The 72,089-nt window shown below is 40.1% G+C and overlaps 2 protein-coding genes across 5 annotated transcripts in view; one reads left to right on the plus strand and one right to left on the minus strand.

Moving 5' to 3' along the window:
• Positions 1-23,521: 23,521 nt before the first annotated feature.
• Positions 23,522-48,423, minus strand: WRNIP1 (WRN helicase interacting protein 1). Of its 2 annotated transcripts, XM_023253726.2 has the most exons (7): positions 47,247-48,410; positions 44,874-45,065; positions 43,393-43,634; positions 30,009-30,238; positions 25,620-25,775; positions 24,843-24,922; positions 23,522-24,258 (listed from the first exon to the last, which is right to left on the minus strand). In XM_023253726.2, exons 1-7 carry the CDS (start codon positions 48,060-48,062, stop codon positions 23,983-23,985), a joined length of 1,992 nt encoding a protein of 663 aa, XP_023109494.1. In that variant the 5' UTR covers positions 48,063-48,410; the 3' UTR covers positions 23,522-23,982. The 2 variants fall into 2 exon arrangements, with proteins under 2 accessions (XP_023109494.1, XP_023109496.1); XM_023253728.2 differs by lacking the exon at positions 24,843-24,922 and having other exon boundaries at positions 24,056-24,258; positions 47,247-48,423.
• Positions 48,424-68,664: 20,241 nt separating this feature from the next.
• Positions 68,665-72,089, plus strand: part of MYLK4 (myosin light chain kinase family member 4) — an 87,220-nt gene continuing 83,795 nt past the window's right edge. Inside the window, exons 1-2 of one of the 3 annotated variants that reach the window (XM_006931500.3) lie at positions 68,665-68,914; positions 70,531-70,801. In XM_006931500.3, coding sequence (XP_006931562.1) covers positions 68,898-68,914; positions 70,531-70,801 — 288 coding nt within the window. In that variant the 5' untranslated portion in view covers positions 68,665-68,897. The remainder of the gene's footprint in view (positions 68,915-70,530; positions 70,802-72,089) is intronic. The other 2 variants (XM_019830324.2, XM_023253729.2) reach the window with 2 other exon arrangements.

Below are 72,089 nucleotides of genomic sequence, written 5' to 3' on the forward strand. Positions count from 1 at the left end.
TGATTAAGAGATGTAGAGTATCTTTTCATGTATCTATTGGCCATTTATATGTCTTCTTTGTAAAAATGTCTATTTAGTTCCTCTGCCCATTTTTAAATCAGATTGATTTTTGCTATTGAATTTTTTTTAATTTTTGGATTTTTTTTTTGTTAGAATGATCTTAAATGGGGTCATCATCTCTTTATTTTTTTATTTTTTTAAAAATATAATTTATTGTCAAGTTGGCTAACATACAGTGTGTAAAGTGTGCTCTTGGTTTTGAGGGTAGATTCCTGTAGTTCATCGCTTACAATACAACACCCAGTGCTCATCCCAATAAGTGCTGTCCTCAATGCCCATCACCCATATTCCCCTCTTCCCCCACCCATCAACCCTCAGATTGTTCTTTGTATTTAAGAGTCTCTTATGGTTTGCCTCCCTCCCTCTCTGTTTGTAACTCTTTTTCCCCCTTCCCTTCCCCCATGGTCTTCTGTTAAGTCTCTCAAGATCCACATATGACTGAAAACATACGATATCTGTCTTTCTCTGACTGACTTATTTCATGCAGCATAATACTTTCCAGTTCCATCCACGTTGCCACAAATGGCATGATTATATTCTTTCTAATTGCCAAGTAGTATTCCATTTATATATAAACTGCATCTTCTTTATCCATTCATCAGTTGATGGACATTTAGGCTCTTTCCATAATTTGGCTATTGTTGAAAGTGCTGCTATAAACATTGGGGTACATGTGCTCCTATGAATCAGCACTCCTGTATCCTTTGATAACTTCCTAGTAGTGATATTGCTGGGTCATAGGGTAGATCTATTTTTAATTTTTTGAGGAACCGCCACACTGCTTTCCAGAGTGGCTGCACCAATTTGTATTCCCATCAACAGTGCAAGAGGGTTCCCATTTCGCCACATCCTTGCCAGCATCTCTTGTTTCCCGAGTTGTTAATTTTAGCCATTCTGACCAGTGTGAGGTGATATCTCAGTGTGGTTTTGATTTGTATTTCCCTGATGATGAGTGATGTTGACCATCTTTTCATGTGTCTGTTAGCCTTCTGGATGTCTTCTTTGGAAAAGTGTGTATTGATGTCTTCTGTCCATTTCTTCACTGGATTATTTGTTTTTCAGGTGTTGAGTTTGTTAAGTTATTTATAGATTTTGGATACTAACCCTTTATCTAATATGTCATTTGCAAATATCTTTTCACGTTCGTGGTTGCCTTTTAGTTTTGTTGATTGTTTCTTTTGCAGTACAGAAGCTTTTTATCTTGATGAGGTCCCAATAGTTCATTTTTGCTTTTAATTCCCTTGCTTTTGGAAATGTGTCGAGCAAGAAATTTCTGTGGCTGAGGTCAAAGAGGTTGTTGACTGCTTTCTCCTCTAGGATTTTGATGGTTTCCTGTCTCACATTTAGGTCTTTTATCCATTTTGAATTTATTTATGTATATGATGTAAAAAAGTGGTCTATTTTCATTCTTCTGCATGTTGCTGTCCCACTATCCCAGCACCATTTGCTAAAGAGACTGTCTTTTTCCATTGGATACTCTTTCCTGCTTTGTCAAAGATTAGTTGGCCATACATTTATGGGTCCAATTCTGGGTTCTTTATTATATTCCATTGGTCTATGTGTCTGTTTTTGTGCCAACCATGCTGTCTTGATGATTACAACTTTGTAGTAGAGGCTAAAGTCTTGGATTGTGATGCCTCCAGCTTTGGCTTTCTTTTTCAATATTACTTTGGCTATTCAGGGTCTTTTGTGGTTCCATACAAATTTTAGGATTGTTTGTTCTAGCTTTGAAAAGAATGCTGGTGCAATTTTGATTGGGATTGCACTGAATGTGTAGATTGCTTTGGATAATATTGACATTTTAACAATATTTGTTCTTCCAATCCATGAGCATGGAATGTTTTTCCATTTCTTTGTGCCTTCTTCAATTTCCTTCATAAGTTTTCTATATTTTTTTAACATATAGATCTTTTATATCTTTGGTTAGGTTTATTGCTAGGTATTTTATGGTTCTCAGTGCAATTGTAAATGGGATTAAGTTTCTTGATTTCTCTTTCTGTTGCTTCATTATTGGTGTGTAGAAATGCAACCAATTTATGTACATTGATTCTGTACCCTGTGACCTTGCTGAATTCATGTATCAGTTCTAGCAGCCTTTTGGTGGAGTCTTTCAAGTTTCCATGTAGAGTGTCATGTTGTCTGCAAACAGTGAAAGTTTGACTTCTTCTTTGCCAATTTGGATGTATTTTATTTCATTTTGTTGTCTGATTGCTGAGGCTAGGACTTCCAACCCTATGTTAAACAACAGTGGTGAGAGTGGACATCCCTGTCGTGTTCCTGATCTCAGGGGGAAAGGTCTCAGTTTTTCCCCATTGAGAATGATATTAGCTGTGGTCTTTTCATATTTGGCTTATGATGTTTAGGTATACTTCTTCTATCCTGACTTTCTTGAGGGTTTTTATTAAGAAAGGATGCTGTATTTTGTCAAATGCTTTTTCTGCATCTTTTGACAGGATCATATGGTTCTTACCTTTTCTTTTATTAATGTGATGTATCACATTGATTTGCGAATATTGAACCAGCCCTGCAGCTCAGGAAAGAATCCCATTTGATCATGGTGAATAATTCTTTTTAGTATCTTGTTGAGAATTTTTGCATCCATGATCAAGGGATCAATATCAGGGATATTTATCTGTAATTCTCCTTTTTTGTGAGATCTCTGTCTGAACCAAGGTAATGCTGGCTTCATAGAATGAGTCCAGAAGCTTTCCTTCCATTTCTATCTTTTGGAACACCTTGAGAATGATAGGTATTAACTCTGTTTTAAATGTCTGGTAGAATTTTTCCCATAGTTAATTTCAAGTTTCATAGCATTGTGATCTGAAAGTGTGCATGGAATGATCTCAATTCTTTTATATTTATCAAGGGCTGTTTTGTGACCCAGTATGTCTATCTTGGAGAATGTTCCATGTGCATTCAAAAAGAATGTGTATTCTGCTGCCTTAGGATGAAAAGATCTGAATATATCTGTCAAGTCCATCTGGTCCAGTGTATCATATTCAGGGCCATTGTTTCTTTATTGATTTTCTGTCTGGATGATCTGTCCATTGTTGTAAGTGGAGTGTTAAAGCCCCCTGCAATTACCACATTCTTACCAATAAGATTGCTTATGTTTGTGATTGTTTTATATAGTTGAGTTCCTCTGAATTTGGTGCATAAACATTTATAATTATTAGCCCTTCTTGATAGATAGACCCCATAATTATGATATAATGCTCTTCTTCATCTCTTGTTACAACCTTTAGTTTAAAATCTAGTTTGTCTTATATAAGTATGGCTACTCCAGCTTTCTTTTGACTCCTAGTGGCATGATAGATGGTTCTCCATCCCCTACTTTCAATCTGAAGGTGTCCTCTAAATGGGTCTCTTGTAGACAGCAATTTGATGGGTCTTGTTTTTCTTTTTTCTTTTTATCCATTCTGATACCCTATATCTTTTGATTGGAGCATTTAGTCCATTTACATTCAGTGTTATTATTGAAAGATATGGATTTAGTGTCATTGTGTTCTTTGTAGGGATCATACTTACAGTGATGTCTTTGGTCCTTTGTGGTCTTTGCAACATTCCACTCATAGAGTCTCCCTTAGGATTTCTTGCAGATCTGGTTTAATGGTGATGAACTTCAGTTTCTGTTTGTCTGGAGAAACCTTTATCTCTCCTTCTATTCTGAATGACAGCCGTGCTGGATAAAGGATTCCTGGCTGCATATTTTTCCTATTCCGCACATTGAAAATTTCCTGACACTCCTTTCTGGCCTGCCAAGTTTCAGTCGATAGGCCTGCTACTATCCTTATGTATCTACCCTTGTATGTTAAGGCCCGTTTATTCCTAGCTGCTTTCAGAATTCTCTCTTTATCCTTGTATTTTGCCAGTTTCATTGTGCTATGTCATGAAGAAGATCGATTCCTGTTACATCTGTGTCTCCTGGATTTCAATGTCTGTTTCCTTCCCCAGGTTGGAGAAGTTCTCAGCTATGATTTGTTCAAGTACCTTTCTGTACCTTTCTCTCTTCTTCTGGAACTCCTATGGTATGGATATTATTTACATTTCATTGAATCACTTAGTTCTCTAATTCTCCCCTTGTGGTCCAGATTTTTTTATTTCTCTTTTTCTCTGCTTCATAATTTCATCTTCTGTTTCACCTATTCTCCCTTCTGCCTCTTCAATCCTGGCTGTCATTGCCTCTAGTTTATTTTTCACCTCATTTACGAAATTTTTAAATTCATCATGACTATCTTTTAGTTCCTTGATCTCTGCAGCAATTGATTCTCTGCTGTCTTCTATGCTTTTTTCAAACCTAGTGATTAATATTATGTTTATTATCGTAAATTCTTTTTCAGTTATATTGTTTACATCTGTTTTGAGCTATTCTTTAGCTATAATTTCTTCCTGGAATTCCTTTTGAGGAGAATTCTTCTGTTTCATCATTTTGGCTAGTTTTCTGTCCCTTATGTGTTTTAAAGGTTGTTATGTGTCCTGTACCTGTGAGCACTATTAAAGAGGGTCATACACTGTCCAGGGCCTGGCCCTTTAGGAGTTTTTTTTGGGTTGTGTTACTTGTTCTCTGTTATTGTGACCCTGGTTGCTTTATCTCCTTACCTGTAGTGATGTTTTGGATCCTCCACCAGGTGTGCTTTGATTTGTTCACTGAAGTAGTCCTGGGAAAGCAAGCAAGCAAACAAACAAACAAACAAACAAGAAAACAGAAAAAAAATGCCAGCTACAGCAAAACAATGAGGTGGTGGCATTGTTGATGAAAGAGGCCTTATCCCATACAAGGTGATATATGACAAGGGCAAGGTAAAAAGAAAAGAAAAGAAAATTGACTAGGCCGAGAAACTCCATGGCTTAATCCAGAGACGGGGGGGGGGGGGGGGGGGGGTATAGAGAAGGAGATATAGAACATGTATCAAGAGAATAGATTAAATATGTCTGCTTAAACAAACCAACAGCCAGAGTAACCAGAATAGAGGAAGGAAGAGATAAGAAGGAAAGAAGGAAGGAAGAATATATCCATATCATAAGAATTGTCCAGTAATTAAACCAGGCAATGCAACAACGCTGGTCTTGAGGACGGGCCCTCAGGTTCAGCAGCATCAATCCCGCTCCAGTAGATAATGCAGTTACCAGGCACAGAGGGTGTGGCTTGGTGTGGGCGGGTCCCACCTCCACTGTGGGCCCCGCTGTCTGTTCCATGAATCCCCACCTTGTTGGTGATGGGGAGAAAAATGGCGACGCCCCAGTCTCTCCTCTCTGGACTTGGTGTCCCAAACCACTCTGTTCAGGCCGTCCTCACAGTGCCGCAGGTGTGAACAAGGTAGTTTGTCCCGCTCTGCTGACTCCCGAGCCTCCCTGGTGCTTGGCTGGCACTTAAACCCCAATATCTTAACAGGTGCATTCTGTGCGCCCGAGTGCCCGGGGAAGTGCCACTTTGTGCCACAGATATATGGCCTCTGGCTAGCAGGCATAGGCAGTCTTTGTCCTTTGAATGGCTATATACCTTCTTCCCACAGCACTCCAGGGAGGGGATTGCTTTCTCCCACTGCAGACTGTGCCTCTGAAGTAGTTACCGAGCCTGGGGCTGGCTCCCCTCCTCGCCAGGTGAGCGATCCTGGCAGCCGGCTCCAGTCTGGAGAAAGCCCCACAGTTAGAGATCAGATCTTTGTCCATCCCAGTCCATGGTTTTTCTTTCCTCCAGATACAGTCCTATGCTTTCCAAGCCTCTCTTTCTCTTCCCTTTGTCTCTCCACAGAAGGGGATCCCTCCCTTCCATGCCTACATGGCCCATTTTATCTCTCCCAGTTTGCAGTCATGCACCTATGGCTTGCCAGGTTGTCCCTGTGGGTCCCTGGAGATGTCTTTGTCACTCTGCAGCCCGGACTCTTGGAATTCAAAGTCCTTTGGCCTCAACACTGCTGTGTTTGAGGGATGAGGGAACTTCAGGTCCCCCTACTTCTCCGGCATGTTGGATCTCCTCTATATTTTTGGGTATTAACTGCTTATCAGATATATATGATTTTTCAAACATTTTCTCCCATTCTCTAGATTGTCTTTTCATTTATTGTTTCTTCTGCTGGGCAGAAGCTTTCTACTTGAGTGTAGTCCCACTTTTATTTTTCCTTTTGTTACTTGTGCTTTTGATACTATACTCAGGAAATTTCTGCAAAATCCAATGTCAAGGAGGTTTCCTCCTATGTTTTCTTCTAGGGGTTTTATGGTTTCAGGTTTTATGTTTAAGTGTTTAATCCATTTTGAGTTAATTTTTGTGAGTGGTGTTAAGATAATGGTCCAATTCCATTCTTCTGCATGTGGTTATCCAGTTTTCTCAACATCCTTTATTGAAGAGATGATCTTTTCCCTATTGAATATTCTTATCAAATTTAGTTGACTGTATATGTGACAGTTTGTTTCTGGGCCCTTGATTCTGCTTGGTCTATGTTTCTATTTTTATGCCAATACCACACTGTTTTGATTATTACAGCTTTGTAGTATATTTTGAACTCAGGAAGTGTGATGTCTCCAGCTTTGTTCTTATTTGCCAGGATTGCTTTTGCTATTCAGAGTCTTTTGTGGTTCCATACAAATTTTTGTTTTTTCAATTTTTGTGAAATATGCCGTTGGAATTTTGAATTTTGATTGATCTATCAATGGCGTTGGTTAATGTGACCATTTGCCAATATAAATTCTTACCCATGAACATGGATATATTTCCATTTGGTTTTGTCTTCTTCAGTTTTTTTGCATCAAAGTCCTATAGTTTTCAGTGTATAGATCTTTCACCTACTTGGTTAAATTTATTCCTAAGTATTTTATTGTTCTTGATGCTATTGTGAATGGGATTGTTTTCTATATTTCTTATTACATTTATTTCTTTATTTTCTTTATTTCTTATGCTTATTTCTTTATTTCTTATTACATTAATTTATTATGTTTCATTGAATCACTTTATTTTCTTTATTTCTTTTTCAATATTTTGTTGTTAGTGTACAGAAACATAACTGGTTTCTGTATGTTGATTTTTTTATCCTGTAACTTTACTGAATTCATTGATTAGTTCTAATAGTTTTTGTGTAAGATCATATCACTTGAAAACAAAGTCATTTTGTTTGCAATTTTACTTTTTCCTTTCTGATATGGATGACTTTTCTTTTCTTGTCTGATTGCTCTGTCTAGGACTTCCAGTAATATGTTGAATAGGAATACTGAGAGTGGGCACCCTTGTCTTGTTACTGATCTTAGAGGAAGATATTTCCACCTTTCACCATTGAGTGTGATGTTAGCTGTGGGCTTGTCATATGTGGTCTTTATTATGCTGAAGTATGTTTCTTCTATACCCAATTTATTGAGTGTCCTTATCTTGAAAGGATGTTGTAGTTTGTCAAATGCTTTTCTGCATCTATTGAGATAATTATATGACTTTTACCTTTAATTCTATTAATGTGGTGTATCATATTCATTGATTTGCATATATTGATCCCTCCTTTCATCCCAGAGATAAAACCCTCTTGATCATAGTGTAAAATCCTTTAAATATGCTATTAAATATTTTGTTGGGAATATTCACACCTATGTTCACCAGAGATATTGGTCTGTAGTTTTTTTTATAGTGTTCTTATTGGGCTTTGGTATTAAGGTAATACTTGCTTCATAAAATCAGTTTGGGAGTGTTTCCCTCCTCTTCAATTTTTTGGAAGAGTTTGAGATGGATAGACATTAATTTTTTAAATATTTGGTAGAATTCACCAGTGAAAACATCTGGTCTCATCTGTGGGTGATTGTCTAAGATAGTGTTTTCCAGGGGCTCCTGGACCATGGCCAAGAGGGGCTGGAGCTGGTTCATGGGCCACTTCAGGGTCCACAATAGAGACCAAGGTCTTGCTGCCTGTTACTTAACTAACAGGTGGGTGGGACTGTTCCTGGGTCCCTTGAGTGTGGCCCTGGATTCCAAAGCCACTTTTATTTGTGTATAAATGCTGACTTTTTTTGTTGTTGAGAGTGGGACAAAATGAGGGTTGGCCTATGCTGCCATGATGCTGATGTCATTCTTCTCATACATAATTTTAATATGCAAAAATTAACTACAAAAACACAGATCTAAATGTAAGAACTTAAAATAACATAACATTTAGAATAAAACATAAAAGAAAATCTTAGTGACATTGGGTTTGGTAAAGGTACCTTAAAAAAAAAACGTAAAAAGATCAAACTATAAAAAAAAAACACGGTATATTGGATCTAATCAAAACAAAACAGGAAACTTTGCCTTTTAAAAGCAAACCATAGATCAGGAGAAAATATTTGTAAGACACATGCTTGACAAAAGGCATTATATAGAATATATAAAGAATACTTACAGGGCACCTGGGTGGCTCAGTCAGCTGAGCGTCTAACTCTTGTTTCAGTCCAGGTCATGATGTCACAGTTTTTGATAGCAAGCCCAATGTTCGGCTCTGCACTGACAGGGCAGAGCCTGTTTGGACTCTCTCTCTCCCTCTCTCTCTGCCCCTCCCTCATGCTCTCTCTCTCTCTCTCTCTCAAAAATAACTAAATAAACATTAAAAAAAAAAGAATACTTAAGATATAATAACAAGACAAAAAACTGAATTTTTAAAAATAAGCAAAAGATTTATATAGTTACTGTGCCAAGAAGATCTGTGGATGGTAAATAAGCACCTGAAAAGATGCTCAACATCATTGGTCATTAGTGAAATGCAAATTAAAGCCACAGTGAGATGCTTGCTCACTAGAAGGGTTATGTAAACTACAACACCATTTTGGAAAACAATTTCTTTTATGGCTAAATGCGCACCTAACATAAGACCCAGCCACTCCACTTCTAGGTATTTACCAGAAAAGAGAGCACATGTCCCCATAAAGACTTATATGCAAAAGTTCATAACAGTTTTGTTTGTAATAACTGAAAACAGCCCAAATGTAAATCAATAGGTGAAGGAATAAACAAGTTGTGGCATATGGTGGAATATTACTCAGCAAAAAAATACCATATTATTGATATACTCAAAACATGGATGAGTCTCAAAATGATTACATTGAATTAAAGTAGCCAGACCAAAATAAAAGTACATACTGCATGATTCCATTTATATAGCATTCTAGTAATTGTAAACTGATCTAAGGTGACAGAAAGCAGATCAGTGGTTGTGTGGGGACACAAGGATGGGACTGGGGGTAGGGAGAGAGAGATTGCAAAAGAGAATGAGGAAATTTGGGGGGCTAATGAATACATTCACTATCTGGATGGTGATAGGGATTTCCGGGTTTATATGTATGTCAAACTCAGCAAATTATATGCTTTAAACATGTGCAGTTTATTGTATGTCAATATAGCTCAATAAAGCTGCTTAAAATCCCTCTCCCACAGCCATTCCTTCTTTTCCATCCCCACTGACACCATCTATGTTCAGGCCCTTTTTATATGTTGTCTGCTCTACAGTTACACCTTTACACCTTTAGAGTTTTCCCTGCTTAATAGTTCCCAATCAACCCATTCTTTGATGCCAAAAGATTAAAAAGAATCCAGCTAAGAACACACCAATCCCTGCTCCAAAATCTTCAAGAAGTCCCAAGATCCACCAACCAAAGGAACAGTAATAACTCTATGTGCCAAAGACTTTACATACATTATTTAATGTCTACCATAATCTTTTAAGCATTATTACCTTCATTCCCACTTTCAGACAAGTTGAAGGACATGACCTAGTTCAAACAGCAGCACAGGGCAAAAACTGTGTATGTATGTATGTATGCATTTGTGTGTGTGTGTATATTCTATACCAGGGTTCTCAACTGAGGCAATTTTGCCCCCCAATCCCAGGGATGTGTGGTAATATCTGGACACATTCTTGGTTGTGGTGACTGGGGGGAGGTGCTTCTGGCATCTAGTAGATGGAGGCCAGGGAGGCTGCTAAACATCCCATAATGCCCAGGACACTCCCCACAATGAAGAGTTATCTGATCCCAAATGTCAATAGCAGTGCGGTTGAGAAATCCTTTTCTACACTAAAGCAGAACTGGGTGTGCCCTTTCCTCTTTGTGGGATGCTGATTTCTACCCTCTGTAACTGTCAAAATACTACTTAACCTTCAAGACCCTGTCACCTCCACCTCTTCCACCTGAATCTCTTCCTGGTGTGGCAGTATTCTTGCTTGCATCCTTGGCCTTCTGTTGCTCTTTGTGTGACCTCCTTTAACACTTACCAGATACTTCTTTAAATGATCACTGGTGCCCGTCTTAAAGCTGCTAATAGACTGTAAACTCCTTGAGAGCAAAGACCCACATCTTATTTATTTTTTATACCTTCTTCATATCATAGTAATTTAAAAGAGGAAACAGACCATGGAAAGTACTATTGTATCAAAGATGCTGTACCAGTCTTGTTCGAGTGTAAAGAAGAGAAAGATGAATTCTGGTTGAGAGGCTTTCAGGAGATGCATCAAACCAAACCTTCCTGTTACTAGCAAATTTACTATCTGACACAAAGTACCAACTCTTTTACAATGATATTTGAAAGTAATTTAGTTGTGTGTATATTTATTCTGCCATCTTACCTTGGAAGTTCTCTTGCTGATTTTTATATTCCCAACATGGAATCTTCATCAAAGGAGCAAGGAAGGAAATGAATGAGTGAATGAATGAATGAATGCATGAATACAATTGGGTAACCATGTCCAATGACCAGATAGGGATTTAAATTGAGGGGCACCTGGGTGGCTCAGTAGGTTGAGTGTCTGACACTTGATTTCAACTCAGGTTGTGATCCCAGGGTCATGGGATCAAGTCCAGCATTGGGCTCCACATTGAGCATGAGCATAGAGCCTGCTTGGAATTCTCTCTCTCTCTCTCTCTCTCTCTCTTTCTCTCTCTCTCCCCACCTCTGTCCCTCTCCCCAGCTCACATGCACATGCTCCGTCTCTCTCTCAAAAAATAAAATAAAATAAATTGAGATGCTATGCTGTCATGTCAGGTGGAGATGATTCTGAAATGGCATGCTGATCTCCTACTTCTTGCTTTTACATTCATTTTGTTTATTTATTTATTTTTTATTTTTTTTCAACATTTATTTATTTTTGGGACAGAGAGAGACAGAGCGTGAACAGGGGAGGGGCAGAGAGAGAGGGAGACACAGAATCCGAAACAGGCTCCAGGCTCTGAGCCATCAGCCCAGAGCCCGACGCGGGGCTCGAACTCACGGACCGCGAGATCGTGACCTGGCTGAAGTCGGACGCTTAACCGACTGCGCCACCCAGGCGCCCCATACATTCATTTTAAAGGAAACCTTTCTAGACCATTCTCCAGCACACCTGGAATATCCCCAGCCACTGAATGAACTACATTAGGTCATGGGCATTTGTTTAAGTGCACAGAGCCAGTAGGGGAGTTAACTTTGCTTGTTAATCACATGCTCACTGAGAGGAATCAGGTCTCAAGTAAAACCCTCTCAAGTAAAAGGTCTCTAGTAAAAGCCTACTCTTATTATTTTTTTAATGTGCTATATTTTCTTTGCAGGCACGACTGTTATCAAGATTAACTATGGAATGGTGTTCACTAAGTCTACTAATGGAAAAGTTATGACTGAACAAATGATCTGTCAAAGTAACTGATTTTGATCTTTTCTTTTACTACCATAGTCAAATGTCTGTCACATGGGCAGTGGGTGATACTGTAGGGCCTGGATTAAATGACTCAGAAATTCCTTTACAGTCCTATGATGCTATTTGAGGCAGCATTGATTATATATAAGGAATTTATTCTTAAGGCTAAAACAAAGACCACCAGCCAGCTCTGTTTGTTTTAACAACACAAGGGAAAGGATCCTCAGAAGTAAATCACAGAAGGAATGTCTAGCACACCTGGCTTCACAAGTTGAAGGGAAAATCATATCTGGACAGTCCCAGCACACGGAAACAATATCGCCCACTTTTGAAAATACCCAGAATCAGAAAACAAATCTTTACTTTCAGAAAAGGTTATTACATAGGGGTCTTTCAAGATTGATAACAGAACACCTTCTATATGCTAAGCATTTTATAGTCATTATTTCCACTTCTCTCTGGCCCTGTAAGTAGGTGTCATTAACTCAATTACACCAGTGAAGAGACCGAGGTCCAGAGTGTAGCTCTAATGAGCCATGAATTGATCCACATTTGACTCCAAACCCCATGTTCTCCTCACCACTCCTCTGCACCTCTTGGCGAGCAACTGTGGTATCAGGGAATGTGCTAGGGACAAATGGATAGGCCTGGAGAGAAGAGGGACAGGTGTAAGAGGGAGAGAGGAGCAACAGACGACCCTGGCTGCTTTTGAACTCAAAAAATTATAGGGGAGAAAGATGCTTCTACTAGACTTTTGTAGTTCTCAGAGACAAAGACCTTCTCTTTTGTCCCCATTTCAAAACAAAGTTGGAGCTTTTTAAATAGGAAATTTGAAATACCAAGTTACCAATAAAACTGGGTGTGAGGTTTTGAGAGCCGCCCTCGACCTGTCGGTTATCCACTGCATTCTGACAGTGCCTGAGTCACAGCTGAGTAATGGCCTCCACTTCTTGCTACATCCTCCCCATCCCAGCTCTTGAGCTCATGCTGTTCATTAGTCAACAGGTTACAGAAGCCCAATATGATGAACTGGATTAAAAACAAAGGGGGAGATTACTGGAAACTTAAAGCTACCACAGAAATGGCAGGGGTGTGCCTGCCCTCAGAGCATCTTCACTGAGGCCTCCAATGCTCCCAGGCTTCTCTCTGCTTATGTCTTTCCCTGGGTCAGCCTTATTTCCTCATATGAGCTTTCTTCATAAAGCAGGAAACCCATTTTCGCATCCAAGTATCATGACCAAGGAAGATCTGGGGCTTGCCTCTCTGATCTGGGAAGAACTGGGGCCAAGGGATCAGGGCCTGAAGATCAGGCGCCCAACAAAGCCGAGTGCATGGAACTTGGCTCCCTGGGCTGGGGCCGGGGCTTGCTGGGCATACAGAAGGCACAATTTCCCTTCAAATTACATGCTCAGAGCAGAGAAGCATAATGTCCTTGAAGAGAGGAATGGTTGGTCTGTGTTCACAAAATTCTAGGTGTCCACCATCATTGCCCAAGAAAATCTCTGTAAGTGCGTTCTGGGCCACTGCCAGGGAGGGGGACACATGGAAATTCAGCCAGTAGCTATCCATATTGTGACACGTTATACTCAAGGATTAAAATCCAACAGAGGATTTTACATGAATTTTATGTTGAAAATAATATTTACTTATTCACTGTCTCATAAATGTATCCTTAAATCTTAATAAATATTTTACTTAAAAGTATTTTGATGCTGAAGGAAGTTGACTGTGGCCTTTAAACAAATTCGGATGCAGAGGAGGGAAGCATTTAAAGAAAGTGGAACTCACAAGCTTGCAGTCACAGTGGAATCTGATTTTAAAGTGGAAAATGGCTCCCTCTCCGTCTGCTCCCAGAATCGCCTAAAGCAACTTGGGGAAGGACTAGAAGACAACATCCCACCTTTGATGAATCCAGGTGATGACTGAAACATGTGCCCTGCCTTCAGGTTGATGGCTTCTTTGTATAAATCTGAGTGAATCCACCCCTGCTCCCTCCAGCGGGTGTATTGTCCCCTGGAGACCTCCCATGCACACTGGGGACTGAGGGCAGAGGGGTTGCTCCTGGGAACCCTGCTCTGCCCTGGCCTGTGGGCTGCTTGGGGTGGGGTGGGCAGAGTGCAGAGGATGGAAGGGAAGAACCGAAGACACATTCCATTTTGGACCTAGCATAAGCTTGCAGGGACACGTTTTGGCTCATTCCTGTCACTGGGGGCCATTCCCTCTCTCCCACCCTAATCAGCATGGAGAGTCTCAGAGGCTTCTGTCACCTAGAGTCTGAACTCATGGATGAGGGGGCCAGGGTGAAACCAGGGTGAATTCTGCAGAGCTGCAGGAATGGGTTTAACTTTGGGCTTCTAGGCCTTAGAGCCTCAGAGTCCAACTTGGCTCACTTCCTTTCATCTCCTTTATTTTTTTCTGAGGGTCTGCTTTGTCAACTTGCAAATACCACTAATGGCTCAGACTCTGCCCTGTGTGCTGGGTCCTACAGACACAACCAGCTCCATGTCAGTGCTGTGGGGCCCAGTATGGGGGCTGTCACGCATAGTTCCTCCCATTCCCAGGGCCTCCTAGTATCTTTCCCCCAAATCCAGAAGGAATGGGTTATTATAGTAAGTAATAGCGTGGGCTGTGGACATACCAACATCTGAGTAAGAGTTTTCACTACTGAGGGACATCCAGCCTTGGTGTGACCTGGACATTTCTTTCTAGGAGGAGATTTGGAGTTGAGGAAAAGAAGAGAGGAGATGGGCACCAGGTTTCTAGCTGGTGATTGGAGTTGGGTGATTGGGTGGGTGATGGAGCCGTCTGTTCTCTCCTCCTCCCTGTACTTTAGGACCTCCAGAGCTTCCCTGCAAACTTCCTGGGACTGTGGGAAGATGAGCAAGATCTCTGCATTCTAGGTAGATGGAAAGGGAAGTCCCAGTGAGACTCCTGAGACGATCGAGAAGAATCTGGAGAACCTGATTGGCTATTTGATATTATGTGACTGTTACGGAGCCACAATCCCTTTCCCTAGTATTATGGGACCACTATGTCCTAGAAGAACTTAGAACATTGTTTCTTAAAATTTAGCAGGCACAGAAATCACTTGAGACTTCGTTAAAACAGACTCCTGGACCCTAGCCCTTAGCCTCACACCCTGCGTTCCTCACAGGCTTCAAGGCTACTGCTGGGCGGGCAGCCCCACTTTGAGTAATGTTGACCAAGAAGACAGAGCTGGCTGTGCTGCAGAATCCCACAAGATTTATTGTCCACACTGGAGTCAAATGACACTCCCAGTTCAAGCATGACTTGGGAAAACGTTTGCAAAGACTTCCTAAACCTCAGTGTTGTAACATCTTCTCTGATGTCTTCCCTGTTCTGTCCTCTGTGCCGCTGTGACACCCATATGACAATAGAAACTAGAAAAGAAGTTCCTGATGTGAACTGGCCTGAGGTCTCCTCTTCTTTGATCTTTCATGATTTCCACACCATCACCAAGTTCCTATTCTGAGAATGGTAAGGTGGAGGCAAATAGGCAATGAAAGTTTCGGCTAACACCACCAAGGAGGGCAAAGGGCAGAAATTCATTCCAGTCTGTGGCTGCTCAGGGCCATTAGTGGAGGAAGTGGTTAAGACCGCAGGGTGATGCAGAGACAGGGAGACAGGAGTGGAGGCCGTATTTATCAGCGTTCTGGAGTGCCTTCCATCCCTGTGTGACCATCAAGCAGGCTGATGAGAAAAATCTGACTTCCATGGTGTTAGAACTCTGATACTTGCTAATATTTCTTAACACCCTCACCTATAAAGGGCCAAAAAAAATTTAACAGTCCCTTATTTTTAGATTATGCTGACAGTTGATAAAGTACCTGCTACCTGTGTTACCTTACTTGACTTTCATAAGAAACTTCCAAAGTGAAAGTGAGCCCGGCAGCCACTGTTATCTTTGCTGTAAAGCTGAGAGGACTGAGGCCCAAGGAATTTATGTGACTTTCCAGAGATTGGATAAAGGCTTTGTCTCAAAATCTTATTTTCCCAACACTGAAGAATGCTAGAAGGATCTACAATGTGCACTTTAATTGAATGACTCATCATCGAAAGGGGGACTTTCCTTTAAGAGGTTTTATGATGTGAATAACAAGCATGCATCTTCAAACTGCATGAGTTTTTAGGGATGATTATAATCTACCCTCCTTTAAGAGATAAGGAGGCAGAGGTTTAGAGGAGACTAATTAGTATTCTGTGATCCCAGAAGTTGTCTGAATCTGTTTTATGACTTACCACCTTAATCATGTTAATTATATAGTTTTTATTGTACTCCATTAAAACAGCATGGAAAGGTAAAGAAACACTGACATTACAATCAGGTTATTTCTTAAATATATATATCGCAAAAAGGAGGTGGATCCTGTGATTGATTGATTATTTATTTATTTATTTATTTTAGTGCAGAAGTAGAAAATTCATGGCCTTATTCTAAACCACACTATTATTCTCAGTCATTCTACATGAGTCCAGCAAGCCAGACAAGGAAAACCAGCTCAGGATGTGACTGGCCCATTGACCTGAGTCAGGGAAGTCTCACACTTGCACCAACTGAGATAAGGAAGATATCTACTCTTGAATATCACTATCTTCTCTAGCAACTAATGTCAACTAAACACATGCTTGCTGAAAACCTAGTAAGAGACAGGACTTGTGAAGTTAATATGATTATTGCTATCACTGCCTTCGGATTATTGGTATCATCCGTATCCCAAAAGACACAATTGTATTTAATGCTGGCTGCTCGGTGTGATGTAAGCAGAGGAAGGAATCAATTAATTCCAACTGGTTGGTTTAGGGAAGACTTCACATTTTTGTTGGATTTTGAGGCAAGATTTCAAAAAATTGATAATGGAAGAAATACTTTCTGCTTCAGAAAATATGTGTGTGTCATAAGGCTGACGGTTATGTAACTCCCACTCATGGTAAAGAAATACCAGACCTATAATTTTGCAGATTGCCCAAGGAGATCGCTGTGTGGACTCTGGCTTCCTCAAAGCTGGTTTTAACCAGGGCACAGCTCCTCCTGAGGAACAAGGAACCTTCCTTGTGTGTGCACTTGTGATTCAAGCTTCCCATATCCATGGTCAGGTCTGACTTTCTCCATGCTCTCGGCCCACTGAGAGAGACTCTCTGTGATCATGATACCTGTTTCTTCTCATTGTAATAGTGAGGAGGTGGCCAGTCAGACAGAGAATTCACTGGCTGCAAGATAAGGTCCATATATCTCATTCCTCAGTAAGGAGCCAAGTCAGGGAAAAGCTGTGTGTTCAGTAGAAGCTAAAAGTTCATCAGGATAGTCAAGACACACAGAAATCATCTTGCCCCCAAAACTATCTTCCCTCAGGGCCCACCAGCCCATGCGGTGCCTCCATGAGAATGGGAAACAGAGGCCCTTTCCTCTGGGTTTCAGCTGGCCTGCCCCTGGGCCCACCTGGCTGGTACATGCTTGGCAGTTCTGTGTCCCCACTCACATACCAATTTCAAGTGCGGATGGCTTAAATCAGTTGCACTTGGGTGAAACTAGCAGCAACTATTTGAAGGGGCTGAGGGAAAAGTGGGGAGAGAAGGGAGACAGGCCCACTTGGCATGAAGACTTTGGACAGGCCTCCTCATGGCTTCATAAGTCCCTGACTATAGCAATAAAGAAAAGATAAATGAGTATACGGGTTAGCATTTTTACCCTTGGTCTGAAAAGAGTCTGTTTGCCACTGAGAAACCTCTTTCTAGAGCACTGATGTCGGGTAGCATAGCATAGTGCGGTGATTCTCAAAGTGTGATCCGCATGGACCAGCAGTAACAGCATCACCTGGGAACTTACTAGAAACACAAATTCTTAGGGCCCATCACAGACTGACAGAAATTCTGGGGTTTATACAAGAACTTCAGGTGCTTCTGAGGCACATGAGAGTTGAGAATCCCTGGGAAAATGGCCGAGCAGGCCAGACCACATGGGTTTCAAGCCTGGTTCTGTCATCCTGGGACAGTCACTTAAACCTCCCTAAGACCCAAAGCCCTCTTCTATATTTAAAATAGATGTAATAATACTAGCTCAGATAGTTATTTTGGAAATTGAGATCAGAAATGTAAAGCACTTTGAATAGTGCCCAACACGTAGCAGTCAGTACACATGTTTGCAACTATTGACACCAGCCAAAATTAAGTGTCAAGTGTCCCTGGGAAGACTGCAACCCTCCGCCTCCCCCGGCTGGCCTCCCCGGTTCAGTGTGGCCACTCAGGGAAGGAAATGAAAGAGGATGTGGTCAGGCACTAGCCTCTCATATTGCACAGTCCAGAGGAACAGAGCAGTATCCAGCCAACACGCTGCAGCCCTGGAAAACCACAGGTGCTCACAGAGCTGCGAGCAAAAGCATCGTTGGCTGATGGGTCTGAGAAGGCTTTCCTAAGAAAGTGTTTCAGCTGAGGTCAGAATGAGTGACAGTCATACCTAACTCTTGATGAACACTTACTATGTGCCTGGCATTACTTTCAACAATATGTATTTTAAATCAGGTAATCCCCGTTCTGATTAGACACTATTTTGATCCCTATCCTACAGATGAAGAAAGTGAAAAAGGTGATAACCTTGACCAAGGTCACATAGTACAGATGTGGCACAGATAGAATTTGAACCCAAGCAGACAGATCCCTGGGCCCATGCTCTTCACTCTACATAAACTGGTGGAGGAGCTGAAAGGCCCAGGGGCTGGGGTGCTAGAGGGCAGGAGTGTGGGGTGAAGTGAGGCTGGGGAGGTGGTAGGAGTCAGATCGTGAGCTTGTTTTTATACCGAGAGCAGAGAAACACCATGTAAGGATTTTAAGCAGAGGGTAGAAAGGGCTGATGGTAGGAGATCAGACAGGTCTCCTTCCTCCCCGGCTGTACTGTGCAGACTGGAGGGTGGGGGGAAGGAGTGTGCTAAGTTCAGGAAAGAAAAGAGGGCAGCAAGTCCAGACGGCAGGCAAAGGAGAAGGAAGTGGCTCAAGACCCATAGAATATTTCTTCTCTGTTTCTCTGATGGTTACCAAATCCAGTTCTTCAGTGCCCACCGTGTCATAACTTGTGTGGTTGGCCCAGCTGGTGTTGTGCAACACACAAAATGTGTGGCCCCCTGGTGGCTCTGTATGCAGCCATTAAATGTCATATTGCTAATAGACTAATTTCAGGATGTGAAAAATCATGTGGTGAGGTGAGAAAAAGCAAGCTATAAAGCAGATGACATATGCTTCCAATTTTCACACACACACACACACACACACACACATACGCTCGTGTGCGCACACCCATTGGAAAAATACCCGAAGGACATATACTAAAATGTTAACAGTAGACATCATTGAGAAGAAATATCAAAGCTGATTTTTATTATTTTTCTGTGTGTGCATGTTTGTTTGCTGTACCCTCTCCTGTAAGTTTTTTGGCAATGATCACATGCTTTTGTAATCAAGTAAATTCTTTTAAAAACTGTTTATTCTTATATGAGGCTAATCTCAAATAGTGAACCCAGTCATGGCTGAGTGTGGCCACCTGTGTCAGGTGGGCGCTCTGATGAGATACTTAAGCATTGCCTCATCGGTCACGGCTGAAGCCTGACTCCTGGTGGACAGAAGTATCAAAGACAGACTTCTGTTTGAAGACATCTATGTAAATAGCTTGTTGAAGTTTACTTATTCACTCATTTTATTATTCAACAAGTATGTACTGATCACATTCTAAACATGAAGAACGATGGGAATATAAAAACAAGTTTAAGTAATGTTTACAAGTTATGTTTATAATAAAATTATGTTAAGGAATATGACTTGCCTTTCCTTTAGTTGTAGTTTTATGTCGCAATAGTATGGCAGTTTCTTCACGCTGGTCCTGCTCCTCAGAGACTATGGTCTATTCCCCGGCTGTTACTGAGAATGGGATATTTTTCTTGGTATATTTTCTGTCTATAATTAGTAGTCCCGAACCTATTAATTTTCATGTATTAACATCCAACCATTTCCTTGGACTATTAGTTTTTCAGACTATTCTCTCTGGTTCTCAAGGTATACAGTAATGGAGAATTTTCTTCTAAAATACAGTAGTTGTACCTCTGCCTCAGAGACCTGTCTATTCTAGGTATTCACCACTTGTTCCTTTAAATCCACTTTCCACCCTTCTTATGCTCCTTTTCAATCAGGGAAGCTTTGGGTAGGTTTTGTCGATGGGAGGCAACAGCAAGAGATCAGAGGCCAGGAGACAGGTCAGGCTATTCATTGCCTTTCCCGAAATTTTGCTCCTTTATTTCATTTTTAAAAAAAATTCTTAAAAAAATGTTTTATTTTTGAGAGAGAGACAGAGCATGAGCAGGGAAGGGGCAGAGAGAGGGAGACACAGAATCCAAAGGAGGCTCCAGGCTCTGAGCCGTCAGCACAGAGCCGGATGCGGGGCTTGAAACCATGAACCATGAGATCATGACCTGAGCCAAAGTCGGACATTTCACCAAGCCACCCAGGCGCCCCTTAAATTTTTTTTAATGTTTATTTATTTTTGAGAGAGAGAGAGAGAGTGTGTGTGTGTGAGCAGGGGAGGGACAGAGAAAGAGGGAGACACAAAATCTGAAGCAGGTTCCAGGCTCCGAGCTGTCAGCACAGAGCTTGATGCTGGGCTCAAATCTGCAAACTGTGAGATCATGGCCTGAGGTTAAGTTGGATGCTTAACTGACTGAACTACCCAGGCGACCCTTTGCTCCCCTGTATCTGCCAAGAGGTACAGTAGCTCCTGAGCTCTTCCACTTCTATTTACAGTCACAATCCTCATCAGAAGGCAGTCTCAGGGTTTCCTCTCAGCTCCCTCCCCTTGCCTCCTCAGGTCTTGAGTTGGAATTGTTTCCTGCGGCTGGGAGCTGTAAATATTTTCATTAATTTTAAATTAAATATCCTAAATATCCATAAAGATGATGGACTGAACCCACACCTAATTTTTTTCTCTCAAGCACCCTCACCCCACAAAGAACCATGGAAAGGAATCTTTAAAAGCCATCAACCCTTGATATGGAGAGAACAAGTGATAATGGCGCCATAACATTAGAGGTTGGGAAGATGGCAGGCAAGTGGTAACTGACTTGGCAGATCTCAGTAGGGAAAGCCAAAAACCCACCTGATCTATGTGGCAGGTGTCTCAAAGGCTTGGGCAGTGGTGGGTATGCTCTCCTATTCCAGGCGACTGGAGAATTCTGAACTAGACCCGGATTGAGTTGGAGCCCTGGCTACTGTTTCATATTCAGTGATCAAGGGGACATAGGCACACAGATTGCTGTGCAAGGACTGCCTACGCAGCACTGAGAACACGGGGAGCCAGACCTTTACCTACTCAGCAGGAAAAAAGAAGAGTTTCTCGGGGGTCCTAAACAGTCCAAGAAGAGCTTAAGTACACAGACTTTCAGAATTTCCATGGCTCAGCAGGGATCAGAGTCCACTCCCACCACAGGCTCAGAGCTTCCAGTCTGAAATATCGGGACCAAAACAAACAGAAAAAAAAAAAAAATGGAAGGAGAGAATACATAGGGAGAAAATTAAAAACAAATTTAATATCCTTTAGAGAGAAAGCAGTCATCAAACAAATGAGTCAGCAAGTAAACACAGGCTACTCCAAACAAAAAGGGAACATTAAAAGTGAGCTCTTGGAAATTTAAAACATGATGATGGTAAAAATGAAGGGATGAAAATAGAGGAATTTTCCAGAAGGTAGAGCAAAAAGACAAAAGGATGGGGAATGAGGGAAGACAGAGACAGGGACCAGTTCAAGAGGGTGAAGTTCCCGACACACCAGAGAAAATGGAGGTGAGAAAAATGCAGACTCTCCCTTCACATATATTCCTTATCAAACCACTTACCATGTTCACCACCAGCAATTATCCACCATCATCTCCACTAGATTACTGCAAATTCTGATTTCCACTCTCCTCGCTTTGCCCTGCCTTTCCTCATCAACGCAGCAGAGGTGATCCTTACAAAATTTAAGTCCCATTGTAACACTCCTTTGCTAGAAACCTTGAGTAAAAGCCAGTCTTTCCCATGACCAAAAAGGTTCCACCTGTCCAAACCCACATCGTCTTTCTTTTCTCAATTTCAACTACTTCCTTTCCTCTCCTCTAATCAGACTGACCTTCTTACTGGCACTGAGCCTCCTAGACATCTTTCTTCCTCAGGGCCTTTGTACTTGCTGTTCCCTTTGCCTGGAATGATCTCCCACATACATGAATGGCATAATCACTTCCTCTCCTTCTTTATTTTTTGAGAGAAAGACAGAGAGAGAGAGAGAGAGAGAGAGAGAGAGAGAGAGAGAGAGAGAGAGAGCGCGCGCGCAGGGGGACAGGCAGAGAGAGGGAGACACAGAATTCAAAGCAGGCTCCAGGCTCTGGAGCTGTCAGCACAGAGCCCGACACGGGGCTCAAACTCCTGAACCCATGAGATCACGACCTGAGCTAAAGTCAGACACTTACCTGAGCCACCCAGATGCCCCTCACTTCCTCTCATTTTTGACTCAAACATTTCCTTCTTGATGAGGTCTACCTTGGCTACTCCAAATAAAACCATGAGCACCTATCCCCACCTATTCCCTATTTTCTCCATAGCCCTTATCATTAAGTGACATTTTACAATGCCATTTTTCATACTTTTTGATGAACATGGAATTTTGACTTTCTTCACTAATGTGTTCCCAAAAAGAGTGCTTAGCATGGGGCACTCAATATTTATTAAATAAACTTTCCCAGAACTGAACTCAAAATGAGTTTCCAGATTGAAAGTGTCCACCAAACACCCAGTAAAACCACTGCAAACTTTCCAAGCACTAGGAATAAAGAGAAAAGATTCTGTCCACTTGCTGAGGACATAAATCAGAATTTCAAATTTCTCGACAGTAACATGGTAAAGAGCAAGACAATGGACAATTCCCAGCCTAAAAGTTATTCCCCAACTGTTAGACAAGTCTGAAGGTGGAATAAGAGCATTTTCAGACTCTTAAGATCTAAGGATAATTTGCCTCCTATGCATCCTTGCTCCATAAAGCGACTAAAGCATGTGGATCACCTAAGCAGAAAAAGGAAAGCATAGAATCCTGCAAACCAGAACATGTGAGGCATGCACAAAGATGTTCAGGGTCACAAGAAAGGGAGATTCTGGGATGACAACTGTGCACTAAAGCACAACCAGTCCAGTCTGAGGGATTTCGCACAATGCAATCTCACGATCTCTGTAGCCTGGTAAAACTAGCAAAGGATGTGTTGTGCAGAAATGATGGAACAAACCAAGAAGGTAGGGAATACCATGGAGAAAACAGGAATTCTCATTTAGGAGAAAGGCAGAGGAAGTCCGAGGACATGAGCTATGCAGCATTCCAGAGAGCAGTAGCATTGCCCTGGAGGGATCACACCAAGGGGGTAAACAGAACTGACAAACTGATTGATGGGCTCATCCTTGTGGATGACTATGAAGTAGTTTGGAAAGAATTAGCAGTAGGTACAAAAGCAACTAAGCTGTGTGTGTGTGTGGTAAATTTAAGTTTAGGAAACACAAAAGTAAAACAGGAATGTATCATTTATAAACATGGAGCTGCAAGAACAAACTGGAGGCATGAACAGACTACTGGATTCTTTTATAAGCCATTTAAAATTCTATGTATTCCTTTAAAAATTAAAATTGATTTTCAAAAAGATACACTGATTTCTCACTAAGCTTTCCAAACTTCTCACCTCTGGGAATTTTTCTTTCACAGTATTTACCTACCAAAATGTGATGGTAACCGATGTTGGTAGCTAGGATCCCAGGTGGCAAAGACATGAAGAATTGAAGAGTACTTTGAAATAGTTTTATTGGCTCATAAGACCTTTGCATATAAAAAAAATACCCAAAACACTATGCAGTATTAAATCACAATTACATTTTTTTTTTTACCAATTCAAACTACCCTGAATATACATCTTTTAAAGGAAAAAAATCCTACAGAACTGAATTCTGAAATGACATTATGACTTAAATACTATGACAAAATAGATAATTCCTTATAACATTAATTCATTGCACAAAGCTGCCAGATATTTTCATAAGCATAACCATTGCACAGAGTGCAAATGAACACAATTTCAATGTTACACATTTAGTTGAAGTACATGTGCCTCCACCTAAGAACTCTGACATTTCTGGCACAAAATGTTGGTCTCTCTGAACTTCCACCAGGCAACCAACTTCACAATCCAGTTACTCTTTCTCTCCCTAAAAAACAGACACATCCTTCTGCCATCAAAGCCTACAAGAGTCAGCATCGCCTCTGCTTAAAGAAATCGACTCCTCTCAATTCTTCTGGAAGGTACTCTTGATCCACAGGCTCACTGTACATGGGGTTGTACTTGTAGCCCTTGCCGTAGCCCAAATCCTTCATCAGCCTGGTGGGCGCGTTCCTCAGGTGCAGTGGGACGGGGGGCAGAGGCCCCTGGTGGTTTCGCAGGCAGGCTTTGACGTTGTTGTACGCGCTGTACACCTCAATGGACTTTGGGGCTCTGGCAAAATAGACTACACACTGGGCCAGAAGCACCTACGGCAAGAAGGAAACATTTATTATGAAGGTGCCAGAAAGTTTGTCTTGTGGAATATTTTATGACATCTCTAGTTAACTCTGAAAAGATTCCCACCATGCTTTTATTACCCCCTTTTTTGCCTAAGCCCAGATAACCACCTGTGATGGGAAGAAATTCCTACAGGAGGCGCGAGGTGAACTAGACCAATGATATCCTTTTTTTTTTTTTGTTAAACAGAACTTTCTACTAAATGATTTTTTTGTTGTTAAAACCCCAACGTAGAAAACAGATAAATATGAAGCTGCTCTGTTTGTGGGTGAACTTACAGAAACTTCCTGTTCAGCTGTTTCAACATTTCTGCCCCCAGGAAAGCCTGAGCACTTCCTCCAAAACCAGGACTACTAATAAGTTTCTGCTGTTGACACCTAAGGTCTCCTCTCTCTCTAGTGTCTAAGCTTCTAAAATGAGAGTTAAAAAGCCAAGCAGCTTCCTCAGTGGGCTCACACATTAAAGGTGACGGTAGAATGGATGTTCAAATCCACAAAGGGACACAGCACAAGAGAAAGGAACTGATTTACAAAGAACTGGCTGATGACTTTACCTCACATTCGGGCATGCCTATAAAATGACAGCCTTGGTAGGCAGCAACTGCTTGTGTTAACGCAGATGGGTCTGCCAGACCTGTCACACACACAGAAAGACAGAGGAAAGTTTAAGTCACAGTGCACACTCCCACCCAGGCCAGTCAGCGAGCTGCTGCGACTAGAGACCACCACTGCCTGTGGACTTTGTTGACCAAAAAATCCCATTTAGCAAAATGGACAGACTTTTCTCTGATCTCATTAGCTTATTCGAGAAATATTTACTGAGTGGTAAAGTGTTTCCTCATGGATAAAAACTACATCTAGTAGGAAAAGGAAGTATATACAACAAACATGAGGAGCAAAGGCCATGCAGACACAGTCACAAGGACAGACACATGAAAACCAAAACATCTACTAACATCAAAGAAAAGTAAAGCTTTTCTAATCTTTTTCTTTAGTGTCTAGAACCTTCCATTTCTGTTTCAGGAGGTGTCCACTGAAAACCTGAACACATGACTGCAAAGCATTTAAAATATTTTATTTCAATACTCATGTTAGGAAAATCACTACTGAAGAGGAAACTGATGACTTTAGGAACATAGATACTCAAAAGTACACACTCAATGCCAAGAAATAAACCAGTGAGTCCACACTTGTCTTCTTATCTTCTCCTTACCTGTCCACATCATACCAAGAAATTCTTAGGCCAAAAAGCAGCAGCATTCCTGCCCCCAACACCATGCAACCCCATCCTTTGTGAACACCAGGGTCCGGGTCCTTCCCAGAACACTCACCTATGTCCTCACTGGCAAACCTCACAAGCCTCCTTGCCACATACAGCGGATCCTCTCCTCCTTCAAGCATGCGTGCGAGCCAGTAGAGGGAGGCACTCTGGTCTGAGCCCCTCATTGACTTATGAAGTGCAGAGATGCAGTTGTAATGCTCTTCTCCTAGACACCACAAAAAGTACTTGCTCAACTGTGGGCCAGAAGTGGGAACACACAAAGCTCACAGGAGGGTCATCTGAGCCATAGGTTTGCTTCACTGGGTTGATTTTTTTTTTTTAATTTTTTTAACGTTTATTTATTTTTGAGACAGAGAGAGACAGAGCATGAATGGGGGAGGGGCAGAGAGAGAGGGAGACACAGAATCTGAAGCAGGTTCCAGGCTCTGAGCTGTCAGCACAGAGCCCGACGCGGGGCTCAAACTCACAGACCGCAAGATCATGACCTGAGCCGAAGTCGGACGCTTAACCGACCAAGCCACCCAGGCGCCCCTTCACTGGGTTGATTTTAAGGAAGCCTGGATAAGGGACCCAGGAAAGCCTGGGGAGAGTGAGATCTGACAGCCATCCTTAAGCTGCTTGGCGAGAGGGTGCAATGTCATGGGCATGGAGCAGACCCATGGAGTTCCCATACGGCCCGTGGGGCTGTCTGGTAACCTGGTCCACTCAGAGAAGGAGGCTGCCGCAGAACCTGTGCAGCGAGGGAGTACAGACCAGGCGAGGAGAGGTGGTTCTCCGGGGCCCCACTGGACTGCCACAGCCAAGCAAGGAAGGAGAGGGATTCTGATGTTCCAGTTCTACCATGTGCCCCCCTGTCATTTTGAGGAAAACTGACCCTGAGTCTGGTTGTAGCCATTAGGATGGAGAGTCAAGTGGCAAGGACAGCTGTTACAGCCCTTTTGTCCCTCAGTGTCCTTTTCAGCTGCCTTTCTGGTATCTGAAGGCTGTGGTCATTTAAATCTGGTTTGGGACACCCATGTGGTAGGATCCCAGAAGGGCAGACACATGGAATGACAGCTCTCACCGGGAAAGCACTGTAGTCCCTTGCCCTCATCACTTGGTCTCCTCCCACTTTTCACCCAGGATTCACATGTAAACAAATCAGTGAAATGTGGTTTTAAAAAACATATTTAAGAAGAGAAAATTTTATCTAAATATTTGTATTTGCACACATCTCACGATTTTCTGACCATCATCTCTTCCTTATGTTCGAGGAGAGGGCAGCCTCTTTCTGAGAGAGAGCAGGGGGGTTATTCTTATTAGTATTAGCCCTTCCAAGCAAGCACCAATGTGGACAGTGAGATCATGACCTGCTCTGCATAGCATTTGAGCCCCGGGAACAAGTCCCAGCATCTGACCATGCTGGTAAGACAATACTTGGCCTTTATGGCTTTCATGGGACAAGATGCTGGCCTGTCAAGGAGGAAAGACCCAAGAGGCTAACTGCAGGGACCTGAGCACCTCCTGTTCAGGAAGAAGGCAGATCAATGGTTTCAGCTCAGCCACCAGATTTCTGTGGACAAGCAGAGTTGTCCTCTAGCTCACGGCTTCCTCAGCTAAGTCACAATGTCACGGAGACTGGCTGTGAGAATGTTCTGGGTGAACTCCACAAGGTTCTGGCACACCCCTCATTCATAGACCTGACCGTTTCATGGATATATGGGAGATGAAAGAAGCCACTTCTGCTTCACTTTCTGTCAAATGTAAATGAGAAGACGGCAATGAATCTCCCTGACACAAACATTACTCACTTTCTCATGCCTTTACTGCAGGTCAACGCTGAAAGGTAAATATGGTTAAGAGCATGAGCTCTAAAGTCAGGCAGCCTGGGTTTGAGTGCCATACTTACTAGCCATGACCACGGGCAAGTTACTGATCCTCTCTACACCTCAGGCTTCTCAGTTGTAATGTGGGGATTAGAAGATTACGTGGTTCATAGGATTGAGTCTTAATGTATGCCTGGTATGCAGTAAGCACTCCAGAAACATGTAAGCATTAGATACCACTCTAGGCTAGCTTTCATTTTTGCTTTTATCATATACCACTTTTTAACCTAAAATTTCAAGTTATTTATGTAGAATCCTGACCTTAATGCAAGGCAGAGAATTTGTTCTCATTTGGAAGTTTCTTTACTCTGATGCAGAAATATCTGAGCTAGTTACTGGATCCTACATGTGAGTAGCTATACACTAGATGACATTAAAAGAAATAATTAAAATCATGGGGGTGGGGATTTTTGTCTCACCAGAGTTATAAAAAGGCCCAAGAGTATAAGCTAGCAGGTTTCCAGGGCAATGCTTCGATCATCCCTATTTATGGAACACAGCTTGGAAGAGAACAATTCTCTAGGATATGAACTGTATGAGCGTCTACAGATCCATGGTTGTGATGTTACGCTACAGTGGAGTATGCTGGAGGTGGGGGGAGGGGAGGGATGGTCACATTAAGGATTGACTTGTAGAATGTGTGGTTTCTCAAGGCCCGACCCCAGGCAGCCTCCTACTGTCCCCAGTCCTTCCTGGGGCAGCACAAGAGCCACAGAGAAAGTGGTCCCCATTGTGCATGGCTCCCCTGAATGGAATATGAGCCCTAAGAAGCAGAAACCCTATGACATGTCTGACATCCACTGTGTGTGTATGGGTGTGAGTGTACTCACGTGAGTGTGTGTTACTGTGTGAGTGTATTCTAGTGGGAAACTGGTGACCTCAGGGTGGGGCTGGAGTGGGGAAGGACACAGTCCTAGGAACCAGTCTGGCACCTGGAGTTAAGAATGAGTTTTACCGCTTGTTTTGTGAACTAAGGCAAGCTTTGTTATCTGTAAAATGGGGAATATAATAACTACCTCCTATGGTAACTGTGAGAATTAAAAAAAAAAGACAATGTGTACAAGATACTTAAATATTCAATGCTAGTTAATGTTATATTTAATGGTAGCTTTTTGGTTTTTAAATGACAGTCTGATAAAATGTGAAAAAATAGTTCCAATCCATCCAAGTCAAAATGAAGAATCTCCTTTAGGACATGTACAAGCAGGGAGAGAACTCCTGTTGTTGGAACACCAACAATGGAGAGTCCAGTACGTGGGAATATTTTTGCCTCTTAAAATTTAAACTTTTGTTCGTGTCCCCAATTCTTGTATTTGGTCAAAAGTAAAGCAAAGCTCCAAGACTAGAATGCTTTACCTTTCAGGTTTTCTAAGCATTCATACGACATTCAGGAGCACAGATAGCTGGCCACCTGGGATCTCTGAGCTCTGCTAGGAGAGGTCCTGCCAAGAGGCACGTTCATATCAGAAAGTAGACAGGGTTATTTGTTAAATGCCTCTAAGGAGTCCTTACTAATATGTCCATAGTGCTTATTAGCACCCCCCATCCCCACCCCCAATCACTTGAGGCACACTAAGGCTGAAGAGCTTCTGTCATTTCCCCGAAGTCACACAGTTTTCTGTTCAACTCAACAGGAGGCAGTGCCTGGAACCAAAAGTTATTTAAGCTCTTCCACCTCCCTTCTCTAACCAGTAAGAAGTATTCTCCATCATCAAAAAGCATTTGGAAATATTTTAGACAAGGTACTACTGCCTACATGATATCTAGAATGTTCAATTCTCAGCTTCTTTTTCTGGCATAGCTTTTAAAGGTATGGAAATTATTCCAGTTATTACAATATGATTCTATCCAGAATCACACAAATACACAAGCCCCAGAGTCCAGCCTAATCTACTGTATGCTATCTTCACCATCCATTTCTTTTACTAAAAGATATGACTGTGCTGTGCTTATGACATTTAATACTTTTTTCAAATCTGGTAACTGTAAATGCAGTGCTATAAAAACAGAAAAGTGTACACAGCAAAATTAGTATTTTAAAAAAGCTATTAAACTAAAAGCATCACATCAAGATCCATTTAACTTCATTTTTAGTTGAGACTCTAGAAATTAACCATTTTAATTCTCATTAAACTAATAGAAATAAGTCACTTATTGCAAAAGTCCTCTTGTTATTTACTGCCATTATAAATGATCACAAAAATTACTATCAACTGTGAATGTAGGGGCTTTCAAAAATACTTGGTATTCTAAAAGGCACTATACCAGAGAGTAATGGAAAAATACCAACCTACCTTATAAGGAAAGTTTGAAGCCTGCAATTTCAAACATGAAAGCTCTCAATTCTTATCAGGACAGCTTCTGTTCTGTGCCTCTCACAAGAAAGGTCAGGAAGCTAGGTCTTTGAAATCAGGCTCTGAGTTGGAGGTTTAATTCAATTACCAATATGGAGATCCAACTGAGAATCAAGTTCATGTTTTGAACTCAGCTGAAAGTCAGAAGCCTGGGATGTGAGTATATGGACACAACTTATTTCATTAAAGTTTCCCTCTTTTCACATTTTGGTTACTTACCTGCTCGGTCATATAAAATATGAGATTGCTGGAGGCCTTCCTTCACATCATTTTCAGTGATCAGAACTCTACTAGGAGAATAGGTTTGCCCACTCTTCTTACAAAACATCTTCCTAGAGCTTAACCTGGCCAGCACTGCCAGCTGCAGTCCGTTCAATCCAGCTCGGGCGTCCCCATCGCTAAGATAAGCCAGAGTGTCTACTGCTTTATCCTCTATGAACACGGATGGCCTGCAACACAAGCATGGTTAGTTACTACCACTTTCATGTTCTGCACTTATTCTGTAGTACTTCTTACAGAACTGCTGTGTCTTAGCAAGGTCACTAAAAAGCTACCTTAGTTAGGTTCAAGGCTTCTGCCCTCTCTCCCTAACTCATGTTGTCAACAATGTTAAGCATTACCTAGACGGAGAACTGACCTTGAGTCACGATTATTTTACTGTGTAAGCACACACATATAAGCCATGTATGACAGAGACATGGAAAGATATGTGGTCTCTCTGGTTCTATCCTACAGAAAAGTGAAAAACACAGGAACACTAGCACTTCACTATAGTGTACAGAAAACATACTTCAAACACAGTCCCCAACCTGATGAGACAGGTGTGCTCAGATCACTTTCCAAACAGGGCAGGGCCAGCATCAAATCATGCAGTTCAATTCCCTCATTTTACAAACACATCAGGTTCCCAGTTACTTTGGACACAGGCACTAGAAGCAGGCCTCTGGGATTCTGGCCTGGGGCGTGCTTCCAAGAGGTTAGGTATTAATTACATAAAGCCTACGCAGAGTAGCAGAGAGGTCACTAGCCTGGGTATCTAACAGAAGACTCTGACAGAACTTGGCTGTAAGACCTTAGGTCAGGCACCTACCATCACATTTCTAAATGTGGACCTGCATACAGGTCTAATTAGGATTTATTGTCAAGTCTAATTCAGTAAACTTTTCTATTTCTAGTTAGACAAAATATCTCACATATTTAGTTACCTAGAAAGGTCCTAATTCTTGGATAGCTGTTAGCTGCACATTTGCAAAACAAAAAATAATTTTTCAAAGTTACAGCTCCCCCATGTCACTGCCAACTTTCAGCTGAAAATGTCTCTAGTAATTAATAAGCTGATTAGGACTGTCCAAATCAGCTACTTGGAAAACCGTGCACAGGCACCTACTGGGCTGGGTCAAGGAGGGATGGTGGGGAGGGGGGTTCAGTCCATGAAAGGAGACCCAGCTTGTCTATGAAGGCCCATGCATAATTCCTTATCATACACCCATCACCTACTACTTCACTTTGGTGAATAGCTTGAATAACACCAAGTTGCATTTCATTCACTAAAAGATGTTTCTAACATCTTAAAGACTGCCTCATCTCACTCCATCTTTATCAAAGCCAAGACTTCCACTTTCTCATCTCTCACCACACATAAGGCACCTGTTTTGTCTTAGCTTGATAATGAAATGACTCCCTCATCAGACTCCTGACAGCTAGCTGCCTGGGCCCCAGAGTCATGGTTACAGTTTAGAAATCCAACCTCCTCCCTTCCTCACCAGACAGATACTCAAAACATACACAAGGCCCACATCACTGGCACTCTGTAAAGCCAAGGAAGCATTTCTCAAACATATACTGTTTAGCAGATTCTAGATGGTCTGGAAGAAAACGACAGACAACACATACTAAAGAAAATGTGTTAGGAGGGACTAACAGAGTGAGTGTGGTAGAGGGAAGGGCACTCCTGGGGCCTGGTTACAGCACATTGTCTTTGTGTGTGTGCACACATGCGTGTGTATTGGGGGGAGGGGGTAGAGGTGGGGGGAGGGGGTAGAGGCAACAAAATTGCCTGAACATCTAATTTCAGCCTCAGAACTAACAAAAGCAAAGCCTTCTACCTCTTTGGAAAGCTTCCTAGCAACAAAGAGCCCACAAGATCATTTACAGGAAGGAAAAAGAGTAAAGCAGGAGCCCTAATCAATCCTAACTGACTGAGCCATCAGTCCAATGGAGTTGGGCCATTTGTTGATCACATTTGTCATCTATCTCCACTAAATGTTGAGGCCTCAAGGACAGGAATTATGTTTTATTCTTTTCTTACATCCCTAGTGCTTGATGGAGAATAGACATTCAATATCTGCACAATGAATGGACTAATTTCAATTTCTTCCCACAATCTCAAAGTGAAATGTTTATTTTTTAAAAATTGTAACATATGAAAAAACATTAAAACAACAACAAAACCCTTTTCTGCGCCACCTAGAGATAATAGCTACTAGGTATTATGCTGAATTTCCTTTATGATCCATCTACCCATGCAACCATCAACTCTGTATATAAATTTTAAAACAAAACTGAGATCATACTATAGTTTGCATCTTTAACAATTATATAATATTTTGAAAAACAAGCTATTCAGAACTCTGAATATTATTTTTTTTTTTACAAAATGTATAGTACATAAAACTTGAAAAAGAGAGAGAGAAAGGAATGAAAGTTACCTACTGCCTACCTACCTACCTACCTTAATATTAGTATTTTGGTACATATCCTCTTGCTATGAATTTGTCCACTACATATATTTATTGGCATGAAGTGCTTTGGGGACAGAAAAAAGATGGGTGTCCTCATATACCCCAGCATTGACTATCCTGCCCCATTTCCATTGGTCCTCATACAGTCAGCAAGCAGGCCTTATTAATCATGAAAGAAGCCAACTAGCAAACTGCTCCATAGATATATAAACAGCATAATGTAAATGGGCCTTTAAATGGGTATTTTATGTGGTTAGAAAATAGGATCCTTCCTTTAATTTTTAAACTCTTATTTAAAGTCCGAGTTATTCTATTGGTATCCTTTTAAATCACGTTTGGCATCACAGGGAGTGAGAGAGCTACTACGGTAAAACCAGAGCTGAGAGCTTTCACCCAGGCTCCCACTGCTCCATTCTTTCTCCCCCTTGGTATGTTCCACATTCCAAATTTCACCCCTGTCCAAAATGATGAGTATTTTTAAACACAAATGAATCTGTCAGCAACTCTGTTCAAGTAATAAAAGGCGACTGCTGAAGGCACTCACAATGGTCACACAAGCAAATTACCTAATGGAAATTTGCCATTAAGAACACTGTACAGATGTTCAAAAAGTTCTATCTATCCTCCAATATATCTTGAACCCCAATTTACACTACCTTGGTTCTGAAGAGTAATAAAATGTGTTAAAATATCTTGTGATCTTAGAAGAGGGAACACATGAGAGTGCTCATGCCAAGAACAATGAAATAAGGAATATTTATACTGAGATTTGCAAAACTCCTTAGCAGATAGTAACTATTGTACAAATTATCTTGAAAGAGTGCTCCTAGTCCAAAGATGTTATTTTAAAATTTAAGCATAAACCTATAAAATGTTTTCCATTTGGAAGTAACTTTCCAAGTTAGAACGGAATTAAATAAGGCAAAATCTACTTTGGGAATAGAGTGTCTGAACTTTCACAGTATTCTCCTAAGAAACAGATAATAAATTATATTGTAAAACACTGTTCCATAATTTAAAAAATGGTTAAAATAAGTGCATTGGAAAAGATATTTCCAGTTTACAGATGTAGAAATAAAAGATTTAGCCTCATTTCTCTAAATGAAGAAAAATACTTTGGTCTTAGCAGGAATGGGAAGCAAGCTGCAAAGACAACTTCCTCCTTTCCTTTTTTCTCCAAGGGCCTGAATCTTTCTGTACACTGTTTCCCTGGTGGTTGATACTGAGATTTGGAGAATTCTTTTTAGATGGTGGATGTTTAAGTTGGAGGAGGAGTGAAATAAGTGAAAATGTACCTGTTATTTCATGGCAGAACAAAAAAAAAAAAATATGTATGGTTCAGTTAAACTCTCTCCCTAAGTTATAAAACAATACTCTGTGAATCTTTCACCAAAGAAAAGGGAACATTCCATGGTCAGGGTAACAATTGCCTAACAGTGGTCCTCAACCAGGGATGTCCATTAGATTACAGAGAACTATCCTAAAATACAGATGTATGTATCTAACCACAGATTTAGTGATTCTAAAATCTCCAGGGACAGACCCCTCCCCCCCCCCCCCCGTCCCTGGGGCACAGGAACAGCTGATCCTTCATCAATGTGGGGGTTAGGGGGCAATGACCCCCAACACAAAAAACATTTGCATAAAACTTTGGACTCTCCCAAAACATAACTACCTATAGTTTACTGTTGACAGAAGCCTTACCAATAACAAAAAGTCAATTAACACATATTTTATGTCATCCTTATTACATACTGTATTCTTACAATAAAGCTAGAGAAAGGTTATTTAGAAAATCCATTTACAGTACTCTACTGTAAGAAATCTGTGTATAAGTGGACCCACGTAGTTCCAACTCATGTTGTTCAGGGGTCAATTATATTTTCAAAATGTATTCCTGATAAATGTGGTGTATAGATCTGGTTAAAAGGCACTACTGCTGGGGTGCCTGGGTGGCTCAGTCCGGTAAACATCCGACTTTGGTTCAGGTCATAATGTCATGGCTCGTGAGTTTAAGCCCCACGTCAGGGTCTGTGCTGACAGCTCAGCCTGTGCTCTCTTCCTCTCAAAAATAAACAAACAAGAAAAAAATTTTTAAAAAAAGGGCACTACTGCTAAGTTTTAGATGAGAATCTTTTTTTTCCTAATCCTTTACAAATTAAAAGTGTTGTTCTCATACAAAGGAACACAGAGAAAGATTAGAATGTTAATACTCACCAGTAGCATTAAAAAAAATTGTTTTTAATGTTTATTCTTGAGAGTGAGAGAGCATGAGGAGAGGAGGGGCAGAAAGAGAGAGAGAGAGAGAGAGAGAGAGAGAGAGAGAATCTGAAGCAGGCTCCAGGCTCTGAGCTGTCAGCACAGAGACTGATGTGGGGCTCGAACTCACGAACCAAGAGATCATACCTGAGCCGAAGTCAAACGCTTAACTGACTGAGTCACCCAGGTGCCCCTCACCAGTAGCATTTTAACCTGGTACTAAGTCAAAGTAACTCGCTTCACTTGCTCCTAGATCCCTTCTAAACTGAGTACAGGCACATCTCCCTTACAGTGCTTCTGACTGCACTTCACAGACTCTACACTTTTTTTTTTTTTAACAAATTGGAAGGTCTGTGGCCAGCCTACATGGAGTAAATCTATTGGTGTCATTTTCCAACAGCAATTGCTCACTTCATGTCTCTAGGTCAGATTTTGATAATCCTTGCAATATTAAAACTTTTTCATTATTATTTGTTATCTATATGATTAGTGATCTCTGATGTTACTACTCTATAATTGTTTTGGGGTGCCACAAACCACACCCACATAAGACAGAGAATTTATTGGCTGATAAATATTTGAGTTCTGACTGCTCCACCTACCAGCCATTCCTGTATCTCTCGTCCTCAGGATGCCCTATTCCCTGAGACACAACAATACTGAAATCAGGCCAATTAATAACCCTATAGTAGCCTCTCAGTGTTCAGCTGAAAGGAAGAGTTGTATGTCTCTCACTTTAAAAACCAGAAATGATTGAGCTTAGTGAGGAAGACATGTCGAAAGCCAAGACAGGCCAAAAGCTAGGCCTCTTACCCTAAAGAGTTAGCCAAATTATCAACTCAAAGGAGAAGTTCTTGAAGGAAATTAATAGAGCCAGACCCTCTCTTCAGTTCTGTGACAGCTAAGAGAGGTAAGGAAGTTGCAGGAGAAAAGTCTGAAGCTAGTGGAGGTTGATTCATGAGGTTTAAGGCAAGAAGCCATCTTCATAAGTTCAGGGTGAAGTAACAAGTGCTGATGTAAAAACTGTAGCAAGTTATCCTAAAGACCTAACTAATGAAGGTGGCTGCACTAAATAACAGATTTTCAATGTAGACAAAACAGTCTTCTATTAGAAGATGCCATCTAGGGACTTTCATAGCTAGAGAGGAGAAGCCAAAGCCTGCCTTCAAAGCCTAAAAGGACAGTATGACTCTCCTGGTAGGGGCTAATGCTGCTGCTGACTTGAAGTTGAAGCCAATGTTCATTTACTATTCTGAAAATCCTAGGCCCTTAAGAATTATACTAAATCTAGTCTGCTTGTGCTTTATACACGGAACAACAAAGCCTAGATGACAGCACATCTACTGACAACATGGCTTACTAAATATTTTAAGCTCACTGTGGAGACATACTGCTCAGAAAAAATGGGTTCTTTTCAAAATATTCTTGCTCGTTGACACTGTACCTAGTCATCCTGAAGCTCTAATGGAGATGTATAAGGAGAAGAATGTTGTTTTCATGCCCACTAACACGACACCCACTCTGTGACTAATGGATCAAGGAGTCATTTCAACTTTTTAAGTCTTATTATTTAGAAAATATTTTGTAAGGCTAGAACTGCCATAGTGATTCGTCCGATGGATCAGGCAAAGTCAACTGAAAACTTTCGGGAAAGGATTCACCATTCCACATGTCCTTAAGAACATTTGTGATTCATGGGAAGAGGTCAAAATATCAACATGAGCAGGAGTTTGGAAAAAGCTGATTCCAGTTCTCACAGATGACTTTGAGGGGTTCAGGACTACAGAGGGGGAAGGAATTGCAGATGGTGTGGAAACAGCCAGAGAACTAGAACTAGAAGTAGAACCTGAAGATGTGACTGAATTGCTGCCATCTGATGACAAAATTTGAATGGTTGAGGAACTGCTTCCTACAGATGAGCAAAGAAAATAGTTTCCTGAGATGGCATCTACTCCTGCTGATGATGCTGCGAAGACTGTTGAAATGACAAAGATTTAGAATATTAGATAATTTTGTTGGTAAAGCAGTGACAAGTTTGAGAGGATGGACTCCAATTTCAGAAGTTCTACTGTGGGTAAAATGCTATCAAACACATCACAAGCTACAGAGAAACTGTTTGTGAAAGGAAGAGTCAATTGATGCAAATGAAACAAACTTCATTGTTGTTTTATTTTACTAAATTGCCACAGTAACCCCACCTTAAGCAACCACCACCCTGATCAGTTATCAGCCATCAACATCAAGGAAAACCTTCCACCAGCAAAAAGATTAAGACTTGCTGAAAGTTCAAATGATGGACAGCATTTTTCAGCAGTAAAGTTATTTTTAAATTAAGGTAGGTATGTTGTTTTTTTAGACATAATGCTGTTACACATTTAACTCACTCTAGAGTAGTATAAACATAACTTTTGTATTCAATGGAGAGCCAAAAATTCATCTCACTAGCTTAACTGCAGTGCTCTGGAACCAAACTCAAATTATGTCTTGAAGGATGACTGTAGTTAGAAACATGCCTTCAGAAGCTGGCTCCATTGCATTCAAGCAATGTGCCTCAGTTTCCTCACCTAATAAAAGGAGATAACAATACCTACATCAAAGAGAATTAAATAAGACATAAAATCTTAGGGCAGTGCCTAACATCATGAACATTCAATAAACATTAGCCATTTTTCTTGTAAGAATCATTTTAACTAGCCTAGTCAGTAGCATTCTCTCTAGAATTGTAAATCTTCAAGGCAGAGTCAACTCTGCTGCTTCCAGGATAACAAGACTAAAAATAAGACAAAACAAAACTACTTTCTCCAAAAAGAGAGAACCTAAACTTCACAGACATAAATCCCCTTTGTGTTTAATCCCATGGAGGCACACATCTTTCCTTATTACATTATACCTTACACCTGCTAGGGAATAGTGAGGTGAATAGTGGCCTACAAAGATGTGCCTAAATCCTAATCCCTGAACCTGTGAATTTAACTATATTAAGGATTTCAAGATGAGATCATCCTGGATTTAGTATGGGCCCTAAATCGCAAATGTCCTCACAGGAGACAATAAAAGAGAAGGCAGAGGGACAAAGACTGCCATGTGAAGATGGAGGCAGATACTGGATTGATCCTGCCACAAGCCAAGGAATGCCAGGAACCACCAGAAGCTAGAAGGAAAGACTATCCTAGAGCCTTCAGAGGGAACGTGGCCTGCCAACAGCTGGATTTCAGAGTCTTTATAACTGTGAGAGAATAAAACAATAAAAATATTGTTGTAGGCCACCCAGTTTGTGGTACAGGTTTTCCCCCCACCCAAAAGGTTTCACCCTTGAAACTTTCACAAGGCAAAATGGCATTGAAGAGGCAATTACCATTAATTTATAATGAAAATTTTTTAGTGTTCTCAAACCCAAAAAGTGACCTCTCTTAGGCTTTTCTGGTATCTTAGGGCACATCTTACCAACAGATATACAAAACGGACTGAGATAAAGCACATGCTCACAGACATAATCCAAAACTATAGTGGCAGGATGCCGAGATGCTGAGTGTAGCTGCCGGGGAAGGGGCCTGGTGGCGCCACTCTCCCTGCTAGGTGGGCACTGTCTCTATGACTCACTGTAAAACAAGTGTTGAATGCTGTTTTTGCTTTTTGCCTTTTTTTGGGGGAAGAGTGAAAATCCTCTTCAAATTTCTTCCATTAATGACAATAGGTATTAATGTAGGTCTTTTGTGAATGTGAAGTGGTGTAATGTGAACTTTCAAAAGGCAGGGGATATTCAAAATTTGTGATGGCAGGAACAGGAAACAGATACAAGGTCTGTTAACTGATTGATGTTTCTGGTTGCCATTATTTTTGTTGTAATTTTTATACTGTATGCTAATGTACCTTTCTTTCTTTGTATCAAATTATTTTTAAGGAGAGTTATTAAAATCCACTCTAACTAAACCTGTAACTCCTGATTGGTACTTCCTATTCTAGTGTTCCACTACCTTTCTTTCCATTCAGTGTTAGAAAAGGTTATTTTTGAAAGGCAGGTAATAATATTAATAATAATATTAATTAATAAAAACAAACCAAATGATCCTACAGCTGTTTTGTCTTGGTCCTCCTCTTTGTGATCAGAGAAAAGCCCCAGTCTGAGTTAAGCCACAGCACCCTCACGTCAGAAGGACAGAGCCATGTTAACTCTTCCAACCAACTGTTGGAACTCTGCCTAGTTAGTGACAAGGCAATCATGGCTCCTCACTTCTCTCTCTTCATATCCAGAAATGAATGCATGTTATCTGGCCCACAGACAACGGATTCTTTAGGGGGTTTTTGGATATGCATGTGTCCTATTATGTGGAATCTATAATCCTTCAAAGCTGCAAGTTCTTGGAGTGACTAAACACTAGTTCACTTCCTCATTTCCAGCATTACAAGCTCAATGGATAATAGACCATGGATTTTTTTTTTCTCCTGGTCTCCAAAATTAACCCAGTGCACAGATAACATGCTTCACTGTTTGTACCATGTAACCAAAATGCTTAGCAAAATACATGAACACTACTGATTACCCATACAAACCAAAAGAGTCATGGTACAGATAATTCAACATAACTTACCAACTTATCTCTATCTTTCTCTTCACAATCAACTCACAATTGAATAGAGTACTATTTTGCAGATGTTTCACTAAAGCTGTGAGGTGGTAAACATGGGAGAGTATAGGGAAGATGCCTTTCTTCCATCTTGTTGCCTGGAATGCAGGTATGATGGCTAGAGCTCCTTGGGGCATAAGGTTGAAGTCATGTGCTAAAGGTGGTAGAGCAGAAAGATAAGGGCCCAGGTCCCTGAGGATGCCATGAGGCTGACTAGCAACTGCATTTTTTACACTTGTCTATCTTCAGACTCTTAGATGAAAAGGAAAGTTCTATCTTGGTTATGCCAGTTAATTTGATTCTTTTCCCTGTTATATGCAACCCAACCTAATCCTAAGTGGTTCCATAATGTTGAGTACTCCCTCCTTGCTGAAGCATCCTTATGGTTTTTCTATCTTTCTGGACTTTGTCTCCTCTCTTACAAAATAAATGCTGGTAAGTCCTCAACTCACTGCCCTTATTTCCTGGCCTTCTTTAGCTCTCCTATTCAAACACATGGGATATACGATCCCTGAAATGCCGGTGGCTCCCAAATCTCTGGGCTCAAACATCTCTACTGCTCTCCTGACTTCTTTATCTAACTGCCTAGAAAACCTTTCCATATGAATCATCCAGAGGCCCCACAAACTGAACAAGTCCTAAACTGAACTCCAGATCTCCTTGTATCTTTCTTTTCAAGCATACAACTACTTGCCCAGTCACTGGGTATCAAAGTCATCTTGGACACTCCTTTTTCCTCCCTCCTCACACCCAAGCCTACAGACCTGATTTTGCAATTTTTCAGAGCAGATCTGGCTTTGTTGTTCAAGTCACTTGCATTTGTCATTTGTCTTCGGCATCACTACAATAGCTTCCTAACTGGTCTTCCTGCTGCCTGGTGAGGGGTGGGGAAGATGGGATTTGACTCCATTCATCCCATCCTCTCCAATGCTATACTCCAATTCCTAAAATACAGAGCTGAGCATGTCACTTACTCTCTTGCTCAAAAACTTTCTTTGGTTTCCCATAGCTCTCCACATCACTCACCTTACTTTTAGAGCACAAGTCTTTCATAATCTGGCTCTGCCTCCCTCTCTGGCTTCACTGACCATCACTTCCTCACATCCACTCTTCTACTCAGCCATAACGAATGGATCATACTATTTATTACCACCTTGCCTTTCATATGCTGTATCCCCTTGCCAAAATGAGCTTTCCATTTCATCTAGTTAAGTTCTGCTTACCCTCTGAACTTTAACTCAGCATCTCCCTCATCCAGCAGGTGAAATATTTGATTTCACATATTCTAGATGCGTCTTCTCTATCCCCCACTGCTCCTTGGTCGTATTGCAATCATATGTCCCTGGGAAGCCAATTTACTCTTCTATTTCCTTATCACACACTAAGCTTTTTAAAGGCACAGGAATGTGCTTTTCAATACTCAGCCAAGGCCTAGCATATGCAGGGCCTTCAATTTATGTTAAATAAATAAACACAGAGGGAAAAGCTTAAAAAGAACCTTTATCTCACTCTAATGGGAATATGTCATGTACAAATGTATATACTACATAAGAATTCACAATTCCTCAAGAAAAATCAAGAATGGTGGTAAGCATCAGCTTGATTCATTTTCAGACTAGTACCTGCTCAGCTCATCTCATCTACAACCTGAAACAGTCTAGACTTCTCTGTAAACTAGGACACCAAAATATAAGACTACAAATGCACTCATGGCTTCCCAGAGAAAGTAATTACTTGGGGTTAAAAGTCTTTCCTATCCTTCCAGCTGGATTAGTGTAACCAAATTTAACTTACACCCACAAGAATGTATATATATTTGAAACCAGTCAATAGACGTGAAAGTTTAATTTTACCTAAAATTGAAAGAAAATAAAATCCATTTTTAATTCTCCACAGCAATTGGCGTGGTCAGGTGCTTCTGTTAGGAAGTCATTTACAAGAGTTCTCTCTGTGGCCTATGCCATTTCCCAACTTAACTTTCCTGTCAGAATTGCTAACAAGTAGACCAATTATTCAAGTTTAACAAACTTTGATTTCACTGTTTGCTTAGACAATAATATTAAAGAAAAAGGTTCTTGATACCTGAGCAATGGAGCAATCGACCCTTATGCTACACACTCCAAAATCAAAATTAAACTACTTCTCTCATATTGGAAGTCAGAATTTACTCATCGACAAAGCATTTATTAAACACATATACACTAGACACTGTGCTGGGAATCTGAATAAGAAGGACAAATTCTTATCTTCTTAGCCCTCCCCAGGAAGGGGAGGGATGGGAATAACAAAATAAACAAGTGAATGAAAATAAGTAATAATTAGCATCAATTTCAAATGAGGGATAGTGGAAAAAGTAAACAACCTATTAGACATGGTAGGTTTTCTCTGACTGAAATTCAATTTTAGCAAATTAAGGATCACTGGCTCACTTTTGTATCAGGCTCCCAGTTTCAATAAGAGAAATCTTAATTCTTTCACTTGATCCTCTCAAATTTTAATGTGCATGCAAATGACTCAGAGATCCTGTTAAGATGCAAAAATCCTTTTTAAAATGAGCTCCATGGTTCTTCCACTGTCCTTCTCGTTTCACCTAATTATGGCATGGCAGTGACTGGAGAAAAAAGCCTGAGGGTATCTGAACAACAATTCCATGAAATTATGACCTGAATGAAATCAATAAAATTACCCTAAATTAATAAAAATGCAGGATATAAAGTTGTAGATATATTACGATAATCAGTACACAGAAAAAAAATACACAGAAATATGTTGGGATATTCCCCCCCCTTTCTTATCATGTTTATCACTTGGTTATATGTATTTTTATAGTAAAAATGTTGTTTAAAGGAAAGCTATACTAGATGTGAGTACATTAACTGATACTAGCAGGTTCCATATGTCTTTTTAGCCATAATTTTGATGGCTATGCCATCACAATTCCACCCTAAAATGATGTGACTTTTTGTGCCTGGGGGCCTTGGCCATGTTTCAAGGCTTTCATGAGGCACAGCATAATTCCTCCTCCAAGAGACAGAGGCAAATGGGAGAGGCCAAACACACAGGGAGAAACTTTTGAAACCTAAACCCTGAATCTAAAACTATGTCTTGTACTTTAATCCTCACAGAAGAGTGGCTCCAGAACTTGGCCTCAGGGCAGGCACCAGCAGCTGTGGGGTCCAGAGCATGAAGAGGCAGGCATTAGTCTCTCATCAGACCAGATTATGTTCCACTGTGTTATTTCAGTTGACACATGAATAAATGACATCTGAAGAATATATTTGAGTATAAAGAAAACCTCTGACCCAAGTAATCTAATTGATTATACACCATATATACTCCATGTATTAATGAACTCATGTGGCACTCATGATACAGGAATAGATTGCCAAAAGGAAGAGAGAGCTTTTAATGTATTATTTTCAGTTAAAATTTCTTTACTTTCATAGAATTGAGTTTGACTTTTAAAGTGTGCAAAAATAATTCTAAAAAATTTTTAAAAATGTTTGATAACACATTAATTTTTACTTAGTATTTCTAAAAGAGAAGTGCAGGAAAAAAGAAATTGGAATCTGAATACAAATCTTGAAAGATCTGTAGGTCTATTTCATGAAAGAAAATAATTAATAAGCCTTCTCATAGTCTTCCAAGCCTTTTTAAAAAAAGTGTTAGAAAAGAACAAAATCCTTAAGCACAAAAGCAAATACCCAAAAACTAAAACAACAGGCAAAATGATGTTAAAGCTTGAAAAATTAGATGCACCCTGTATAGGGCTATAAAATCCATCTTAAAAGAAGCGCTTGCAAAGATACACTTGTTGGTATAATTGACCACTTCCCTCTACTTCTGTTTTCATTACTAGATCAACATTTCTTCTTTGTCCCCACCCTCTCCTTACTGCCATCCAGCCGTTTCTGGCCCTCTGCCAGGGGATTCTCTGGGAGGTGTATGCCCCCAAGATACTGCCCACAGTCAACTTACTCTGAACTGCTATTGCTGCTGTGGCTCAGAGGGTCAGTAGGACGACTGGAGTCTAGGACGTGGATTCCCAGGGAGTTGATTGCTCGCATTAGAATAGTCACCATTGCTTCTACGGGAAGCTTCTCAAGAACAATAACCCGACAGCGACTTAGGAGAGCAGCATTGACCTGGAAGGAAGGGTTTTCCGTGGTTGCCCCAATCAGAGTGATCGTCCCACATTCCACGTGAGGAAGGAAAGTGTCCTAATCATGGGAGGAAAACAGAAGAAATTGATTCCAGTCAACAACCTGCAGAATCCTATGTAAGTTGGTTATTCTTTCCTTCTAATTTTGAATTCTGGAACAGCTTTATATTCATTGGATATGGATGCACTGTTGGGAGAGTGCAACTCAGGCTTTTTAAGCTGAAAACACATCTTTTAGAATATGAATGTCTAAGCCTGGCCATTTGCTGGTACACTAATAGCCCAAAGTAGAATTCTAATGTAGTTTCGACGTAAATGATTTTTTTTTACTTAGAAAGTATCTTCTATCCTGCCAGATAGCTTAAATATAGCAGCTATTTATTTGTAGAAGTCTAATAAAACACAAAAACATTAGGATTTCTAAAACTTTCTTCCTTTGTGAGTACTCAAGCATAATACTTATTCTTCCTAACAAAGCTGGTAAATACATATTGGTGACTATATAAACACTGGATGTTGCCTTACAGGGAAGAAATACTAAGATGAGTCAATGGTCTAATGAAACCTAGAGCAATAACATCCTGTCAGAACTCTGAAGGGTCCACTTAAAAAGAGATTCAGATCAGGAACAAAAGCTTAGTAGGGTTTTGTAAAATATTTCTTTCTCTGATTAAAAAGCTGCAATAAATCAAAGAAAGAAGTATACTTGAAAAAAAAGTTAATGCTTATTTAGAAAGAATGCAAAAATGGCTTGGCTTTGTTTATAAAAATAAATTGTCCTTGTACTTTTAATTCAGAAAGCCATTTAAATAATAGTAATGATTAGATCTTGTAACATTTACCCTGCTGAGAACCTGAGGTCACAGAAAACACTCTTTAATTTTGAAAATGAAAAAGTAACACTGTGTAGGAGAGAAGTTTAAAAATGTTGAAATAATGATCTTACGATAAAGGTAAACTGCTTACTATGACTCCTAATATTTAGATTCAAAATCTGTAAAAACGATAAACTTGATCCCAAGCTGCTTTTCTGATATGTATAGCTCAGGGCCGTACTAATACTTTCATTTATCATATAGAGAAAGCATTTTCTTGTCACCAAAAAAACCACAAAAAACCCAATAAGACGAAGTGGGGAAACAGGCTCAAAGGAGATGGACTGATAGTCTAAACCTCTCTATAGACAGAAAATTAACAATAACAACAGTCCTTATCATTTGCGTTTTTTACGCTTTTCAAAGTGACCTCACATAGTTTATGTTCATAATGACCAAAACGTAGAAAGAAGTTAATATACCTGCTGAGATTTATTGAACCGATGAATCTCATCAATAAAAAGGATGGTTTTCCTTTTGAAAAAGCTCTTTTCATTTTGAGCTTGTTTTATGACATCTCGCACATCATTTGTCTTGGCATTTGTTGCAGACAATGTCACAAATCTTATGCTATGTTTCTTGCTGTTGTTGGCTATGATGTGAGCCAGAGTGGTCTAGAAAATATGACACACAGAGTTTGGAAAGCTGATCAGACACCCATGGGTACTAACACAAGCAGCATCAGCACTATTTACCAAGCAACTTGAACTCTTAAGAATGCTCAGCAGCAAAGATACAATCCAAAATACCATACCACAATTTTAAAAATTAAAAAAAAATGTTAAAAATAAAACAGGAAAGTAGCTAAAACTTAGGCTAATCCTGACCTTTTCTCCTTTACACCTAACCCTGTTTGATTCCATTTTTGGGGACTCTAAGATCTTTGGAATCCCCATAAAGGGTGGCTGTCTTGATTTAGCAGAGCCTGAGTGACAGCTGTGACCTCTTCCAGCCAAGAAAGCATTATTGCTGAAGGACTAGGTGTAGAAATGTGAGTCAGAACCACAGAACCAATCAATTCTACAACTGGAAACTTATCAGTGAAGCCTAGAAAAGGAATGAGCCTTTGCACTGTAAGACCAATGACAATTCCCTAGCATTTAAGAGCACTGCAAGTTGCCACCTCTGAATGTCTACTTTGGAAGTAGATGAAACAATAGTACTAGGATCATGTTAGCAGTCATGAGAAAATGATGGCGAGATCAGTGACTGTCACTTAACCAGGTGCCCCATAAATGTGCTTATGTGCATACGCTGTTATTAACATCATTATTATTGTTAGCAGTAAAGTATAATAGTAAGAATAGGAATAAAGAAAAACTATGTTTAAAGAGAAGAACAAATTTGGTCCTGAATGAATGGAAAGGTGGCACTTTATCTTCTAAAATTTGTATGGTACCATTAGATACTGTGGCTGCTTCTTCATCAAACCCCAGCCTATAAGCTCCCATACCACATAAGCCTAGGTTTGTGCCTGATCACCAATCACTACACTGAGCGGCCCATTACATCTCTTGCCTGGCATCTTCTATTAGTTCACCCTACTCATTTTCCTAGGGAGTTTTTCTTGCCATCTGGTTCACCAACAGCTGATTAGCCATGCTCATGATCTTATGCAGAGTTCATGAACAACTACTAATAATACTCCTGCTCAGTCTCCTAAATGGGGTAACTACTTAATCTACCACCATGGTAAAATATTATCTGGGATAGACCCGATTTATTCCTGGCCAATGGGAAGTATCAGTGTGAAGAAAACAGAAAATGAGCAAGATGCATTCTAGGAACTGGAGCAAAGGAAGGTGTAATTAAGATGCAGATGAAGCTGGAAAGAAAAACTGGGAAAAAAAATCATTAAAGCCCTTGTATACTAACTAAGGAGTCTGAGTCACAAAGCTATGAGAGCCTCTTTACACTCTGATCCTGAATTTTGCCTTTCACTCACTGGTGCTCATCCTCCTCTCTCTTTCTGTGGATAGAAAAAAAGTATTTAAACACCTCTTAGCCTTCTCTACCTTGCTTAACTCTGCCACTGTTTCTTAAGTATTCTTCTAATGACATGTCTTACAGACCCCAGTATCCTAACTGCCTTCCTCTGGACATGTACTAGTTCCTAACAAGATGGACATCAAAATGCATTGATGTTTCTTCTCTAAAGTAGAAGGCATTATGAGGAGAGTTATGGAAATGCTAGGTCAAAACAATTTGCAAAAGGAAAAGAGTTTTCTATTAGTCTTGTTAAATAAATAGATTCTCAAAGATAAAAAAAAATCAGTTAAAATAAACCAACAGCTACAGGGGGGGGGGAAGGAAACACAACTGAAACAAACAAAAACAAATTTTGATTCCCCCCCCACCCCAAAGCTGAACCCATATGCCTACAAATAGAATATACAAATGTTCTGCAATTTATAACATGTCGTTTCCTTGAGAACTGGGTCATTAATGGGAGGGTGGGGGCGCACGTTGGAACACAAAGATCAAATCTAAGAGTCCAAATATTTTTGTAAACCTATGAAATCAGACATCTTCATTTTGAAAGTGACCAGAAAACGTGTCTTACAAATCTGGCGGGTGTGTCTTTTCTACACCCATCACTGATTCCACCTGTGGGCCAGGCACTGCCCGGGCTCAGATGGTACCTGAGGCCCTGCACTCAGGCCTCAATCTCAATATCCAGGGTGGACGGGCGGATTCTTCGGGGACGGCCTCTGCCAGGGCTCTCTGACCGTTAGATGCACGCCCGACCCCGTAGAGATCAATACTCGGAACCCTTCAGTCAAGGCGGCACTCACCTTGCCGCAGCCCGGCGGTCCCCACAGGATAAGAGAGGGGATTTCGTTTGTCTCCAGGAGGGACCGGAGCAGGGTCTCCTGCCCCACGGCTCTGCTCTGCCCGATGTAGTCCTGCAGCGTGTCGGGACGCATCTTGTCAGCCAGCGGCTTGCCCTCCAGCATCTGCCGAATTTCCTCGGCCGCCAGCGACCGGGCGTGCGGGCGGCCCCCACCGCTGGCCCCGAAGGCAGCGGCGTCGGCGGCGTCGGCATCCCAGTGGCCCGGGTCGTCCTCGCCGTCCGCATCGGCGTCCCCGTCGCCATCGCCCACCGCCTCTTCCTCCTCCTGCGCCTCCGCCTCGTCCCAGCTCCGCGGAGATGCGCTGCCCGCCGCGGCGGCCGCTGCCGCCGGCCTCTTTCCCGAGCCCTTCCTCCCGGGACTGCTGGAGCGGGCCACCGGGAAGTCGGGGATGAGGCGGGCGCCGCTGGGCGTGGGCGGCGCGTCGTAGCTCTCCCGGCTCTCGGTCTCGCCTCCGTCGTCGCCCTCCTCGCCCTCGCCCTCGCTGCTCTCGGCCGCCGTCGGGGTGGCCGGCTGCTTCAGAGCCGAGCTCTCGGAGAGCCGCCGCCTCTTGGCGCTGGGCGGCGAGAGCCCCTTGGCCCGCTCCCCGGCGCGGTGTGGCCCGGCCGTGGGCTCCGCGTGCCCGGCGGGGTTGAGCAGCAGACAGCGGTCCAGGTGCGAGTTGATGTGCGCGGCGGGCATCATCTGCTGGCACACGGGACACTGCACCTGGTGCAGCTGCGACAGGAAGGGGTCGTCTTCCGGCCCGCTCACCTCCATGGTGGCCGCCGCCCTCGCCGGCTCCCGGCGCGGTCGCAGCAGCCCCTGCTCACGCCGAGGGCTTGAGATGCCCGCCGCTAGGCCCCGCGCCGCGCGACCCTCGCTCGGGGAGGTAGCAGAACGCGCGCGGGCCGAGGGAGGGCGCCGCTCATGCCTCACGTCCGGAGCTTCCCGCGTCGGCCCGCCCTCGGCCGGCCGCCGGCGGTGTCTCGCGCGGCGCGTCGGGAAGAGTAGTCCGCAGCCGTTTACCTCAGCAGCCGCTGGAAACGTCTCGCGCGGCGCGTCGGGAATTGTAGTCCGCGGCAGTTCAACCAAGCCGCCGCTGGCATCGTATTGCCGCAGCCTTTCGGGAAGTGTAGTACACAGTACCCCGCCCTGACCGCTGAGCGTCCACTTCCGGCCGGCCGCTAGAGCCACCTTTGTGAGGGGCCGTGAGGGTGGCGGGTTGCGCGTGCGCAGAAGTGCGCGGTGGCGATAACGGCTTCCCTCCGCGCCCTTGGAGGCCGGTGACACCGGAAAGGAGTCGGTGAAAACGCGCCGAGATTGCTCTTGGGAAAGCGGCTTTTCACACCCAGCGGGCGTGTGGGGCCGGCCGGGCGGGGAGAGGAGGCCCCTCAGGTTGTTGGTAATTAAAGGGAAATTGGGAAATACCAAACCGCTCCAGAAGAAAACTGGACAAAGGACCGGAACAAAAGAAAACAATGCAACAACTACACGTATGAAAAAAAAAATGTTTACCTCAGAGAAATGCAAATAAGGAGAACATCCTCCACCTCACTCTCTTTTAGATTTTTGACCTTTTTACCCACGAGCCTTTTACCTGAAGCACAAACTTAGATGCTTGTCTCCTGTCTTCTATATTTAATAGTTAAAAATTACTTAGTTCTAAATGAGGTGAGTTAGTCAAGTTACGCATATTTACCCCCATAGCAATAAAATGTTATTGCCAAAGTTACATTATAGGCAGTGATAGAAAATGCCCACCATAAATGAAAAAAAAATGAGATTAAAACATCCAAGTGTGGTATTGTGTATTTTTGAATGATAGGGTTACCATTTTTTGTGATTTTCTATTTTCTGTAAAGCTCTCCTTCAAAAATGTATCAGAAGCATGCATTTTTCTTTTTTTTTTTATAATTTGGAAGTGAATAAGTTGAGGGGGAATGAATGAAAAGATAATGAATTGTAGGAAAGGATGCACTTTTCTAAAAGTTGACAAGTATGGGATTTTTATTTAATCTGCACAAGAACATCTCCATGAAACTTGTCCCAAAGCAAACACCTAAGGATTTTATAAGTCTTTTTTTTTTTTTCAAAAATTTTTTTTCAATGTTTATTTATTTTTGGGACAGAGAGAGACAGAGCATGAACGAGGGAGGGGCAGAGAGAGAGGGAGACACAGAATCGGAAACAGGCTCCAGGCTCTGAGCCGTCAGCCCAGAGCCTGACGCGGGGCTCGAACTCCCGGACCGCGAGATCGTGACCTGGCTGAAGTCGGAGGCTTAACCGACTGCGCCACCCAGGCGCCCCTATAAGTCTTTTATATAAGATGATTTTACAAAAAGAGGAATGACTCACAAAGAACCAGAATTAGATAAAAGGTGGTAATCAAAAGAGAGAGTAAAGGAAGCATTGTTTCAGTTGATTCTGGCTGTAAAGTGTGTAGTGGCCCAACTTCCTGGTAATTGTGCAAAGGTGTGAGATCTGGTTTTTCATGGTTTTTCAAACTAGATTAGTCCCAAAGGAAAAATAAGATTAATAGAAAAGGTATGCTAAAATGAGTTAAGAATCTTTATTCTTTGGTGATCATAATCTGAAATTTACCTATCCCCAGAGCAACCATCACAGGAACATCACAGAAGCCAAGTACTTAGAAAAGAAGGTTCTGAAGGAGAGAAAACGTCTTTTCCCTCTATCCATCTTACGTTTATTGGCCCCTGTAAATTAAATTTACAAAAGGCAGATTAAAAAGAGAAAAACAGCACCTAGGCACGTGCTGCTGCTCTGATGTGTCTGCTCTCCCAGATGGGTGGCAGGACCTGGGAGTTGCAGTGACTGAGGCTGAGATAAATCCAAAGGCCTACTCCCTCACAGACACCCACCTCACCAAGAAAACTACTGGACCTTGTTCAGCAGTCATGTAACTACAAACAGCTTTGGAAAGGAGCTAATGAAGCCACCAGAACCCTCAGCAGAGGCAACTCTGAGTTCATTGTAATGGCTGCAGATGCTGAGCCGCTGGAGATGATCCTGCACCTTCCACTGCTATATGAGGATAAGAACGTGCCCTACATGTTTGTGCCCTCCAAGCGGGCCCTGGGGTGGGCCTGTGGGCTCTCCAGGACTATCATCACCTCTTCTGTTACCAGCAAAGAAGGCTCACAGCTGAAGCAGCAAATCCAGTCCGTTCAGCTGTCCATTGAAAGACTCAGTCTAAAACGGTGGCCTCTGCTCCTTCCACACTGAGTTCTTCCCTTGGGGACATGTGTCATAGTGTCTGTGTTAGCATGTAGTATCTCCAGCTACCTTCTCTTGTTGCATTATAGTACTAAATATGGTTTTTGCTTTTTTGTATTATTTTTGTTTTATAGGTTGTTATGCATGTATTAACCCCAGCCCAATCTCCCATTCTACTCTGTGTGCCATCTTATCCTTCCTTTGAAAAATGAACTAATGCCGAGCACAGGCAGAAACATAGTGGTGACACCATTCAAAGGCAGGGAAGAGCCAGGATAGAGATCTGGTTCCAGTTTTCAGGCACTAACTTCCTTTTGTGTGTAGGACATGATGGATGTAAACACCATTCACTTCTATCCTCTGTGCCTGGTGTGCAAAATCATTCCATACACGTTTGCTCTCTATGGGGATTATGTATCATTTGGGGACAAAGCATGTATCCTGTGAGATTGTTAGGTGTATGTCCAAGTGTCATTTGCTAATCTGCCCCATTTGCTTTGGTAATGTGTTTCCTCCACCTCTCCTTCCAACTCCTAAACATGCCCCTGAGGGTGCCAGGGCAGCAGCCTACCAAAGATGTGCTGCAGAATTCCAGAGGCTGCACCTGGGCCAGTTAGACATGGGGAAGTTGACCTAGGTCTTGAAGGATTCCAAAGTGGCAAGAGTAAAGAGAGTCAACTGATGCTGGAATGCAGTCTGGGCAAGTCATGGAGACCTGAGTGGAAGCTACAGCAGATATGTTCGGATTCAAGAAGCATCCTCTCTGGTGAATGGAGATGTCTTCAGTGGATAGTTGGTACCAGTTCTGAGAGACTTTACCCCTCCCTGCCACAATATGGGTCAGATGTATGTATTCTTTATCACATCAGAAGGACAGTGCTAGTGTGCCATTCTTGTGAGCATCCTAATAAAGAAATACATTCATATTCCAGTTTAAAAAAGAAAGAGAAAAACAAATGTATTAACATGTACAGCACTCATACACATGAAGTACTTAGTGATGAACTTGGGCTTATATAGCATCTTAAAAGAATAATAAATTTGTAGAGGAGTGACAAGACAAAGGAAAAGGACTGTTTCAAGAGTGGCAAATTGTGGGGAGGTCAATACATGGGAAACTAATTGAAGATAAGGACCAGTAAGTAAAGTTTGTTATGTAGATCCTCTCATGCCATCTGTGGGCTGATAAGGGTCTAGAGTTATCTATGGTAACTAATATACTGTGTGTCCTTTCTGGTAAAGAGGGAAGCAGGGAGCACCTTTACAAATTTTTGTTCTGCTTTTAGGCAAATAGCAGGGAGAGTAGAGAGTTTTCTTGTATCTGCTGCTTCTTAGTTGCCTTCACCTCAAAATACACTTAGTTGACCCTTGAACAATTGCAGTGTTAGGGGCAGTGGAGCCCCCCCACTCCCACTCCAGTCGAAAATCCATGCATAACATTTGACTCCTCCAGAACTTAACTACTAATAGCCTACTGTTGATGGGAAGCCTTATCAGTAACATAAACAGTGGATTAGCACACATTTTATATGTTGTATATATTATATACTGTATTCTTGCAATAAAGTAAGCTAGAGAAAAAATGTTATTGAGAAAATCATAAGGAAGAGAAAATCCATTTACAGTATAGTACAGTATTGTGATTTCAACACTTCCATACAACACCCTGTGCTTGTCATAAGTACCCTTGTTAATCCCCATCACCTATTTAACCCATCCTCCACCCACCTCCCCTCTGATAACTATCAGTTGTTCTCTAGAGTTAAGGGTCTGTTTCTTGGTTTGCTTCTCTCCCCCCCCTCTTTGTTTATTTGTTTTGTTTCTTAAATTCCACATACCAGTCGTATATAAATGAACTCACCCCGTCCAGGCCCTTGTTGTTCAAGGGTCAACTGTAATCCTTCTGCCAAAGTGGTATATTTTTGTGTGGCAAATCCTGCTACCCTTCAGGTTGTAGGGCTGCTTTCAAAACAGATTGTAAGAAAAGTATTACTAAAGATGGAAATGTAATATGGTATCTTAATTTTAAACAATTATAGAAAGATAGGCATATATGGTCACCCCTAACACAGGCAAATTATTTTTAAATAATGACAATAAACTAGACAACTGTGAAGTTTCTTGACTCTCTTTCCTTTTGGTAACTGTAAGGCTTAAAATGTTTCTTTTTGTTTTTGTTTTTAGAAATAATACATATTATAGAAATATCTACTCATAGATCAGCTTTATTAATATTTTAGCAGCTTCTACCAGTCTTTTGAAATGCATTTCAAGATTACACTGTATATTTACATTACATATGATTACATATGGTCTGTCTTTATTGTTACCTAGTATGTATATATGAATAAATCTAAAGTATTTATTGTAATGGGAAAATATGTAATATGGAGTAAAAATTAGAAGCTACAAAACTCTATAGTATAATTTTATTTTCTTTTAACATATATACTTTGCTCATATAATATATTGACATATGTATATAAGAAATAATAAGAAAGAGGGAAAAATATAAAGAAAAGACAAAATTCTCCATATGTGTTTGTATATTTTACTTCCATGAATAAAACTGAGCTATTTGGATGTACTGTGAGGTGAAAATGGCACTTGACTTGGACTTCAGGAATGTGGGTTTGAGCTGGCCACAGTGTGACCTTGGGCAAGGTACTCAACTTCTCAGACTGAGTTTCCAAATCTAAAAGAGGAACAACAATGCCTACCTCCATGAGGCACTACATGACCTGCAGTTGAGAATTAGATGACTTTATAAAGTGTGAAGTGTAGTACCTGACACACAATTCCTCTATTCTTTCTTTTCCTGAACCCTAGCTCATTCTGTCTGAAGTTCAAAGTTTTCTCCACTAGATGGTGATGGTAGAAAAATAAAATGAATCTACCATACCAACTTTTCTAACCAAATTTAAACTTTCTTTTAAAATCAGCATAGATACAGATAAATTTGAACTGTATTATAAGGTTGCAGGAAATGAGAACATTGTAAAGCAATAAAAGCCAGGCTTAAATTTTCTCTTTTAATAACCCACTGCTTAACTTTATTGTTTTCAACTGGCCTTGTCAGTCTACTTTGAGCAGTGTAACCATCTTCCCTGTCCCCCTTCTCCAGAGTCAGTATGGGAATGATGTATTCCCATCAAATAAGCCCTCTATTCAGCAGCTACAAGTATTATTGAACTTCCTCATCTTGCCTCCTCATATTCATACCCAAGGTACATTGGACATTCCGAATCCCGTTAATCCCACCGTGAAACATCCCTGACACCTTTACTCACCATCCTAGAAGTGAGCCTTATGGTTATCTGTTCTTCCTGCTTTGTGATTCCTCTCCCTTAACCCAACCTCATGCTCCTTTCTTTTCTTGACATTCCCCCGTATCCTCTGGAATGTATGCCGCATCTTTTACTAAATTTATTCTGATAAATTGTATACATTTTCCTGATATTGTAATAAGGCCTTTGGATTGTTCTATTTTCTGCCTGGTCTTATTGGTATAAAAGAAATGCATTGAGTTTCATTAATTCATTTCATATTTGGCCTTTTTTGAATCCCTTTTATTAGTTTTAAGTGATTTTTCTATGGATATAATATAAAAATGATATATCTGAACTTTGTCCCTAGTTCCTGATACAGAGCTTCAAAAATGCTTGGAATCTCCTGAATGACAGGGGAGTCTTTATTGTGCCAGTGAAGTTGCCTCTGATCGGTTCCTACATAGCTTCAGGAATGTGGCTGGTCACCAGAAAGGCCAAACACATAATTAGACCTTCAGACTGACCTGCGAAGGAGGACATTGGAGATTTTCAATCACGTGTCTAGGGATTCAGTCAATAATGCCTACATAATGAAACTCCAGTAAAAACTTTGGACACAAAGGCCCAGTTGAATTTCTTGGTTGGTGAACATACTGATGGGCAGGGAGTGTGATGAGCCCTGTCCCTGTAGGAGAGGGCATGGAAGCTCTGCATCTGGTGCCCTCCAGACGTTGCATTATGTATATCCTTTACCAACAAACTGTAATCATGTAGAGTGCTTTTGCTGAGTTCTGTGATTTGTTCTAATGATTTACCAAAACTGAGGGGATCATGGGAACCCTCAGATTTGTATTCAGTTGGTCAGGAGTGCAGCTCCTCAGATTGATGGTGGTGTCTGAAGTGAGGGCAGTCTTGTGGAGAACTTTCCCTTAGCCTGTGGTGTCTGATACTAACTTGGTTAATGGTTGTCAGAATTGAATTGAATTACAGAACACCTGGCGTGCCTGGGTGGCTCAGTTTGTTAAGCATCCGATGTCTCAGGTCATGATCTTGCAGTCTGTGGGTTCGAACCCCGCATCAGGCTCTGTGCTGACAGTTCAGAGCCTGGAGCCTGCATCTGATTCTTTCCCTCTCTGTCTGCCCCTCCCCAACTTATGCTCTGTCTCTCTCAAAAGTAAATAAACATTTAAAATAAAATAAAATAAAGTAAAAAGAATTACAAGACACCTAGTTGGTGTCAGAGAATTGATGTCAGAACAATACTCTTGTCTCTTTTCAATACGTTTATCTATTATTTTGTTTTCTTTTTGAATTGCATTAGCCACTACTAGCTATTATTAAATTAATGGAGAAAGCAGGTCTCTTAATCTTCTAAAGTGAAATTTGAAGTAACATAGGCAAAATTCTAATTTAATACCTGATTAAAAAAAACTTCCAATAAAATAGAGAAATATGCCTCCTTAAAAAGATTTTTTTTTTTTGCCACAAACTAGCAGCCATTGTTATGTTTAATGGTAAAAACACTAGAGATATTCATCATGTTTTCACACATATGTATCTTCCTCACCCTAGGGTTTCCTTCTAGCCTTTTGCTATATCTGGGTTACTATTTACTCTTCAGTTTAAATAAGTCCTGTTAACCTGCCCTGACCCTCCAGATTGCTTTGGTGCTCTTTGCCATATGCTTTGGTGCCCTTTGACACCTTGTCTATCTATTATAATGGATACCTCATAGCATTATAATTGCCTATTTACATGTCTCTTTGCATCCTGTTTGTGCTTCCATTATAAGATAGAGTTTTTCACCTTGCACACTCAGGGCCAGGCCCCATGCCTGACATGTAGTAGACACTAGGAAAGTACTTGAATGGAATCCATGAATAAAACCAATCAGGCAGGCTTAAAGTACAGACTTAACTCTTTTCTCCTAAGGTTCACATTTGGAGCATTCTGGTTCTTTTGTAAAAAGACTAGGGGCCTGACTAGGGGTGCCTGGGTGGCTCAGTTGGTTAAGTGTTCGACTCTTGATTTTGGCTTAAGTCATGATCTCGTAGTTCATGGGATCAAGCCCTGCATCGAATTCTGTGCTGACAGTGCAGAGCCTGCTTAGGATTCTCTTTCTCTGCCCCTCCTCTGCTTGTGCTCTTTCTCTCGAAATAAATAAACATTAAAAAAAATCACCTGGGTAGGTTTTTAGGTATGGAAAGTCTTGGTGAAGACTTTCTGCTGATATGGAGGTATTTAGACAAACTTCCATAAAGAAAAAAGATACTTCTTTTTCTCAGGTTGAAAATAAGATGATCACCTAGAACAGTGGAGAATTGCCACTGGGAAGTAAGACTAACTTGCTTTTGGGAGACATGGATTGTTTTTTTTTTTTAATTTTTTTAACCTTTATTGATTTTTGAGACAGAGAGAGAGCATGAATGGGGGTGGTTCAGAGAGAGAGGGAGACACAGAATCTGAAACAGGCTCCAGGCTCTGAGTGGTCAGCACAGAGCCCGACGTGGGGCTTGAACTCACGGACTGTGAGATCATGACCTGAGCCGAAGTTGGACGCTCAACCGACTGAGCAACCCAGGCACCCCAGGAGACATGGATTGTTAATGGAAGACAGAAGAGAACATGGAGGATATACCATGACATCTGTTTCTTTCTTGCCAATCAAACTGCATTTGAAACCTTATGGTGAGAAGGGTGAAGACCAGAAGATGAGCAAACTGTTTGTGAGAAACTGAATGTTCTGGGCATAAATGGTCCTTCTTTGGGAGCTAGAAGACCCAGCATCACTGAGTTGGAGAGGAGGCCATATTCCCCAGCTCTGCTCTGGCCCCTGTGGATGGGCAGCTTAAGGAACACCTTAAGGAGAACTGTGGACAGCACTCACAGCACAGACTTTGATGTTTGCACCATGGATACCATGAGCAGTGCCAGCAGTCAGACTTCTTTAAGGAGGCTCCTGAGCTTTGATTGGCCTTCACTATGCGAGGATAGTAGAGCCCTGCAGGCACAACATGATGACTGCAGCAGACAGAACAGATTGTAGCACATTTAAGGAACTCTTTGAGGAATTTTCAGAAATAAGTAAGGGATACATTGGGAGCTGCTTAGTGAGTGACTGGTTGGTAGAGTGAGGCATTGCAAAGAAGAATCTCAGAGACCTTTAAAAAAAGGCATTAAAGATTAATGTGAAGGTCACAAATGATCCTGTCAAAATGTGATTAAACAAAAGAGAAAAAATGAACTTTGGCTTCTACCTTACACCACAGGCAAAAATTAATTCAAGGTGGATCACAGGCCTTGATGTAAAAGCTAAAACTTTAATAAGAAAGAATAAAAGAATAGAATAAAGAATAAAACTTCAACAAGAAAACATAGAAGAATACCTTCATGACTTTGGGGCAAAGATTTTTTGGGAGAACACAAACAACACTAGTTATTTAAAAATATATGTATATATAAATTGGACTTCATCAAAATTTTAAAACATCTGCTTGTCAAAAGATACCTTTAGGAAAGTAAAAACACAAGCCACAGACTGAGAGAAAATATTTCAATACATAAATATCTGAACTGGACTTATATACAGAATATATGAAGAATTATTACAATTCAATACTAAGACAAAACACCCCAGTTTTTAAATGGGGAAAAGGTATAAAAGAATACTTCACAAAAATACATACGTGAATAGTCAAAAAAACACATGACACATGCACAGGGACATGCAAAATAAAATGGCAGTGAAATACCACTACATTCCTGATAGAATGACTGAAAATAAAAAAAAAAGACTGACAATACTAAGCGTTAGAAGACAAGGAACAATTGGTACTCTCATGTATTGCTTATAAGAGTATGAAATGGTACAAACATTTTGGAAAATCATTTGGCAATTTTCTTAAAAAGTGAAACATACCCTTTCCCCATGACCCATTGATGCCATTCCTAAGAAATTTACCCAAGAGAAATGAAAAAATGTCTACAACATGTCCACAAAATGACTTGTGTGCAAATGGTTATAGCAGATTTATTCATAATAGCCCTAAACTGGAAATACCCCAAATGCCCATCAAGAGATGAATGGAAAAACAAAATTTGGTTTAGTCACACAATGCAATTCTACTCAGTAAAAAAATAAACTGCCAATATATACAACAAGATAAATAAGTCTCAGAAACATATGCTGAATAAAAGAGAAGCCAGACACAAAAGAGTATATATTGTATGATTCCAATTATGTGAAATTCTAAACCAGGCAAAACGAATCTTTAGTGATAGAAATTATATCAGTGGCTATCTGGGGCAGAGAGGTGGGGATTACTAATGGTGACAGAATATTAGGGGTTTGGGGGGATATCAATAGCAACATGGTGTATATTGATTGAGGAGATGATTACACAGGTGTATATATTTACAAAAACATCAAACTGTCCTGTTTTGTTTTTTTGTTTTGAGAGAGAGCACTCAGGGGAGAGTGGGGAGAGAATTTTAAGTGGGTTCCTGATGCAGGGCTCAAGCCCATGACCCTGGGATCATGACCTGACCCAAAATCAAGAATTGGACACAACGGACTGAGCCACCCAGGCGCCCCATAAAACTGTACCCTTAAAATGAGTGCAGTCTATTTATGTAAATTTTATCTCAACAATGTTGATTTTTAAAAATATGGTGAAATCCTATTTCATGACCATGAGAATGACTAAAATTCAAATGACTGACAATACCAAATGTTAGTGAGGATGTAGAGCAACTGGAACTCTCACTCGTTGGTAGTACGTTGCTGGTAGAAGCATAAATGGTACAAGCACTTTGAAAAACTTCTTGGTTTCTTATAAAATTAAACATACACTCATCCTGTGACCTAGCACTTGTACTCCTAGGTATTTACTGAAAACAGATGAAAACCTGTCCACAAGAAAACTTGCAGAAGAACGTTTATAGAATCTTTATTCTTCACAGCAAAAACTCGAAACCAAACTAAAACAAAAAACACCTAGAAACAATGTAAATCAGTAGGTGAAGGGATAAACAAACTGTGGTCAATTTCCACAGCGCAATACTACCTTGTAATAGAACAGAATGAACTACTGATATATGCAACAACATACAAGACTTTCACAAGCATCATGTTGAGTGAAAAAAGCCAGACACAAAAGAGCATAGACTGTGATTTCATGGTGAGGATGACAGTAGGCATGCTTGGGGTCTGCCCAAGCTGAGGGGTCTACTAGACCTTCCTCTATTAAGCTGGCACCCTCTAAAGTGCAATACCCTGATGCTGACAGTAAATGAGAAGTAAATCCAGCTCCCCATAACTACTCCGGTGAGACCTTGGAGAAGGTTGCCTCGGCACTGAGCAAGAGCACAGAGACAATAATGTTAAAAGTGCCTATCTTTGAGTAATGTGCCAGCAGGCTCAGTTTTGTGAGAAATTTGCAGCCTGGTCATGCATTCCTGGGTTGAGCCTCAAGCCGAAAATTTGTTAAGTCCTGAATTTCTGAGAAGTGCTCCCAGGGCTTGGCAAAGGGACAGAGAGACCTTCTTTAGAGAAAGAAACACATTTTGGATAACCCATGAGTCAAAGAAGAAATCAGAATGGAAATAAGAATATATTTTGAGCTCAAGAATACAAAAATATTACATTTCACAGCCTGAGAAATGTGCCTAAAACAATATTCAGAGATAAATTTGTAGCCTTAAATGCATATATTAAAAGGGAAAGAAGGCTGAAAATCCCATGAGGACTTTTTTTAAAAGAAAAATTGCAGCCTAATCTTACTCAAGAACTATAGGTGGAAAAATCTTAAAAATAAAATATTAACAAATCTCATTCAGTAATATATGAAAAGGATAATAACGAATAACCAAGTTGATTTATTCCAAAAACTGAAAGTTGATTTACACTAGAAGATCAATAATATAAATAGCCACATTGATGGATTAAAGGAGAAAATCATGCAATCATCTCAAAAGACTCACAAAAATAAAAGCACTTAATAAAACTTAACATCCATTCATTTAAAAACTCTTAGAAAACTAAAAGGGAATTTTCTTAATATGATAATGAGAATCCACAAAAATTATACAGCGAATATTAATCTTAACTGTGAAATGGAGAAACCTTTCCTTTTGAAATCAGGAACAGAAGCAGGATGTCTGCTATCATCATTTCTACTCAGTGTTACATCTATGTTCATGGTTATGCACACCATCAACGTTATGTGGTTATTGAGTGATATTGACCTTCTCTCTTTTTCCAAAAAATCCTCACACCCTTTATTTCTTTCTCTGACTTTATAAGCCTTCTAGGGAGAAGATATCTGTAATACACATTACTGTCAAGCACAGTTTTTATATTATTAAAAAATTACTTAAAAATATTTAAATTTAATTAATAGTAATAATAAAATACATTAAAAATACATGGTAATAAAAATATAGTAAACTTAATAAAAAGTGAGCAAAGAAATATGCACTTAATAAAAGACAAAAACCAAATTATATACATACATGAAAGTGTTCTCAGGCCTTCAGTAGACAGAAGTGCAATATAAACAAAAAATAATGTATTATTGTACATCCACTAGATCAGTAAGAGTTATTGTTAAAGATGGGGCACCTGGGTGGCTCAGTCGGTTAAGTGTCCGATTTCGGCTCAGGTCATCATCTTACGGTTCCTGAGTTCGAGCCCCATGTCAGGCTCTGTGCTGACAGTTCAGAGCCTGGAGCCTGCTTCAGATTCTGTGTCTCCCTCTCTCTCTCTGCTCCTCCCTAGCTCACTTTCTGTCTCGGTTCATCTCTCTCTCTCTCTCTCAAAAATAAATATATTTAAAACAATTAAAAAAAGAGTTATTGTTAAAGATATGGAGCAACAGAAACATTCTTATAGTGTTGGCAGGAGTTTATGCTGGTGTATACATTGAAAATATACATATACATCATGTATACATAATAATATTCATACAAGTCCCACACCGAAAATATCCAAAATGTTCATCATTAGTAGGGTACATGTATAAATTTTATAGTATTTATACCCTGATATATTGCACAACAATGAAAAATGACAAAGACAGCTATCCTCAATAATATGACGAATCACAGAAAGCTTTAACTGACGAAAAGATACAAACAGTATGAATACATTTACATACAAATCCCAAACTGGCAAAACAAAACGATGTATTTAGTGTGCATATGTAAGTGGCAAAACTACAAAGAAAATCAAAGAAATAATTATAAAAAACTCAAATTAGTGGTTAATTCAAGAAAGAGGACAAAGGAATGGGATTTGGGGATGCTGGTAATATTCTAGTTTTGGTGGGAGTTTATAATTATTTCTTAGCTGTATGTATAGTTGTATGTACTTTCTAAATGTGTGTATTCCAATGAATGAAAAATATATTTCAAGTTTGTAGCCATAGGCTGAAAAGGCCCTGGCATACAGTAACAGTAAGTGATCTTATACTGTGGTTAAGAAAATTGAGATACTTGGGAGTATTTTTCTTCCTTAAACTTTAAACTTCAAGTTTTTCAATTGATATCTTTTATTTTTAAATGAGATTTGGTAATATTAATAACAATGATATTACCAATGATAACGATAAAGGCTGATATTTTATCAAGTCTCTCTGATGCATCAGCTATTTTTATCTCATTTCTTAAATCTAAGTGACCCTGTAAGGTAAATGTTATTTTCATTTAACAGATGAAAAAAACCTGGCTTCAGGAAAACAGAGCAATTTTTCTGAGTTCACACAGCAAGTAAATCTCAAATGCAAGCCTAAGCTGTTTTCAAAGCACAAGCTTTACCCACTAGGATGTCTCTTTATTATGGCATTTATTATTTTAATAGAATTTTTTTCAGATTAAAAAGAAAATACATGTTTTTAGAAAAAATTGCAATTCTTGAAAAGTGTAAACCTAATTCTCATCCCTACTCTAGAGATAACCATTGTTAATATTTGGGTGTAGCAACCTTACCAATTTTTCCAAACTGCGTCTATCTGTATTAGCATTCATCTATATATTTATAGAGTATCTTTTTTTAGTCAAGACTGGAATCTCATTCATATACTATTCTATAATCTGCCCCCTCCTCCCTTCGCATTCATCTTTTCTCATATTGTTAAACATTCTTCTACATGTGACTTAATGAAAGCATAATATTCTTTCTCATGAAGTACCATATCTACTTAACCAACTTGTACTTCTCTTTTAGGGTTTGAAATATAATAAATAATGTCATCATCATGGATGATTTCAAAGATTTTTTTTGTTTACAACTCTATTTCTTTGGGGCAAAATTCTTAGGAATGCAACTGTGAGTCAGAGGATATGGCCAAATTACCTTCCATAAGGATTATAGCAATTTCCATTCCAATCAGAAGTATATGAGGGTATTCATCCTTCTATGCCCACCCAGAAAATGTTTCTGTATAATGCCATTTTACCATTTTGTCAGCTGCTATGGTCCTTTTGCACACACACACACACACACACACACACACAAATTCAATGCTTTTGAGCATATAGCATAAAATCTAAGAACCTGTTATGAACCATTACATAATAGCTATCTATTTTCTACCTAAAAATACAAGTTTTATTTTTAACAGGAAATAACACATCCCTAAAAGTATGTGAAGTTTTCAGCCATCTCCCCATCAGCCACTAGTACCCTCTGTACTGAAGTATTTTTCCCTATGGAAAATTCCTTGCCTGAACCTTACCCTCTTGGGAAAAGCAGGCCAACATTTGGTCAGAAGAGCATGACTTAGGCTTTGCACTTCTGTAATTTCATGCCCTGTTACTATCATAAGCTTCTTCTAGCTCCTGAAATTCACTTCTAATTTAGAAGGCAGAAAAGCATTCCCAAGAATGTAAACATAAATATACCCTTCCTCCAATTCCAAAAACTAAGAAAATGATGATTCATGTTGTAGAATGGAGTTTTTAAAAATTGGGTGTGAACACTCTTAGACTTGCCCTCATTGTTTAGAATAGATAGTCACACAGTAGCATGAATTTTACCTTGTAGCAAGCATTTTATTGTGTTTTTTCATTTTCAGGGCCAAATAATGAGAGGGAGATACATATAGGGAATGAGGGAAGGGGAAGAAAGAATCCTATAGTGTTGAGTTGGAATTAGAAATATACAGGTATCAGGGTGCCTGGGTGGCGCAGTCGGTTAAGCGTCCGACTTCAGCCAGGTCACGATCTCGCGGTCCGGGAGTTCGAGCCCCGCTTCAGGCTCTGGGCTGATGGCTCAGAGCCTGGAGCCTGTTTCCGATTCTGTGGCTCCCTCTCTCTCTGCCCCTCCCCTGTTCGTGCTCTGTCTCTCTCTGTCCCAAAAATAAATAAACATTGAAAAAAAATTAAAAAAAAAAAAGAAATATACAGGTATGAACTCATGATTTTTAAAAAGTTATATTTCCTAGCTCTGTCCCTGAACCAGCTAGAAGCAATGACATCCCAGTATTAAAGAACATTCCCATTGTCTTTCTCTTAATTTCTTTTTTTTAAAAATTTTTTTTCAATGTTTATTTATTTTTGGAACAGAGAGAGACAGAGCATGAACGGGGGAGGGGCAGAGAGAGGGAGACACAGAATCAGAAACAGGCTCCGAGCCATCAGCCCAGAGCCCGACGCGGGGCTCGAACTCACAGACCGCGAGATCGTGACCTGGCTGAAGTCGGACGCTTAACCGACTGCGCCACCCAGGCGCCCCTTTCTCTTAATTTCTAAATACCATTCTCTGAAAGGAACCAGGACTCCTTTGAGAAATGGCAGATTATAGAAATAGAGTTGGAAATATACAATGTGAGTTTTGAACAACTTATTATGCCAGAAAGTAAGCAAATACTCAAAAAATAATGGTGGCATGTCAGAAGGACAAGGACCTCACTCAGATGTGCCCTGAATGGACCAAATCTGGAAAACTTTGAGCATCAAAATGAGTAATATAGGGGACACATACTCATTTTTAAAAATCCACAAGTTCATGGTGATACTAATAAGCAAAGGGGACCAGGATAGAGTTGGGGAGCTGTTCTCTTGGTGAATACCAAGTAATAAATGTAGAAGAAACGATAGAATTAGAAAATCACCACTTAATAATTCCTGTGGGAATAATTGATATAGGCAAGAGTAAACACTAAACTCTTAGGATGATAGACTATTGGAGAATAGGATATCCATAAATTTTCAGAGTTACTTATTAATTACAGAAAGAAAAAGGGTAAGTTTACATTGGAGAAAACTGGCAGATGCCGCCTTAATCAGACCACCAAATTTAACATAACCGATCATACTACAAACTGCACCATGTACCGCCTGTTGTGACGTTCTGAGAAAGACACATACTTGTGTGGTTTTCGTGCTCAATGGTTTGCCCAGTTTCAAACATGAAGAAACAATGAGGCAATTCAAATTGAGAGATATTTTGTGAAGAAAGTGTTCTGGAGTCTCCAAAAATGTCAATGTCATGAAGGGTTAAAAAACAAAAAAAGACTGTGTGATTGTTTCTTGAATATATAAAAGTAGACTAAAAAGACATGCCAGCTAAATGTGCTGTGTAATTTGTGAATGGATCCCGTTATGTGAGAAAGTGTCTTTATTCTCAGGAGACATATGCTAATGTATTTAGGGATAAAGGTTCATGTGGTCTGTAACTTACTCTCAGAAAAGAGACACAGCAAATATAGTACATTAAGTGTAACATTTAGTGAATCTCTGTGAAGGGTATATGGAGATTCATTGTTCTAGTCATGTAAATTCTCTGCAGAGAATTTTAAGTTTTAATAAATAAGTCAGAGAAAGGGAAAAATATTTAACAAAAATTATATGAAAGTCATGTCAGCCTTGGAAATTTATTTATGAATAGTATTTTCACAATGTACTTTGTTTCTATTGAATTTCACACGTATTATTTTATCCACAGTATATTTACTCAGTGACGTGCATTTACATTTTATATGAAAGTAAAAAAAGGGTATAACTAGATGAACAAATTGTGAAACCATTACAGAAGTAATGAACTAAAACATTACTTAATATTTTGGAGGAGATTAATTTTTAAATGGCTCCATTTATATTTTTATCTAGTTTTTTTAAACCCTCTTATTTTTTAGTGCACAGAATTTAGCTACTTATTCACTGCCACTTGGAAATATTAAGGGCCTAATATCAAACTGGGTTGTAAATACATCGTGATGTTCTCTAACATCATTAGCCTTTCAAGTATTCTGAGATAAAATGAGATAGAATTTAGTTTTAAATTGCCATTGATTTTTCTATTAATTACAAAACCATGCATTATGTGGTGTTCATCCCAGAAGAGTAAGAGTCTTGACTTTTCCCCACTCACCATTCCCCTTTCCCTTTCTTTGGCTCCAGATAACCCAACAAGTTTGGGTATAATTGGATTCCAGTCACCTGGAAAAGCTTGGTTACCATAAATGTTCAGCAGTGCTTTGTTCTTTTTTCTTTGAACAAGTTTACTTTTTATTTATCGTATTACTAGGCTTTCTTTTTTCTAAATTAATTTATTGAAGTATAACTTGCATGTAACATTCACCCACTCTAAGTATACAATCCAGCCATGTTTTAGGAAGCTTCATGAGTTGGACAATTACCACCACAGAACAGTGTTGTTTTTTTTTTTTTAACATTTTTATCGCCCCAATAAGATTTTGCTTACAGTTAATCCCTGTTCCTGCTTTTAGACCCAGGCAACTACTAATCTACTTTTTGTGTCTAGATTTGTCTTCTCTGGAAATTTCAAACAAATGAAACTATATAGTATGTGGCCTTCATTTCTGGCTTTTTTTTGCTTAGTACAATATTTTTGTTTATCCATATTGTAGCAGGGATTGGTACTTCATTCCTTTTTATTATTGAGTAGTATTCCATTTGAATGGATGTATCACATCATCTCTTTCTATTCATTGGACCAATTTGATGGATATTTGGGTAGCTGCCGATTTTTGGCTGTTGTGAATACTGCTGCTATGAACATTCATGAGCAAAGCCTTGAGTGTGCCTGTTTTCATTTCTCTTGGGTAGATACCCAGAAAAAGAATTGTAAGGTCACATGGGAGATAATTTTTAAAGAAACTGCTAAACTGTTTTCCAAAACACCTGTACCACTTTACTTTCCCACCAACATGTATGATGAGGGTACTGGGCACTCCAAATCCTTGCTAACATTTACTCTTGTCTGTCTTTTTAATTATAGCTCTTCTAGTGGGTGTAAAATGTTTTCATTGTGATTTTAATTTGCATCTCCTTAATGACTGACTTTGAGCATTTTTTTGTGTGCTTTGTAACCATTCATTTATATATCTTCTTTGATGAGATGTCTTTCCAATCAGTTGTCCATTTTAAACAATTGGATTGTTATTATATTGTTGATTTGTAAGAGTTTGTGGTATATTCAGGATGCAAGTCCTTTATCAAATGTGTGACTTCACAGTATTTTCTCTAGGTCTGTAATTTGTCTTTTCATTTTCCTATGCTGCCTTTTGAAGAGCAAATTTTGAATTTCAATGAAGTGCAACTTATCCATTTTTGCTTTTATGGGTCATTCTCAATGGTGGTTTTTGAAAGGAAGAAAATTCAATAGTTATGTGGATAACAGGGAAGTCTTTTGTTTGCATTTTGGTATTTGTGAAGATTGCTCCACTTTTATGGATACATGTTCAAGAGGCTTTGTTGTTCTGGAAATATTCATAATGCTGTGTACAAATAGAAGTGATAAGCATTATCTAGCCTTGTTTGAATGCCAACCAGAACATAGTCATTGTGTGACTTTGTGTGGCTTTGTGTGGCTTTTCTGATAGTATAGTTTCTTGCTAGTTAATGAAAATGTCCCTTGAAAAGAATTGCAGTTCCCATGACTCTGTGGAATATGGTTTTTCTGAGGTTGGTTTTTTTTTTTAAGGGTTTATATCTTCAAAATATCAGGGCTATCCAGGAAACGTATCACTGAATCTGCTGATAGCCTTACTGTGAACTTTCTCAAGCATAGGAGTATCTTTAAGAGATTCCAATTATTTTACGGGTATGGACTTAGGGTGCTAAGACTAGGCAGATAGATCATAATGGACATGCATATATTACCTGTTTTTTTGTCTTGTTTTGTTCAGTTTTGGTGGTCAAGTATTATACCATGTTGCTTGTCCTCTGTGCTATCAGAAGCTGGAGACAGTATGACATAGCATAAGTGGACTACTCTCATCTAATTTTAGAAGGCAAGTAGCATGGATTATTTTAATTGGTTTTTCTTTTTTATAACAAATAGACACAAGTAAAAAGCCTCCCTCTAGTAATTAATCAACAAATATTTATTCAATACATGTTGTGCATGGAACTATTTACATGTGATGACTTCCAAATTTTTATCTCCAGTCTGGACTTCTTCCCTGAAGTCTAGATTTCTATTTCGCAACTTATTCAACTTGAATGTCCAATGGACGTATCAAAAACTGAGCTCCTGATTCCTCCCCCCCCACCCACCCAAGAAAAGTTGCTCCCTCTCACATCCTCTTCCATCTCAGTTAATGTCAACTCCCTCCTTCAAATACTCAGCAAAAAATTTGGAAAGTCACCCTTGTCTATATCCTTTTTCTTTCACACCCCAGACCCAATTCATCACAAATTCTAGTGGTTCTAAATGGAATCTCAAATTCTGGATGAGATTCTTGCACAGAAAAGGGACATTAGGGAAAAAAAAACCCTCATAGACTCTCATAGACTCTTAGTGAAGTGTGGAGTTTAATATCAGCATTAGTTCATTAATTGTGACTGGTGTAGGTGTTAAAAATAGGGGAAATTGGGTACAGGGCATTAGGAAACTTTCTGTACTATATTTTCACTTTTCACCTTTTCTGTAGATCTAAAACTACTCTAAAATAAAACAACTTATTAAGAAAAAAAAACAAAGGTGAAGATTTTGTTGTTTTCTGGTTCATTGGAGCCTGTGGCTGGTTTGCTGGAACAGAGGGGATGGAAAATCTGATCCTGTTGTTTGGATGGTCTAGGTGAAAATTACAGTCAAATCAGCAGAAGGCCACATGTGTTGTTTTCTTTGGCAGGAGATTTGTCATTTTATCAGTTTATCACTTTTTCACAATTTATTCTGGGAAAAATTGATAACCTCAAATCTGTTGTCTTTTCATAACCACCTTATTAAATAATCTATCTTTAAAAAATGTCTAATTTTGCTTAGTTACTCCTCCTAAAGGATAGTTCTCCAATCCTAGAAAAACACCTAAGTTTTACTTTATAAAGATTTTGCTATAATTTTTATATGCTACTCAAAATGGAAACATATATTTTTATATTATGGAACACATGGATCTGAATTAAGAATAATAACTTTTTTTCTTTTGGAAAAGTAAGAGAGCACTAGAGGCTGGTGTTGGGGTGAGGAGTGGAGGGATCAGCTAAGCCTCCAAAGAGGTGAAAAGTTTCCAGGTCTTGATGAATTGTGTGATTGTCTGTATTACTAGTTTTGTTTTTTTAAGCAGTCAAGGTTTCAAAAGATCTCTCATATTCTAGTTGTGTATGTTCAAAGTGTCACATGGGCAAACAAAGGTGGCTGTGGGATTCTCACACCCAGAATCTTCTTGGCTGGGAATGAGCACTTAAATCATCATGAGTCTAAAAGGGGCAGAAGAACAGGGCCAAAGGCAAATGCAGCTTGGTAATTCTGAGAGTATTACCACACTGATGAGAAGAAAGGGTGAAGGTGATATTTCATCCACTGTTCCCAGTACATCCTCTCCTTACCTGACCTCTGAAATGGAGCCATTGGCCTTGAAAAGCCTAGTGTCTAAAATTAATGTTCTTCCCCATCTGACTAAGAAGGCAACAGCTGAGCAACATGAGATCAAGGACCATATTAGTTTAAACAGGGGCTCAAAGTGGCATTTGAGAGAGAGGATACTTCCTTTCAGAGTGGACGCTTGTCTTTTCAGAAGACATATACTGACTGAGAATAAAGACCTTTACCAGAGAACTTTGTAGTCTTTCTGAACTCTGAGAAACTTCCCGTTATCTGCCGGAAATCATACTCTGCACTTGAAGTGGTCCAAACCCTAGGATGTCCTCCTATAAATGGTAATTACTCTGTTTTAAAACATTGTTATAACCTCTCACACTTACTTCTATTTCTATGTTGCCTTAAATAACAAGTTGTATGTTATTTAGCATTTAATATTTCCAAACTCCATGTATTTAGCATTTAATATTTCTTTGCAAAATTATTATATCTTGGACGTGTTTTCTTTTTAATATGTTAATTTTATGTGGCTTCCTGACCCAATGTGGGTACCATCTGCAATTATATATTATATTTAAGTCATAGTTTGCCTTAGAAATAACTATGTATCTTTCTCCTTATTTTAATGACTTTTGTTTCAGGGCAATTTGAAGGAATGCTACTATTGATCTAGGTAGTATTGAACTCTGGTTGATACTATTCACATTTTAATGTTTGAAGTAAAGTGTTTGTGTAGTGAAGTAGAATTTTGTAGAGCATCTATTTTTAATAATTTGGAACTCAAGGTATGTATGAGTTTTACTATATGAGTTGAGAAAATAAAAAATGAAGTCTTGTGGAGATAAGTGAAGATGATGTTAATTGGAGCAAAAGCTGGAAGCAATTTTCAGAACATCTCCAGCAGGGGGCCTCAGCAGTCAGCAGTGGGGTACCAGCGGTAAATTCAAATCAATCTTTCTCCCCAAGTCCCCCACTATCAAGTGTGTGGACACATACCTAAGTGTAGATCTGTAGTATCAGAGCAGTACTAGGTGAACTACTTAATTTGTAATGAAAGTATTTCAAGGAAAGCACAAGGATTTGAACTTCTTGATAACTAGCAGTTAATGACAATGCAAAGAAAGCTATCTGGATATCTATCTATGTTGTCTGCGTGAGAGGGCTGCAAGGAAATTTATTTTTTTTAAATGCTTATTTATTTATTTATTTATTTATTTATTTATTTATTATTTAGAGTCAGGGGGAGGAGCGGAGAGAGAGGGAGAGAGAAAGAGAATCCCAACAGGCTCCTTGCTGTCACCATGCCAGGAGGGGGCTCCATCTCATGAACTGTGAGATCATGACCTGAGCCGAAATCAAGAGTTGGACTTCAACGCTTAACCAACTGAGCCAACCAGGTGCCCCAGGAAATTTCTTTTTTAAAATAAACACCAAACATTTCTGGTGTAGGCAGAGAACAGCTCTGGAAATGGCTCATTTGGTGGAGATCACTCCCCAGAGGGGGACAAAATTCCCAGGGAACACGAGAGAATCCTCCCACAGGAAGAAGCCCTTCCCTCTCAGGGGGTGGGCTGCAATACCAATTAACCTCAGTGAAACTTTATATTCTATATTTAACCTGGTCACTTGATATAAATCTTATTTTATGCAATGAGGGAAATATTTAGTCACCCAGTGAAAATGAAGTTTGCTTCTTACTGTTTGCTTCTATAGGAAAAGGTGGGGGAAAATCCTTTTTTCTTTCTAAGTCCTAGCATTTGAAATTTGATATTAACATTAGCATTTCTCTTCCTAATTTTTGATCTCCTCTCCAGTTTAAATAGAAGGGACTTCAAAATTCTCACTGGTCATTTTCCCCAAAAGTCAAATATGTGAATAACTGATGAGAACTTTTGTTTCTTTTTCTTTCTTTCTTTCTTTCTTTCTTTCTTTCTTTCTTTCTTTCTTTCTACAGTCAAGAGGAAGGCACTCTCAAAGCTCATGATTGCGTCTTAATTTACAAATCAGAGACAGAGGGAGATGAAAACCACACTCCAGACAGTAACTTAATCGGTCTCACCACCAAGATGTTAAAAGTGAAGAGGCTGGAAGAAATCAACACATGTTATAACAGTAACAAACTGGAGAAAATGGCCTTTTTCCACTGCATGGAAAAGGTTGAGAAAGTGAAATGTTTTCTGGAAGAAAGTTCTAGTGAACAAGATTCAAGATCTGGAAAGAATGAGGTAATTACGTGCTAATTTCATCTTGTAAAAAGTATCAGTGCTACTTTATCTATTCTTACATGAATCAGTAACAAATTTTATTTTTGTTACTTGTGTGAAGAATTAACGAACATTTATGGGTAAGAAATTTTCATTTTGTTTCACTGAAGATAATGTGTTGTAGATTATATGACTGAGTTTGGTAAATAGTTGAGAGGCCTTTGAATATGCATCTCTACTAGCTGGATACTCCTCGTTGTGGTTAGTGGCTTTGATATTTTGAAATTGAACTTATGGAAACACATCTTTTTTGAAAAGGATCATTTAAAAGGATTGCTTTGGGCATGAAATTCAGAGAAGCATTATGAGGGGCACAATCACTCTGCAGAAGAAGTTTCTAATTTCCTTAAGACCATGAGCTCCTCACAGTATAGGTGACATAGCTGTTGACAGTGACAGTCAGAGATGGGGACAAGCAAGCCTTCCCTGAAGGTTATGCCTGTGTCCTCATTTGTGCACAATGAGGCTCTGAGCCTGATTCGGGCTGCTTGATCTTTGGTGATCAAGAAGAGGCTGCCTCATCAGAGTAATGAGATGATGTCTGTTGAGGAAGTTACGTGTGATAATGTATATAAAGCATGTAGCACAGTATCTGTCACCATGGTAAGCATTCTAGAAATGCATTCCAGCAACAATCTGCTCTCTACCTTGACTCAGTAATTGCCACTCATGGGTCCGTGGAAGTGCAGCTCCTGGCCCAGCATTGGCCTCTCAGCATGTTGTCTGTGTCTTATTCTAGTACATGCAATTGTTCTGAACGTCTGTCACTTTTCTCTAGACACCACTCTTCAAGGTCGAGACCTTGAATCACTCATACTTGGACTCTTAGTTACTGTCCTGGTAACTAGCACAGAATAGGTCCCCAAAATGTCTGTAGAATGAACAGATCTATAGAGGTGAATTCTGCATTCTGATTGAAGGCTAGGAATGATTATTTTTAAAAACCAGAGCAGGTGATTCTTATTAGGCAGGATTGGGAAACATCCTTCTTTGTTCAGCTACTATTCTGAAAAGCACTGTTCGGGTAGGAAGGACATTTCTAACTGTGCCATGGACAATGAATAGGGCTGTTAGGTATACAGGGCAGACGAGTCTTTTCATTGTCAGTGAATATGGAATGACAGAATGTGCCAGAGAGAAGAAATGAGTTGGGTTGAAGCTTAGGGTTTCTGAGACCTCCACTTTCCCTATGAGTTAATATCTTGTTCAGTATACACCAAAAAGAAATTTCCGCAGACAAAATTGAAGC

The sequence above is a fragment of the Felis catus genome, chromosome B2, assembly GCF_018350175.1.
Source record: "Felis catus isolate Fca126 chromosome B2, F.catus_Fca126_mat1.0, whole genome shotgun sequence".
Classification (NCBI taxonomy): domain Eukaryota; kingdom Metazoa; phylum Chordata; class Mammalia; order Carnivora; family Felidae; genus Felis; species Felis catus.

Bases quoted from the DNA above. Each gene is read 5' to 3' on its own strand.
- WRNIP1 (XM_023253726.2), bottom strand. From the start codon at position 48,062: ATGGAGGTGAGCGGGCCGGAAGACGACCCCTTCCTGTCGCAGCTGCAC. The intron at 43,635-44,873 runs GTATATTAACTT...TCCCATGATTAG, and splicing joins GGTTCAATAAATCTCAGCAG to GACACTTTCCTTCCTCACGT. The intron at 30,239-43,392 runs GTAAGTTGACTG...CTTGTGTTGCAG, and splicing joins AGCAGCAATAGCAGTTCAGA to GCCATCCGTGTTCATAGAGG.